The sequence below is a fragment of the Cannabis sativa genome, chromosome 1, assembly GCF_029168945.1.
Source record: "Cannabis sativa cultivar Pink pepper isolate KNU-18-1 chromosome 1, ASM2916894v1, whole genome shotgun sequence".
Lineage (NCBI taxonomy): Eukaryota > Viridiplantae > Streptophyta > Magnoliopsida > Rosales > Cannabaceae > Cannabis > Cannabis sativa.
In genome coordinates, this window is record NC_083601.1 from 31,939,430 (window position 1) to 31,994,180 (window position 54,751).

At 33.1% G+C, this 54,751-nt stretch overlaps 5 protein-coding genes and 1 long non-coding RNA gene across 6 annotated transcripts; 1 reads left to right on the plus strand and 5 right to left on the minus strand.

Moving 5' to 3' along the window:
- Positions 1–7,436: 7,436 nt before the first annotated feature.
- Positions 7,437–9,839, plus strand: LOC115725250 (uncharacterized). Its single transcript, XM_030654700.2, has one exon. The coding sequence runs from the start codon at positions 7,437–7,439 to the stop codon at positions 9,837–9,839; it is 2,403 nt and encodes an 800-aa protein (XP_030510560.2).
- A 4,326-nt stretch (positions 9,840–14,165) lies between these two features.
- On the minus strand, positions 14,166–16,470 carry LOC115704418 (protein NUCLEAR FUSION DEFECTIVE 4-like). The gene has a single exon (XM_061108197.1). It carries the CDS (start codon positions 15,832–15,834, stop codon positions 14,407–14,409), a length of 1,428 nt encoding a protein of 475 aa, XP_060964180.1. The 5' UTR covers positions 15,835–16,470; the 3' UTR covers positions 14,166–14,406.
- A 5,089-nt stretch (positions 16,471–21,559) lies between these two features.
- LOC133033465 (uncharacterized) lies at positions 21,560–22,083 on the minus strand. The gene is made up of 2 exons (XR_009685611.1): positions 21,848–22,083; positions 21,560–21,759 (listed from the first exon to the last, which is right to left on the minus strand). It is a non-coding gene; the product is annotated as an uncharacterized LOC133033465 (long non-coding RNA).
- Positions 22,084–31,907: 9,824 nt separating this feature from the next.
- LOC115707677 (protein NUCLEAR FUSION DEFECTIVE 4) lies at positions 31,908–34,187 on the minus strand. The gene has a single exon (XM_030635709.2). The coding sequence runs from the start codon at positions 33,950–33,952 to the stop codon at positions 32,162–32,164; it is 1,791 nt and encodes a 596-aa protein (XP_030491569.2). The 5' UTR covers positions 33,953–34,187; the 3' UTR covers positions 31,908–32,161.
- Positions 34,188–40,114: 5,927 nt separating this feature from the next.
- On the minus strand, positions 40,115–42,343 carry LOC115697139 (uncharacterized). Its single transcript, XM_030624052.2, has 2 exons — positions 40,611–42,343; positions 40,115–40,309 (listed from the first exon to the last, which is right to left on the minus strand). Exons 1-2 carry the CDS (start codon positions 42,061–42,063, stop codon positions 40,275–40,277), a joined length of 1,488 nt encoding a protein of 495 aa, XP_030479912.2. The 5' UTR covers positions 42,064–42,343; the 3' UTR covers positions 40,115–40,274.
- Positions 42,344–46,764: 4,421 nt separating this feature from the next.
- Positions 46,765–48,967, minus strand: LOC115704094 (protein NUCLEAR FUSION DEFECTIVE 4). Its single transcript, XM_030631314.2, has one exon. The coding sequence runs from the start codon at positions 48,750–48,752 to the stop codon at positions 46,947–46,949; it is 1,806 nt and encodes a 601-aa protein (XP_030487174.2). The 5' UTR covers positions 48,753–48,967; the 3' UTR covers positions 46,765–46,946.
- Positions 48,968–54,751: the final 5,784 nt, after the last annotated feature.

The following is a 54,751-nucleotide window of genomic DNA, read 5'->3' on the forward strand; positions in this document are numbered from 1 at the left end:
TTTATTAAGTTTTAGCAATATCATACATGCTCTTTTATAACTATAACCAAATAACTGTACATATGGAAACCTTTATCATACAAGTCTATACTATTTGTTCACACCGTACACATATACAGAGATCATAACTCCAATATCATACTCATAACATAATCATATCAATACTATAAATAATAATGTCATTATCACAACATTGGCATATCATAGCCATTACTTACATAACCCGGGCCTAGCCTGACCCTACAATATCCTGGGCCTAATCTGCCCATATAATAACATGGGCCTATGCAGCCCTACCATTGTTATAGGATAGGGTATCTCTATATTCAACAGTAACATCACTGTATCATACCCACCATAACAATCTCATACACGACTCAGTAAAATGTAGGGTAGGGTATCTCTACATTCAACGGCCTTATCCCGTATCATACCCCACCATGGTCCCTCACTTTACCTGAGACGTTAGCATACAACATATAACATACAACATAAACCATACACCATACAACATACAATACACAACATACAACATACAACATATACAAGTCATACAACCATAATCTATGTATCAATTCACAAACTCATATTGTGTCCATACCACACATTCTCAGTACCATATACATATTCATAAAAACAAATCATAAGTCATATTTCAATACATAAAGAATTTAAATTTATGTAGATAAACACATACAAAACTATCTAATTTCCTTACCTCAAATCCCGCTGCTTAAGAGTTGTTATCTCGTCACTACTACCTATAATAAGACATGGGTCAAGGCCCTAATATTAAAATTCGTACTCTTACAGTACAGCAGAAAGATTACTATTTTTGACCAATAACTACACTAATTCAGTAAAAGTTGTCTGCATAAAAATTATAGGAAATTCCATTATCTTTCCAACGATATAAAGATCATTAAAAATGGATTAAAACTGAGAGAGTTATGATTATTTTACTGAAACTATTTCTGAGAAGGAATATGGAGTAACGAATTATACGACTTAGCAAAAATACAAACTTTTCGCATTGAAAGGTTCAGAACTAGAAGATAACATCTTCATGAAAGTTTTAGGAAATTAAATTCCCTTTCCAATGATACCAAAATCTCTGAAATTGGAATTATATTCAAAGAGATATTACAATTTTACCAAAACAGTTTTGGAAGAACAAGATTCAAGAAACGAATTACATGATACAGAAGGAAACTAACTTTTCGACATAGTATAACTCCGAATTCACGAAATGTTTCTTCATGAAACTTATGGAAAATTGAATAAGCTTTGAAACCATATATAGATCATTAAAGATGGACAAGAATTGAGAGAGTTATGGTATTTTAAGTGAAAGTATTTTTTTCTGGGAATATGAAAAAAACGATTTACAACCACATCGGAAAGATGATAATTTTCGACATAGAATATCACCGAACTGGCGAATAGTTTCTTCATAAAAATTTTAGATCATCGAATAAGCTTTCTAACGATACAAAAATCGCTGGAAACGGATCAATATTGAGAGAGATATGACTATTTTACTAAGACAATAATTTTCAGAAAAAAAATAAAAACGAGATTTCATAGTTTAACCTAAAAGTTCACAACAATAAGTGGAAGAACTCTCTTACCTCTTGATGACTCTTCTTAATCAGTGCTAGATCTTGAAATCTCAAATTATTAGAATGGTGATGATGATCTCAATGTTATGTTGATGAAAATCATGAGTGTTGTTTGGCGAAGAGAATGAAACAAGAAGGAAAATTATAAATCTTTGATAGGTAGCGAGATGGATAACTTGTAGGATATAAGATTTTATGAGTGTCTTCTCTAAGAATTGTGTTCAGGCTGAAAGAAAGAGATTGAGATTGAGTTTTATTTTTCTTAGGGTTAGAGACTCTGCATAAGAATGTGATAGATTTAGGTTTTATAATCTAATTAAATCTATAAAAGAAAATAATAAAATAACCCCTATAATCTGATGCTAATTTAACTCTAAATAGAATAATTAAATAAAAATCTTATTGGTTAGATATAAGTTTTAAATTTAAATTTTAAAACTTAGGGTTTCTATACTAAACTTAACAGGTCGTCACTTTGTAACCTAATTTTGACCCCAATAAAGTTAAAATTACGATAAATCTATTTCTCCATAATTGATAGATCTTTGAATTATCTTTCCAACGCCACTGAAATCACCTCAATCCGAGCTCTAGAACTCCAGATATGATCGTTTTAGTAAAACAGTTTTTAATCTTGCGAATTTATCCAAACCTACGAATTTTTAACATTAATTCTATAATAATGTTATTTGATATCACTTATACCATTAATTAAAATCCACTAAATAATTTATAAAACCCTAATAAACTTTCATATTGGGCTTTAATTAAATGATTACCTACCTTGTAAAAATACCATAATATTTTACTTTCGTAGTTAATATAACTTTAACTCTCTCTAGAAAATTGGTACAATAATCTAAGCAACAATCTCAACTCACTAACAATACAAATATATAAGATAATTATCTTCACACAATTAATATCCCAAGGAGAGAAAAAAAAAAAAAATTAAATACTATTTTAATCTGGATATTACAGTAGTAGCTGAGGACATTTTTTAGAGTTTCTTTGTCTTTGTATGCCTGTCCTTTTTCCACTTCGGGGTGTTGCTTGTCTGTTATTAACTTTGCATTGTTGATGTCGATTTCTGGATCCAGTTTTAATAGTTGGAGTTCATAATTAAGCGGTGAATATGAAGACAATGGAAAATTGTACTGTGTAGTGTAACACAATTGCCCCACCCACACCATAACCCACTAATAAATATGATTTTTTTAGAAATTTCTTACCACTAAGGCAATAGGAACATGTTTCTTCCCCCCAAAAAATACAAAATTAGATAGAGTAATTTGCGGCATAAATACCTAAGTTTAACTTCCAGTTGCAAATAAATACCTAAGTTTAATTTTTGGCGGTAATAATACCTAAGTTATAATTCTGGAACTTTTGTAAGTACCTGACTGTTAATTGTTAAGTAAATTGCCACGTGACAATTCTTAGTTGGTCCAAGCCATTAAATTTTTATTTTTTTTAAAAAAAAATTAATTAAAATATACCAATAAGAAAATGACACGTGGATAATGACATAATATTTTAACGGTTAGGTACCTACAGAGTTCCAAAAATATAACTGAGGTATTATTACCGCCAAAAATTAAACTTAGGTATTTATTTACAATTGAGAGTTAAACTTAGGTATTTATGCCGCAAATTACTCAATTAGATATCATATAGTAATGTAGTGCTATAAAAAAAATAATAAAAAAATACTGATGGTCACATGTTGTACTATAAAAAAAGTATTGATCATATTATTATCGTACTATATTGTTAAAAAATATATAAATCATACCGTGTTGTACTATAAAGAAATACGGCCCATGTCTAAATTGCTATTGTGTTTTACTTCGGGATAAGAGCAATGGAGATTCGGGAAGTGGTGACTCGGGTAAGAGACATCGGATTGACATGGCAGGGTTAAGGTCTAAAGAAGGTTCTTTTAGTTTCTTGGAGCATCAGGCAGGTGGGGAGCGGTGTGATATTAGGCCGAGCGGGGAGGAGGGTGTAGTGGGGACTCAAGTGTTGGTTGTTGGGTTTTATGCCCTAAATAAAACTCATTTCATATAATCAGATTTACTTATTAATAAAGATCAGAAATAACATTTTATGTTGCATGGTTCACATGATTTATTTCATGATTATATGTGTATATAATGTATGAATTCTTTTTAAGTCCAGAACATATGGGTTGGTTTAAAGATTATAGTGTTGTCAGCACAGTGGAATATAATCTTTATTATATGTTCAAAAGTAGATTCCCTGATTTGTCAGAACACTGGATTTAGACTGACATGGTATAATCAGCGATAGGTATTCTTACACCTTGGAAAAGTGTTATGTCCTTTCCAGGACATTGGCAAAGTTTACCAGTATCGGATGTACGGAGTATACATTGGAATGGACCGATATTGAACTTTGAATTAGATTTTGAAACTTACCGTAAACATCTATTCAATTCAATATCATAAGTTGATCCTAGATCACATGATCGAAATCCTGATATGGTTAGGCTCAATTTCAAGAGTATTATTCGTGTTCTTTGATTTGTTAGTTAAGCCTAATCTTTAGTCTGGGCAATACGTACATTTTGGGAACACGGTAGTGCAATTGAGTGGGGGAGCGCTAACATAAATATGGAATCTATAGCTTCTATTTGGCAAATAGAAGTAAATGATGATTTCCTTCGAGCTTAACCAAACGAAGATAAATGGTGGAGATCTCATTTCACTTAGGTGAAATATCATTTATACAGGGTTAAGTGTTTTAAGGATAAAATACATTGTAGGGTGTTACGGTAATTTAATCCCTTTACAGTGTAAATCATCTATATAGAGGATCATTGATCACATTAGGGTTATAACAATGGATAACTAATGACGTGTCTATATCGTGGAACATATAGAGCGTTTCTATATGACTGAGAGTGCAATTCCAAGTTCTAAGTGTGGATTCAATGAGGAATTAATAAGTTAGGGAATTTACTTGGTAGATTCGGTTCGACTTATTGGAAGCTCGGTTATATAGACCCATGGTCCCCATACTAGTTGAGGCCATACTGCTTGTAAGACTCAGTTAATTGATTTTAATTAATCAATTATAATTCTAAAAGTTAGACTATGTCTACTTTATGAATTCTCACAGTTTAAGGATGAAATCGTAAAGAAAAGGGTTTCTAGGTTTAATTATTAATTAAGAGACTTTATATGTCTAATTAATAATTATTTTAAATGACAATATTATTTAATAATCTATTTTAGTTATTAAATAATTAGTTTTGGAATTTAAATGATTAGAATTGGAAAAATGGCATTTTTGAAGAAATTGAAATAAAATTGAGGAAACTGCAAAATCCAAGTGAGGCCCATTTCCCTCTATGGCCGAGCACTCCCTTTGTGTTTCCCAATTATTATTTTTATTTTTTAATTGTCATGTAATTGCTAATCAAAGCCTAGCTATAATAGGAAAGTGGTGAATCACACTAAATAAGGCAGTTAATCAATTACACAGTAAAAGAGGAAACTGTTTATTTGGAAAGTTGTGCTCTCCCTTTTCCCTACATAAAGCAACCTTGTTCTCTTCTCTTCTATGGATGAAAAGCCACGAAATTAAGAGAGAAAAATAGAGAGAAATTTCGAAATCCTTGTGAGATGAGTAGTGCCCACACACATCAAGTGGTATCTCAATCATAGTATGGAAGACTATGGAAATTCTACATCAAAGAAGGAGAAAAGAAGATCCAGGTTCAGATCTTGGTGATGCTCTGCTACAGAAAGGAATCAAGGGCTAGAGATCTGAACGGAAGGAGTCATATTATTCCGCTGCACCCACTGTAAGGTTTTCTAACTTTATATGTGTTTATTTTCATTGTTTTAGAATTGATATTAGGTTGTTAACCCAACATACTTGTTAGTAAATCTAGATCCTGGTAAAATAATTTCCAACATTGGTGCCCCCGGGTTTGGGTACGCTCTCAAACCCTTTGGTTTTGGCTCCCTCTGGTGGTGTTGCTCTTTCCAATATCTCAGATGCTAGAACCCCGAGAGCTCTTCAGGATTTTACTGTGGCCGAGGAGGCGGGCCTTATCATGCCCCCCAACGCCTCATGAAGCTCCTCTCGTGGAATTGCCGGGGACTTGGAAATCCCCGTGCAAAGAAGGCACTTCGGAGCCTTGTTCACTTGAATGATCCGGATGTGCTTTTCCTCATGGAGACTAAGTTGAGTAGTAGGCGTATGGCAAGTGTTTGGCGGCAGCTGGGTTTCGCGGGAGCCTCTGTGGTTAGTTCTATTGGTACAGCTGGTGGATTATGCCTCTGTTGGAAGGAGGGAGTTCATTTGGAAATCCTCTCTAACTCTCTGTCAATGATTGCAGTTCGTTTCAACGGGGTCCTCAACGACCCTTTTTGGACGGCTTATTGCGTGTATGCCCCCCCTGTTCGCGGTGATCGTGCAACTTTCTGGGACTCCCTTTCCCTGGAAGTGGCGACTGCTGATAATCCTTGGATAGTGTTGGGTGATTTAAATATGATGACAGATCAATCGGAGAAGTTTGGTGGAATTTCGCTCTCGTATACGGACTGTCAAGGCCTTCGGGACTTCCTTGAGATCACTGGGGGTGTGGATTTGGGGAGTGTGGGGGTCTTCTATACGTGGTCGAATGGTAGGGATTTTCATAACCTCATCCGCGAGCGGTTGGATAGAGTAATTGGCGATACTTCGTGGATCATGTCTTTCCCGAAGGCGGGGGTGAGAACCTTGCCTATTAAGGACTCGGACCATGCCCCAATTCTGTTAGACTTGTTGTTTGATAGAGAAAGGTTTTTCACCCCGTTCCGCTTTCTCGATGCTTGGACTCGGGATCCTGGATATCGTGAAGTGATACAAAAGGCTTGGGAGTTGGTTGTAACTGGTACTCGTAGTTTTCAGCTGATGTCGAGACTCAAGGAATCAAGGAAACTGCTATCTAAGTGGAACCGTGAGGTTTTTGGCTTCTGTAAGGCTAAACTGAGTATGTTAGAGAAACTCCTGGTGGAGGTGCAATCTCGGACCCCGACACAGGATAATTTGAAGCTTGAAGCGGATATTCTGTTGGAATTGGAGGAGGTTACCAAGAGAGAACAAGAGATTTGGAGGCAAAAGTCTCGTGAACTTTGGTTACAGAATGGGGATTGAAACACGAGATTCTTCCATGCCTCAACCATTATTCGGCGGAAGCGTAACTTTATTGGGGCTATCTCAGATGATGGGTTGGAATGGATTACGGAACGTCATGCGATTGGCCAATATTTTTGTCTTAGATTCATGAATGTGTACTCCTCCTCCCATTGCAGTCCGGACTTGATCAGTGAGATCTTTGAGGGGATCGCCCCGGCAGTGACAGATGCTGAGAATTTTGACCTTATGCGCACACCTAGCCGTAGTGAAATCAAGGATGTGGTGTGGTCATTGGGTCAGTTGAAGGCCCCGAGACCGGATGGGATGCCTGGGCGTTTCTATCGTGCCCACTGGGATATAGTGGGAGATGATGTGGTTGGTACTGTCATCCAATTCTTCCAATCGGGGGAATTTGTACAAAGTTTGAATCAGACTTTTATTGTCCTCATCCCGAAGAGAGGGAATGCTCAGGGTTTTGATGACTAAAGACCCATTAGCCTCTGCAATTTCGCCTACAAGGTAATTTCCAAGCTTCTTGCGAATAGAATTAAATACCTCTTGCCTCGCTTTATCTCTCCGTACCAATCGACCTTCGTCCCGGGGCGGTGGATTGCCGAGAATGGCATCATAGCGCATGAGGTAATGGATTCTTTTAAAACAATGAAGGGGAGAAAAGGCTATGTTGGGATAAAGCTTGATATGTCAAAAGCGTACGACCGTATTGAATGGAATTTCCTTGATCATACCATGGAGGCTTTCGGGTTTTGCCCACAATTTAGGCGATTAGTGGCTAAATGTGTGTCTTCGGTGTCCTTCTCGGTTCTTCTCAATGGGGGCCCTCTGAAGCAATTTCGGCCTGAGAGAGGGCTTAGACAAGGTGATCCCCTCTCGCCATATCTGTTCATTATGTGCAATGAGATCCTGTCTCGGATGCTGATTAAAGCTGAAAATGATGGATTGATGGGCGGTTTTAGGGTCTCCCGGCAGAGCCCTTCCATCTCTCATCTCATGTATGCGGACGACACCTTCATTTTTTGTGAAGCCTCCCTTGAGAAAGTCTTGGCGACTCAAGAGTGTTCAGATCGCTTCTGCTTGGCATCGGGACAGTGTATTAATGTTCACAAGTCGACTCTTACCTTTTCTGCTAATGTTGATCCTACCCTCAAGTCAGTGCTTAAGGAAGCCTTAGGTTTTCAGGACATGTGTGGAGATGACAGGTTCCTTGGCAACCCCATCCTTCTCTCGGGTAGCAGGGTAAAAGATTTTAACTTTCTAACTGAGAAACTGGCTAGGAGAATCGAAGGGTGGAAATCTAAGCTTCTTTCTCAGGCGGGTCGTTTGACTCTGTTGCAATCTGTGGCCTCAAGCACTCCGGTCTACACTATGTCCACCTTCTTAATCCCGAAGACCATTAGTCATACCCTGGATAAGATGTGTCAATCCTTTTGGTGGACGGGGGAGACAGATAAGTCTCATTTTCTTGCTCTAGCTAGCTGGGATTCTATATGCCTGCCAAAGGAGCGGGGAGGTTTAAATCTGAAGAAATTCGAAGATTTCAACTTGGCCTTAATTGCTAAACTCGGGTGGAGGCTTGCTTCGGGGTCTGAGTCGCCTTGGTGCTCCTTGTTTCGTGCCAAATACTTTAAGCACAATCAATCCTTCTGGTCTGCCCCTTCCCGAAGTACTATGTCCTTTGGTGCTAGAGGAATCATGGCCTCCAGGGACCTCATTCGTAATGAGGCTTATTTTCTTGTCGGTAGTGGTCGTAATGTGGATATTTGGCATTCCCCTTGGGTGCCGTGGCTCTCTTGGGAGGAGTATGTAGCTTCCTTCAATCCAAGGATCCAGGAACGTGGTGTTACGGTTAGCTCTCTTCTCTTATCGGATTCATCTTGGTCGATGGAGGTGATGGGTAGAATGTTTCGCCCGAGCCTGAGTACCATGATGGGGTCTATCCCCAACCTTTCTTCTAGCACTCCTGATGAATTGATTTGGAAAGCATCCAAGGATGGTTCCTTCTCGGTTAAAGTGGCCTACCAAGCTATCATTAGAGGGAGAAGTGGTTTGGAGGATGAGCTGTGGAAGCTTATTTGGAGGAGTAAAGTCTATGAAAGAGCCAAGTGTTTCTTGTGGAAAATTGCCCGTGACATCCTTCCCTTTGGGAGTAGACTGCACCAGATTTTTGGTAACATCTCCACCTCCATCCTTTGTCTTGCGGAGGAGGACTCTCCCATACACTTGTTCTTCAGATGTGATGTTGCTAAGCAAATTTGGCGTTCTGGCCCGTGGGGAATTTGCTCTGAGGCCTTGGTTTTTCAGGATAATAAGGCGATGGTGCGCTGGCTCTTAACTCCTTCAAATTTGCCTTTGGCTAATGCAGGAGAGAGGTCGAGGTTTACCCTGTATGCTATAATGGTGTGTTTTCATCTTTGGAAGTATAGAAATATGGTTTTCCATGATGGAATTAAGTGGCCAATCCCTAAGCTTCAGCAGGCCATCCTCGCGGATGCTAACTCCCTTGCGGATTTGGAGGATGTGGAGGAGTTGCAGCCACATACCCCTACTGTTGCGGACATGGCTTTGGGACTTGACACTAGGCAGTATCCGTGGAGCAACTTTAATATTTTTGTGGATGCTGCGGTTCGAGGCCGATCGGGGATTGTGGCTTTGATTGTGTTTGATTTGACGGGCCAGGTGGTGGAGGCTGCGACCTCGAGACATGAAGTCGGTTCGGCCTTGGAGGCTGAACTGGTAGCCATCCGTGAGGCGTGTGCTTTGAGTGCTCGACGCAACTGGGCGAATTCCTTGTTGCTCTCGGACTGTCAAGTTGCTGTTGCTGGTTTGAAGGCCAGGAGAAGCCCGGATTGGACAGTTAGGTGCTGCTTTGATCGGTCTTTGCAGGCCATGTCGACAGCCCCTAATTCTGGTCTGGTTTGGATCCCACGCAAGCTGAATGTTGCAGCTCATGACCTTGCGGCCTGGGCTGCCAATTTCAGTTGTTTTAGAGCTTTTTCGGATAGGGAAGTGGCACCCTTTGTTGCCACTATGAACTTTGTTTTTTGAGGGTTTTTCCTCTTCAATAAAAGTTTCCTTTATAAAAAAAAAAACTCGTTTTCTTATACCAACTTAAATTCGTACTTTACTTTTATACATTTTATTTTCACAATTAATGAGACAATTACGAACGTTATCTATCTTTTTAGAATTTCAATTATTTTTATATAAACTTTCAATAATTTTACACATCAAATTATATAAAAAAAAAATTCATTACAACTATCAAAATTTGATTACTTACTAATAAATATTTAAATTATTATTATTACTATTATCATATATAACATTTTTAATATGGTGTGCTTTTAAAATAAATTATTCGTATTTACGTATCATACCTTTCAATCTTATCATGTCGTGTCGTGTCGTTAAGGACAAAGTTAGGAAGGTTGAGATGGGGTACTTTTTAAACACTTACAAAATGTATATCCTATATAGAGTAAGTTTATAGTAAACCACTTAAATTGCGGTTTCGATAAATACGGATCTATTTCAGCATCTAAGAGAGCTTTTTTAGTCTATTTTTTTTTTCTTCATGAATGTGTATGTTGTAGTTATTTAAGATCACCTACAAATTTCGAATAGTTTTCAGTGCCGAATATAAAGTCCAAATATTTTGTTGCAGGTATAATTATTTTTTCTTATACGCGTAGTTAGCAAATATTTAAACTTTATTTTTTATATTGCAAACTATTTATTAATTTTATGAATATTTACAGGTAATTCTAAATAACTAAAATATACGCGAAAACATAGAATATAAAACTCTTTTAAATGCAAACAGATAGAGATCTATCGAAACACTCCTTAAGAGAGTATAGTTCATATATCTCCAAAGTAATATATACATGTATCCCACAAAAATTTATCATATTTCAATAGAACCATTTAAAAAAAATTAATACATTTAAATAATATTTTTTTTTTGTTAATTTAGGGTAAATATTAATCACCCTACCTAAAATAATGTTCTAACTTCATCACTGCATGTTGTGTTAAAGCTCATATTTTGCGTGTCGTGTCGTATCATGCTTAAATTAATATTATTTGTGTCGTGTCGTACTAATTTAAATCGTACTATGTTGTGTTCAAACTTATATTTTTCGTATAGTTTAAAATTGGACCATTTAAATAAAAACAAACCATATACATTAAGACCACAATTCCGTTACCAGTTTTTTTTCTTTTTTTAAAAAAAAAAAATCCTAAGCTTTTAGTTATAAATTTTTGAAAAATTTTACAATGTACCGATGCACTCTTATCTATTTCTTAGTATAAATTTTTTTATGATCGTATACGTTGTAGTTATTTAAGTCATCCTAACAAATTTTGAGAAATTTAAAAAAATTTAACAAACGAAAAATAGAATTCAAAGAGTCAGTTGCACGCGTGATTTTTTTATTTTATACGCGTGTGAAATAGACCGTTTGAACATTGAATTTTGTAAATTATTCTGAATTTCTCAAAATTTTGCAGAATGTCTTAAATAATTATAACGTATGTGACAATGAAAAAATTAAACTAAGAAATTCTTTTAGATGCCAAAATAGTTAGGGGTTGTACATTGTAGAAGCACTGTAATTTTTTTATTTATGTACGTATGATACGAAAATAAATAAATAAGCCTTTTCTTGAAAAGAATTAGACCTTAGAAAAATGGGGTTTGGTGCTCTGCCCAATGCTTGGACCAATACACTTTTACTTGTCTTGATATTTCTTTTTTTGAAAATAAATTGTGCATTAATAGAACAAGTTACAAAGGATTTGGATAATCAAGTCTCATGGCTTGATTAACACGTGAGGGTATAGCCCCAATCTAAATGATACTAACTTTAACTTTAGAAGACAAAGCATAATTATCTAAATGAGTCACAGTATTAGCCTCCCATTTGACTATATATAATGTAACAACCTTCCAATATGAAGTACCATTCCATCTTCCTCCATTTCCTTAATTAGATTAAGAGCTTGCTGGTAATCAGTTTCCATAGTGAACTTCGGAATTTCCTCTGAATTCCAATCTCTAATCCAGCTCGAATGGCACATAATTTAGCTCTAAGTGGTGTTGCAACTCCTCCTGTTTAATTGTAGCCGCTGCATACTTTAGATTTCCATGCTCATCCCGTACAACAACCCCTATACGAGATCTTCCCCTCCCCCTAATAACCCCAGCATATCTACATTGATTTTATATGCATGTTGACTCGGCAGTTGCCATTGTGCTGCACAACGTACGTGCCTCATGAAATTGATTCTGTCTTCCCTTCTCCTTTTGAAAATCTGCCAGAAACTTCCCACACCAATCAAGAATATCCTCAGTCCGTGGCCTTTTTCTTCCATGTTTTGTGACCATAATGCCATGTAATGATTAGAAACAACTCAAACTTCTCTTGCTTCCATCTTCGTGATATCTGTTGGACAAAAGATTGAATATCTGGTTGTTGATGAACCTGAATATCAACCCAAAGCCACATTTCTTCCAAACTTTTTTATGCTTTTGACAGTTCCAGAGAGCATGTTGGAAAAATATTTGTCTTGATATTTGGCAATAAGGATGGTAATTATTAGGGGTGTTCGCGGTGCGGGTGGTGCGGTTTTTCACTATTTTTTTAAACCAACCCGCACATGTGGTTTTTCAAATTTCTCAAACCGCACCCGCACCGCGAAATTAAAAACCCGCAAAAACCGCACCGCAAAAAATAGTGCGGTGCGGTTTTTGTGGTTTCTGCGGTTTTGACTATCTCTAAATAATTAAATTATCACAAATACAACAAACTTTGAGCTCAAAATACCATAAGGCTTGAAAATAAATATGAAAAAAGAAAAATTAAGTGTCAACAATACAATAATTAGCAGACTTTAACTCTTTTTTTTTTTTTGAAAGGATAGTAAATTTTAAGTTGAACATTCATATATTGGACCTAAATAAATATAAAAATTGGTATTTTTATAATATGCGGTGCGGTGCGGTTTGAACTGCATATTAACACTTAACAGGGCGAGTTGGGGAATAGATACCCAGCCTGAACCCGCGCGGTGCAGTGCGGTTTGCGGTTTTAAATTGTTAATATGCAGTTCAAACCGCACCGCACCGCATATTATAAAAATACTAATTTTTATATTTGCGGGTTCGGGTACCCGTAGGTTCCTGCTTTTAATGGGACGAGGGTAGGGGTCAATTTTCGGGGGCGGGTATGAGTTTAAATGTTCATATTCGAGTCAAAAACAGGACGAGTCGGGGAATAGATACCCAGCCTGAACTCACCCTAATATGATATATGTATATATTTAAGTTTTAAAATCATAACTAGTACAATTAAAATAATTTGATGCTTTAAGCTTTTTATTGATTATAGTAATGAGATATTTCAGTTTTCATGAAAGTATATGCGATGATGCATATTAAAAATCACACTGAACTATTTTAAAAAAAATGACACTTAACTATTTATTTTCGATTACCAATTTTGTATTTACTAACTCCATTTATTATACACACTATTCTACTCATGTTTATTGGTGTAATGAGTTTTTATGATTGTGTTTTTTTTTTTTTTTAAATTCTTTTTGAGACATCATTCTTTTTCAAAAATATATATGTAATGGGTACCTAATGAGAATTCTTTCCCTATAGAGCAATCACAGTCCTATCCCCGCATTAATTTAAACAAGTATTGAAGCGGGTATGGTGTGAATTTAGAAAGTGGGTATGGGAGTGGGGAGCAATCACCACACCTAGCCCGTCCCGCCTCGCCTTGTTTACATCCCTATTTGGAAAAATACTTTAGTTATTTTTTTTTTTCATTTATGTATTTTTATGAAATAATTGTTAATTGTAGTAGGACCAGAGTGAGACTATAATGCTTGAAATAATACATATTGTTAATTGTAGTATTTCAACTATTAACATTTACCAATACATGTCCTTTTCTTTTTGAATGAGCATTTTGTGGTTTGATGAGTGAAATATATACAATTAGTGATGAATAATATATAGAATTTCTTTTGAAAATTTACAAGTCAAGCCGATCATTTATGAGGTACGATAGGTAACCATCAAACATTGTGATGAATTGGTTAGTCACTCTTGAGTAATTTAACACATCGATAGCAGCAGCTATCTTGGCATAAATTTATCACCTTGTTGCATCTTGCTTACGTGATTGGATTTGGATGCATAAGATACAATGAAAATCATTACAATAAATGATGAGGATATGCCAAATTATTAACAAGTTCTACAACAACATATCGATTTATTATCAGTAATTAGTGGTAATTTTTTTTTAATTTTAATTTTTATACACTTAATTTTAATTTTTTTTGTGATAAAAAATTATTTTTCTTTATAAATTTGGAGTGATAAATAAATATCACAATTACATACCAACTTAATAATCATTCTATATACTTATTTATAAAGTAAAACCTCAAAATAATCTAGTTGATATATAACTAGTGAAAATAAATCTAAAGAGATTTTGACGCCTAAAAGAAATAAGGGGCTAAGTATTATTAATCATAAATATGCAAGCTTTGTGAACCATAACTCTAATATTTGAACATACGACACCTACATGTATGTCGTTTCATGTGATCTTACTTCTTTATTCTCCACCACTTCTGCTTTTGACGTATGATCAGTCCTACCAAGTTCAACTCCAACGCCGGCAACATATTCCAGGGACTTCTTATAATCTTCACTCATTGTCTCCACTCGGAACTTCTTATAGATATCACCCTGATAAAACTTCCTCGTTCTCGCCACTAAAATGAGCGAAACGACAGCACCAAAAACCGTAACGACAGTAATAATGATAAACGACAATTTAAAGCACTCTCCTCCTAAACAATTCAAGGCCTCCCCGGGCTTCCTCACAACTCCCGAAGCTGCCATTTGTTTCCTTGCTTCTTTATCGTAATAATAACCCGTGACCCTTACGTTCAACAAATAAAGCCCGATTGGGCTTGTCATACCACCAAAATTGTACAGAGTTGAGAAGTATTTTAATCCAAAAAGCTCCGATATGATGGTGAAAATCAATGGCCAAAAAGCTCCAAAGCAAAACCCAACAACAATGGAAGCCACGTAGAGACCATTCGGGACGTTGAAGGCGACTAAAAGATAACCAACAGAAGATAATAACAATAGCATAGTTAAGAACAGGGTACGAGGAAATTTGTACTTTGTGATCAAGAATTCGGAGAGAATCCCAACTGTTATTTGGCCAAGGTAGTTCCAAATGCTTGTGAGAGACACAAAGTTTGTGATTTTCTTCAAAGGGTATCCGAAAGAAGTACCAATTTGGCCCAAGTTGTCCATCATCGTCATTGATCCACCTAGACCACAAACAGTGGCCAATAATAGAGTGATCATTTCAATGCTGAAAAGTGCTTGTAGTATGGTGTAGTCCTCTCCAATTTCTGGTGGCTTGAAAGAGTCTTTCCACCAAGAAACGACTTCTTTTCGAGGAGTCAATCGTCGAGGGGGTGAAACGACAAATGTATCGTCGTGTTGGGAAACTAGCTTGCTCTTAAGGATCTTGTCTTCTTCTCTAAAAACGACAATAATTGGGAGAAAGAGGAGGAACAACACACCCGCGGCGCTTAAGCCGTACTCTGTCTTGTTGAAACTGAATGTTTTTTCTAAAATTATTATGATGAACAAGAACCCAGCTAGACACATCGATAGGTAAAGGAATTTATAGAAGACTTTGGCTTCGTTTCGTGGCCTATTCACTGTCTTGATGATTCGAATGGTTCGGATAAAAGCAAAGGACAGAGCAGTTGGAAGCCAAGCCACGAACAGAGTGAAAAACAACGTGTCATCACCGTACAAAGCACGGTACAATTGAGCGATCACCGCCGCACTTATCCCGGTATACCCATTCAACAGGCCCAAAACGACGCCGCGATTCTCCGGGAAATTCTTGACGCACGTGACAAGAGCTCCGTTGTTGGTGAAAGTGTGTGAATTGGCTCCTGTTGGATAAATTCCCATACTATTGTCCCATAAATAAAGTTACAAGGAAAATAATTTAGACCTCTTTATAAAGCCTCAACAGACCATTATAACTCATAGAGTTGTCGGTTCTGTTTTCCTAGGCTTAAGTCTTTTATTTCTTAACAATAAAAGGAAGCAAATAAATATCTCAAGACTCTAACAACTTTCAGCTATTCAAGGGAAAATATCTCAACAGATTACAACAAACTTTCTCAGATCAGAAACAAACACAACAACAACAACAACATTATAAATAAGTGGTTCAACCTTCCACTTTGAGCAAGAGACCATTTCGGCCAGCAGAGGAAAAATACAAGGCAGCCCTTGTTTGTTTTGTAATCAACCTCAGAAACAAGAGAGAAAAATATAGAGAGTTAGTGAGAGATATTGTAAGAAAAACCAAGAGAAATAAAGAGAAAGAATAGAGATTACCTACTGAACTTTGTGGCTAGGAATCTCTCATCCTTGTAATCGGTTTGGACTTTGATAGTGAAGAATCAAGCGTCTTTGAGGGAAGCTTGACGGAGATGTACTCTTGATTTCAAGGGGAACTCCGAAATCAAATTTTGTTGTGTTCTTCATTTATTTTTCTGTGGTGTTTCGGTTTATATCTCTTGTAACCAACAAAGATCATTTTTTATCTTTGTTGTTACTGTTTCGGGTTGTTTTTTTTTTGTATGTGTGTTGCAGGTTTTGAAAGGGAACAAGGGGCTGCCATGAAAGCTACAGCAGTAGCTTGAAGAAAGGAGAAAGGAAGAAGAAGAAAAATAACGCAAAGAACATTTTTCTTACCATTGTTGTGTTGCCGCGTTTTTCAAAGAAAGAGAGAAGGAAGGAAGAAGAAGAGCTTCTACTGGCCGTGTTGAGTTGCAGAAAGAAAAGCAAAGAAAGAGAAGAGGGTGGTTCGGCTGCCATGCTTTGAAGAGAGAAAATGTGTGCTAGGGTTTTCTAGGAAAAGAAAAGAAAGCATTTATATGAAAATAAATGCAATAGGTCTTTGAATTAAATCTGACCTTGAAAAGAGGAGGCATATTCGGATAACAAGAGAGAATATTCTCTTTGGATCCGCACAAAGAGAAAAAGACGAAATTGCCCTTGCTTTATGAACGTTGGGGTGTTGGTGTAGGGGTAGTTTAGGCATCTCGGGAATGACAGCTATTTCCTACAGTGGTATCAGAGCTCGGGGAAGCAAGAAGATTTAACAACACCTGGAAACAACATCAAGAAACAAGCAAGATCATCAAAACATTGAAGAAGCAAAATCTGAAATTATCAAGAAAAGGAAAACTCTAACCTAAACTTTGTCTTGTTACATTCTTACTTTTATTATCTTGTTATAACAATTAAACATGAGTAATATTAGAGTAGATGTTGACAAGTTTGATGGATCGGGGGACTATAGGATTTGGAGGAAGAAGATTAGAGCTCTTCTTGCTCATAACAAATTACTTAGGGTTCTTAGTGAACCTATAGAATGGCCAGAAAATACTTCTAAATCTACACAAGAAGAACTTCTTGAAACTGCTACTGGTTTAATCATTTTTAATTTGTCTGATGTTATTATCAGGTTAGTTGACAAAAAAGATACACCAGCAAAAATATGGAAAAAGCTTGAAGATCGATTTCAAAAGAAATCTTTAATAAACAAGATCTTTCTTAAAGAAATGATCTTTGGTTTCAAGATGAGCACTAGCAAGACTCTTGATGAAAACCTAGATGAATTTCTAAGGTTACATATTGAATTGGCTAATTCTGGTGAAAATGAGGCTTTAAGTGATGAGAACCAAGCCATCATCATCTTAAACTCATTACCCGAATCCTACAAAGAAGTGAAGAATGCCATTAAATATGGTAGGACAGAAATTACTTTAGAAGAAGTAATTTCAGCCTTGAAGTCAAAAGACTTGGAGATCAAGAATGAGAAGCATGGAGGTTCTAATGGAGAAGTAAACTTCAGTAGAGGGAGACCCAATCAAAGAAAACATGGACACTACAAAAGTAAAAGTCACAGCAGAGATCACCACAAAGGAAAGAGTCACAACAAGGGAAGATCAAACTCAAAAGAACCAAATGATCCTACGGGATGTTACAACTGTGGCAAGCCAGGGCATTTCAAGAGAGATTGTTATTTTCTAAACAAAGGCAAACCAAATAAATATAAAGGACAGGGAGAAAATTCTAACTCTAAACCTAATTTTCATAAAAATAACCAAGCTAATTATGGTGATGGTTATGAGAGTGTTGATAGTGGTGAAGTATACATTGTTGCATCATCTTTTAAAGATGAATGGATTTTAGATTCAGGTTGTACTTTTCATATGACTAATGACAAGAGTTATATGTTTGATTATAGGGAATCTAAAGGAGGAAAAGTAATCCTTGGAAACAATCAGACTTGTGAGATTAAAGGCTCGGGATCTATCAGATTTAAAATGTATGATGGGATAGTAAGAACCCTAACAGCAGTGAGGTATGTGCCTAATCTTTCTAGAAATTTAATTTCTATTAGTGTGCTTGATGATTTGGGTGTTGTGAGTAAGGTAGAGGCAGGTCATATGAAGCTTAGTAGAGGAGCATTAACAATCATGAAAGGAATCAAAAATGGTGGACTTTACTACCTACAAGGCTCTCCTATTTCAAGCTGTAACATTACAACTCACAACGACAAAGAAGAAGAGATAGCTACTCTATGGCACAGAAGATTAGGGCATATAAGTGAGCGAGGCTTGCAACTCATGAGTGAGCAACAACTGTTGGGTAAGGATAAAGTGAGTAAACTAGACTTTTGTGAACATTGCATACTTGGAAAGCATCACAGATTAAAGTTCACAGCAGGTACTCACAACTCTAAAAGAATACTTGAGTATGTACATTCTGATTTATGGGGTCCAGAAAAAATCAGCACTCATGGTGGTTGTTCTTATTTTTTATCTATAGTAGATGATTATTCTAGGAAAGTATGGATATATCTACTTAAGAATAAAAATGATGCTTTTACAAAATTCAAACATTGGAAATTATTGGTTGAGAACTTAACTAATGAAAAGCTGAAAACTTTAAGAACTGATAATGGTTTGGAATTTTGTAACAATGAATTTGACCTCTATTGTAAAGAAAATGGTTTGCAGCGACATAGAACAGTGAGGATTACACCTCAGCAAAACGGGGTGGCTGAAAGAATGAACCGCACCATACTAAACAAAGTAAGGTGTATGCTACTTCAGTCAGGATTATCTCAAGGGTTTTGGGGAGAAGCTGCCTTGACAGCAGTTCACCTAATAAATAGAAGCCCATTAAGAGCAATTGAAGGTAAAACTCCCGAGGAGAAATGGTCAGGTAAACCTCCAAACCTTTCTCATTTGAAAGTTTTTGGATGTGCAGCTTATGCACATCAAAGCATAGGAAAACTTGAACCTAGGGCTTTAAAGTGTGTTTTCTTAGGGTACCCCGAAGGGGTAAAAGGGTATAGACTTTGGGTAAAGGAAAAAGGGGGATTTAAAACTATGAATAGTAGAGATGTTATATTCCAAGAAAATATTTTTCCTTGTTTACCTAATGAAAAGTCTAGTGCAGGAATGGAAGATACTAACCCTGCAGGTACAAACCTAGAAGTTAAAACCGGTTCTAATCAGGTGGAACAAAATGAAGACACACCGGGAATGGTTCAGGTGGAACCTAACCAAATCCAGCAGCCCATTAACAATGGTCAAGGGGGAGGAACTGATGCTCAACAAGAGATCAGGGATGAAGACACCGAAGAAGACCTTACAAACTATCAGTTGACAAGGGACAGATCTAAGAGGACTCCGAAGCCTAATCAGAAATTCAGCTACAACATTTGGAGTGAAGAATTGGCTTATGCTCTTCTAACAGATTTGGAAATGGATGATATGGAACCCAAGACTTATAGTGAGGCAGTAAATGGAAAGAATTCTAAAGAGTGGAATAAGGCCATGGATGATGAGATGGGATCTCTCAAGAAGAATAAGACTTGGGTTGTGGTACCAAAACCCGAGGGTAAAAGCATTGTGTCTTGTAAGTGGTTGTTCAAGCACAAGGAAGGAAGATCTAAAGGTGAGCCTATAAGGTTCAAGGCTAGGCTAGTGGCTAAAGGTTTCACACAAAAGGAAGGTATTGACTTCAATGAGATTTTCTCTCCGGTGGTGAAGTATAAAACGATCAGAGTGGTCCTAAGCTTAGCTACTCAGTTTGACATGGAGATAGATCAGATGGATGTTACCACTGCCTTTCTCCATGGGGAATTGGAAGAAGAAATATACATGACCCAACCAGAAGGGTATGTAGAGAAGGGAAAACCTAACCATGTTTGTAAACTGGTTAAGTCCTTGTATGGACTCAAGCAATCCCCTAGGCAGTGGAATAAAAGGTTTGACACCTTTATGATGAAACAAGGTTTCTCAAGGAGTTACTATGATGCATGTTTCTATCATAAAGGAACTGACATCAACACAGTCATCTACTTGTTACTTTATGTAGATGACATGCTTATCATAAGCAAGGAAAGATCTCAAGTGGATGAGATGAAGAAGCAACTCAAGGCTGAGTTTGAGATGAAAGACTTGGGGATAGCATCTAAGATACTAGGTATCACTATAAAGAGGGACAGAAAGTTGGGCAAGTTATTCTTGACACAAGAGGACTACATTCAAAAGATTATAGAGAAGTTTTCAATGAAAGATTCAAAGAAAACTTCTCAGCCAATAACTAGCCAGTACACTTTGACAAAGGAACAATGTCCTAAGACTGAAGCAGAGAAGGAAGCAATGAGTAAAGTGCCTTACTCAAGTGCAGTTGGGACTATTATGTACTTAATGGTTTGTACAAGGCCAGATCTGGCCTTTGCCATAAGTACCTTGAGCAAATACATGGCAAACCCAGGAAAGATTCATTGGCTTGCAATGAAATGGGTTTTCGTGTACCTAGTAGGGACACCTAAGGTTGGACTCATCTACAAGCAACGAAGTTCGGCACCAACATAGAAGGATACGGCGATGCCGACTATGCGGGACAGAGACAGCAGAAAGTCTACTTCATCTTACATGTTCCTACTTGGAGGAAATCGTGTGAGTTGGAAAGCCCAACTCCAACCCGTGGTTGCACTTTCAACAACGGAATCGGAGTACATATCAACCACGAAGCTATTAAAGAAGCCATATGGATGAAAGGACTTTTGACAGAGATTAAGTTACTTAAAGAGGTTCTAGAGTGTACTCGCATACCAAAGCCGTGTACACTTATGTAGGAACCCCGTGTTCCATGACCGAACTAAACATATAGAGATTAAATACCACTTTATAAGGGACAAGGTGACTCAAGGTGAAATACAAGTGGAAAAAGTTCCTACCGAGGAGAACCCGGCAGATATGGGAACTAAGGTGGTCACTCTCAACAAGTTCAAACATTGTATGAACTGTTGGGAGTTGACACGAGATGGTAAATGGACACATATTCAAGCAATGACCCTCAAAGACAAGAACAAGTAAATAAAGCAAAGGCGAAACTGTTTGATCGCTAGTATGGAAATTTAGGTGGAATTTGTTGGATAAATTCCCATACTATTGTCACATAAATAAAGTTACAAGGAAAATAATTTAGACCTCTTTATAAAGCCTCGACGGACCATTATAACTCATAGAGTTGTCGGTTCTGTTTTCCTAGGCTTAAGTCTTTTATTTCTTAACAATAAAAGGAAGCAAATAAATATCTCAAGACTCTAACAACTTTCAGCTATTCAAGGGAAAATATCTCAACAGATTACAACAAACTTTCTCAGATCAGAAACAAACACAACAACAACAACAACATTATAAATAAGTGGTTCAACCTTCCACTTTGAGCAAGAGACCATTTCGGCCAGCAGAGGAAAAATACAAGGCAGCCCTTGTTTGTTTTGTAATCAACCTCAGAAACAAGAGAGAAAAATATAGAGAGTTAGTGAGAGATATTGTAAGAAAAACCAAGAGAAATAAAGAGAAAGAATAGAGATTACCTACTGAACTTTGTGGCTAGGAATCTCTCATCCTTGTAATCGGTTTGGACTTTGATAGTGAAGAATCAAGCGTCTTTGAGGGAAGCTTGACGGAGATGTACTCTTGATTTCAAGGGGAACTCCGAAATCAAATTTTGTTGTGTTCTTCATTTATTTTTCTGTGGTGTTTCGGTTTATATCTCTTGTAACCAACAAAGATCATTTTTTATCTTTGTTGTTACTGTTTCGGGTTGTTTTTTTTTTGTATGTGTGTTGCAGGTTTTGAAAGGGAACAAGGGGCTGCCATGAAAGCTACAGCAGTAGCTTGAAGAAAGGAGAAAGGAAGAAGAAGAAAAATAACGCAGCAACATTTTTCTTACCATTGTTGTGTTGCTGCGTTTTTCAGCAAAGAGAGAAGGAAGGAAGAAGAAGAGCTTCTACTGGCCGTGTTGAGTTGCAGAAAGAAAAGCAAAGAAAGAGAAGAGGGTGGTTCGGCTGCCATGCTTTGAAGAGAGAAAATGTGTGCTAGGGTTTTCTAGGAAAAGAAAAGAAAGCATTTATATGAAAATAAATGCAATAGGTCTTTGAATTAAATCTGACCTTGAAAAGAGGAGGCATATTCGGATAACAAGAGAGAATATTCTCTTTGGATCCGCACAAAGAGAAAAAGACGAAATTGCCCTTGCTTTATGAACGTTGGGGTGTTGGTGTAGGGGTAGTTTAGGCATCTCGGGAATGACAGCTATTTCCTACAGCTCCTATAGCGATGTAGAGGCACATGTGCCATACTTTGGGCTCTGGAATCTTTCGGGACAGGGCGAGCCATATCATGAAGTGTCCAAAGAAGTTAAGGACGGCGCCTATGGAGAGGACAACCCATGGAGGAGTGACTTCGTTGATTAAGCCGGAGAGGATTCCTATGTTGGCTCCAATGTCCTTGGAGAAGCTAACGAGGTTGAGTGTCGTTTGGTCGTAACCAAGGACGGTTTTGATGTCGTTTGAATAGAGGGCGAACATGTAGCTGGCCCCGGCGGTTGCCATTAAGAGGATGGAGGCAAACGCCATGAGCCATCGCCCGGTGATCACTTGGACCACCAAACTCTTCATGTTGAACTCAGAGTTCACACCAGTACTACTACTGCTACTCTGATCTGAAATATCAAGAAGAAAAAAGAATGATTTGATTAATATTTTTTGTTAGTTAAAATATATTTAATATCAGTCCACAATCCACAATACAACCAGAGTAAATTAGCCATTTCACTCTCATTTTTATCCTCAATTTTTTTGAAGTATTAATTATAGAGTGATTTGATTTTTTGTGGCAAAACACACCATGCATGTTTGCCCAATAATGCAAATGCAACACTTCCGTATAAGATTAGGATTTAGGTAGCTTGTTTCATGTGGTCATATATGATCGATCAATATAAATGCAGGGCTACATATATGTGTCATTTTCTTCTTTTAATGACCAGAGCAAGTGAATATCATCTCTAGCTACTAGCTAACTAAGCATTAGTTTTGAAAATTGTAGGGCGATCGATCATTTATGTCGTTAGGTGGGAATTGGATCCCCTGTCAAAATTTGCTGTCCAATTTTCTGTCAAACCAATGAAAAAAGGCCATGTCATTTAACTAATTAACCACAACAATTAATCACTTAACAGCTTACTTTCCCTCCGTTTTTCTATTAATTAATATTATATATATTCAAATGGTTGCTTACTAATAAATGCTGAGATTTATTAACATCCAGAGCTATTTCATAAGAAAAAGCTGAAATTTTTTTAAATATTTTCTCAAAAATAATTTATATATATAATTTGAAAAAGAATGAATTGTATTATACGTTTTATTAATAAAAAATCATATATTATATATACATATATTAAATACATATATAATAATAATAATAATACACTTGGATCTAAATTATAAACTTTACTCTAATTATTTTTTTTATGAATACAATGTTTAAGTTTACACATTGGGGCTCAATATTAATTTTTTAAAATAAAAAATAAAATATTATACTGAGACCAAAATATACATATTTCTCAATATTGATCTCTTAAATTTCACTAATAATAAAAAAGGAGTAAATAATGTGTTTTGCAAAAATTATCAATTGGACCATCTGTTTTATTAAATGGAAAAATAGACCCTGTATTTTTTAAAATTGTACAAATAGGACCTTGAATTGATTTTTGTCAAAATAAAATTTAATTATAATCCGATCTAAAAGTGTTATGACAAAATTGTTTACATTTTCTGTATCTGTTCGTATTAAGAATTGTTTTCAAGTTGATTATATTAAAAAAAAATTGTCAAAAATTAAGCTCAGGGTCTTATTTTTACTATTTTGGAAAATACATGGTCCATTTTATCATTTAACAAAATAGGGTCCAATCGGTAATTTTTGCAAAACACAGGGTCCAAATGGTATTATTTACCCATAAAAAAGTGCTAAGCTAATATTAAAGTTGTTGGCGATTTTTCGCCAACTGATTTAAGAAGATTGTAAATGTGTAAGATGAACACAAGTGAATGTCGATCAAAATAAACTAATTTACTTATTAATTTTCTTTTTTATGACGAACACAAATGAATGTCACTCAAGAGTATTCGTCATAATTAATTTTTTTTATATATAAATAGGTTTACTTTGATTGACATAATTAATTTTTTTTATATAAACCAGTTTACTTTGATCCACATTCACTTGTATTAATATCAAAAAATTTAAGAGATCAATATTGAGAAATGTATATTTTGGTTTCAGGATAATGTTTTATTTTCTATTTTTAAAACATTAATATTAAACCATAGTTTCCAATGTGTAAAATTAAACATTGTAATTCTTAAAAAATGGCTTTTTCACTTTTACACTTTAAAACAATTTTTTTTTTTTTTTTTTTTTGTATATTTATGGAATTTTACATGGAAATTCTTATTGCAACTAGCGCTGCAACTTAAATTGTAACAAAAAATCGTATAGAAATCTCTATTGCAACTAGCGCTGCAACCATTTTGGAAACTCAAACCGTAAATTAAAAAAAAAAAGTTAAAAAAACAGTATTTGAGGTAATTCCCCTAAAAAACAATAAGAGTAAAATTTATTTAGATTATTATTATTATATATGTATTTAATATATGTATATATAATATGTTGTTTTTATTAATAAAAAGTATAATTAATACAATTTTTTTTTTTTTTCAAATTAGATATACAAATTATTTTTGAGAAAATATTTGAAAAATTCTCAGCTTTTACTCATAGAACAGATCTATATGTTAATAAATTTCAGCATTTATTATAGTAAGTAACCATTAGAATATATAATATTAATTAATAAAAAACAGTAACGGAAGGAATAGAAGTTGTTAAATGATTAATTGTTGAGGTTAATTAATTAAATGACATGGCCTTTTTTAATTGGTTTGACAGAAAATTGGACAGCAAATTTTGACAGAGGATCCAAGTCCCGTTAGGTGACCATTAAACATTGACAAGTACTGATTGTGATTAGCGTGGTTAGAATCCAAAGAATAGCAAAATATAATAAAATAAACTTTTAACTAGTAAGTCTTTAGTTATTAATTTTAGTTCTATTTCTACAAAATTTTGGTAGTAAAGGTGTCTTGGTTGTAAAATCCAAACAAATAGAGGCTGGATCTCAGATTATAAATTTAAACTGTTATGTAATATGTATATTAGCTAATAGCTGCTTTTTTTGGTTTGGGAGCAAAATAATATTTTTTTTGGCTAGTCATTAACTTTTGTTTGCAATATACATAATATATTATTTATATATATATTTTACTTATTTGTGTTTAGGATATTGCGATATACATAATATTGTTAGAATGGATTCTGTCTAAATTTAGTTCACATCATTTAAATATTATATATTTAAATAATTTATTAATTAAAGTAACAAAAAATTATGAAAAAAGAAAAGAAAAATATAATAATATTTTTATTAGAGAGAAATAAATAAAATTGATTAATTTATTTTATAACACTTGTATATTCTTGAAATTTAGGATAAGGTGAATAAGATTATATCTCAAAACCAATCTCAAAACTAATTGGTAATGAGAGACGTTAGCAATGTAGACTAACTCTAATACATCCTCTTAACATTTGGGTCTGGATAATATGGGTATTGGCACACATTGACCGAAAGGTCCCAAATGAAGGTTAGAGGGGAGACAACAATTTTTTTTAAGTTTGGCTCGTTTTTTTGGATCTGCAACACTTTGGGTTCACAACGGGTTACAAACGACTCTTTTATGGCTCGTGTACTGACGATACTTTGGGCTCACAACAGATCACAAATGACTCTGAAACTGTGTTAAAATTTGGGATAAGGTGAATAAAGTTCCATCTCAAAACTAATTGGCAATGAAATGAGTAGCCTATTCATCTTATATATAGTATTTTATTTTCACACATGAATAGTGTAAGACTAACTCTAATATATATCATCTCTACATTTAGTTAATTTGGGCTATTTTTTTTAGAGATATTTTTACACCAAATACGAAATTTCTCCAAAATTTACTTTTACTGTTAGAGATTTTATTACAATAGAAGATAAACTAAGTAATATACAACTCAATTGTAAAAATAATACAAGGACAAGTAAATAGATTGATTAAATATATGTTACACAATACACATATATACACTATATATTGTATGTATATATATGAAAGGTAGAAGAATAAGATTACAACACATGTAATAATATATATAGCAAGAGAAGAATATATATATATACTCATTCACAACCTTGAGTGTAGATTAGTGGGGATCACCATGACTTGAACAAGGTATTACACCTTTGTCCAAAAACTTATTTCCCCTATCTCTAAGCACTAAGAGCCTGTTTGGCCAGTGGGATAGGGACTAGGATTAGGATAAATTATCTCAATCCTATGTTTGGTTGTGACAGTCAGTAGTCCCGTCATCCATAAGGGGAAATACCGGGTAAGCTGTGCAATCTCACATCGCCTGAGGAAGGTCATGTGTGATGATTCTGAGACTGTGTAGGTATGTGACTACACAGTTGAATAGAGCTTAAATGGATTGATTGATACTACCTATATCAACAAGGTGCATCTTATTTTTTGGTAGCCCATCACGAAAGAACTTCATAATTAAGCGTGCTTCACTTGGGGCAATTTTAGGATGGGTGACCTCCTGGGAATTTTTCCCATGAAGCGTGCGAGTGAGGACAAAGCACGCAGAAAACACTCGTGTTGGTCTGTAGAGTCAGTCGTCAGTCCATGAAGCAGCCAGAGTGACGTACTCGTATATAAGAGCCAATTATTCCGTGGGTGCAAGGGCCCAATGAAGAAGCTTGAAGCAGGGACGTTACATTGGTGGTGATAGTTGACTAGATAAATAATCTTTAGACTAAAAAATAATCCATCTTCTGTGGAATAAATAGTCCCAATAATATATATGGGATTAAGTGGGATAAACCTCACCGACCACTTTTCTCCCAAAACCCAACATCAACGTCATTATTTGGATAGGTTTATTCTTTTTGTACTTTTTTTCTTGTAAGGGATGAGTTCTTAAATATATATAATCTTATTAATATATACAAGTAAATTATGTAAATAAATTTATTAAATGATAATAATTATTTTTTTTCTGCATATAAAAAATATTTTAATATTTTTTTCATTTCAAAACAAATATTTTAACGTATAGATAATACAATAAAAATTAATAAAATAATAAATTTATTTTAAAAAATATATGTATATTTTATAATGTTAATTGTAAAATTTAATTAGTTAAAAAAATTATAATTCATATTTTTTAATTTTTTAATTTTGTTATTTTTTAAAAAATATATATTTTTACCAATAAAATATAAATTTCATTAAATTAAGTTTTTTAAAATTGTTTTTATAATAAAAAAATTCAATCCAACTCATAAACGAACACATTACTGGATTCAGCATAATCCTAACCAGTCAAATCCAATCTAATCCTTTCTAATCCAATTCAATGCAATCATGCGTAGCAAACGGACCCTAAGGAACTCTCATGGAAATAGCTTTAAGAATTATCAAGTCTTTTAGGGTTTTATAGCAAAGTGTTTTCTTAATAGAAAACTTGATCTCCCACTCTCAAATGAGCACCAAAAATCTCATTTTATAATGTATAGGTGATCACTTAGAATTCAAAATACACAACACTCATTTCTCTCATATAAATAAGTATTAATATAGTTTGTAACAACTACATTTCATAACATTTGAATTCCATCATCAATTGTGTAATATCTCTTTTATTACACAAAATATGATCAACCAAAAGAAGTTACAAAATAATTAATACTGTAACTCCTCTCCATATTACAAAGTGTAGATTACAACTTTATATTACATAATTTATTTACCAAACATTTAATATATTATTCACATAATAATATATATTACCACATTTTAATCTACTTTTATTATATTATAAAATAATATAATATTTACATTTATACTTTCCCTATCAATTTTTTTTTTGTTTATTAAAGTTTGTAGAAAGCCTTAATTTTTTATTTTCTTATATCTCTTTGTGTTTTTCAGTAACTTCTTTTTTTTTCTTCTTTTTCTTCCGTCACATTGGCACTTTTTTTTTTTCTTCTTTCTTTTTCTTAAGTTAGTGTTGGTTGACTTTTTTTTTCTTTCTCTTATCTCTCTATTTATCTTTTATAAAATTTTATTTTATTATTTTAATTAAAAAAAGCCTCTTATTATATTTCTTTTTTCTTTTTCTCTTTTTTCATTTTCTTACTATCAACACTCAAACTATTTCATACTATTTTATAAACTAATCATATTTAATAAAAAAATTTAATTAATTTCTTTTAATCTTTACTAAAATATGATTCTTTTACTTTCACACATTTTCTCATTTTTTTAACTTTTCTCTCTCTCTCTCTCTCTCTCTCTCTCTCTCTCTCTCTCTCTCTCTCTCTCTCTCTCTCTCTCTCTCTCTCTCTCTCTCTCTCTTAAAAAAAATGAAGGGCACTTCTATATTTTTTCTCTTTTACATGATTAATAAAAGTAGTATTTTTTTTTAGATATTTTGTAGTTTATTCAGAGTTGATTTATGAATGATTTGCATATTGTAACAAGGTTGATGTCTTGTTATTATTTTGTTGATTTATATAGTCTTCTTTTTGTTATTTTATAGTTGTTTTTATATTGTTGTTTAGGTGTTTTATAATTATTTTTTTGTTGTTGTTTTTATGTGTTTTTTTTTTTGGTACAATTATTGTTTAGTTTATGTGTATTTTTATCGTGTATATTTTTAGTTTATTCTAGACAATTTTTGTTGTTGTGTATAATTGTATATGTGTATTTGTTTTGTTATTTTTCGTTATTTTTTAGTTGTTTTTAAATGGTTATCAGATTTCTTTTGTTGAACATTTATTTTTTAGTTATTTTTTTATTCATGTGTATTTTTTATAGTGTATATTTTTAATTTATTCCTGATAATTTTTGTTGTTGTTGTATGTATGTTGCTTGTAGATGTAGATATATATATATTTAATTTATTTTTTTGACACATTTTTTTAAAATACGCTGATAATTTTTTTGTTTTTTTGATTGAAACAATGTGTAGTAGAATATATTGACATATTAATTATATATTACCCAGTATTTTATAAATCCCATTTTAAAATCATAAAATTTTATTAATTCAATTATTAATATAATTATTTATTTAACTTTTAAAAAATAAATTATCATTTTGACTATTACTAACTCAAAAAAAAAAAAAATAAGAGAGAAAAAAATGTTGAAAGTATAAATTTGTAATAACAAATTCTATAAAAAAAAATGTAATAGTACAAATAGATAAATCAAGTTGTCAAAACTAAGTAAAAAAGTATTTGGTAATACAAAAATACAAGGAGGAGTTGATATTTGTTTTGCATATTGCAAATAGGTCAATATTTTGTTATTTTTCGGTTGTTATTTAGTTGTCTTTGGGTTGTTTTCTAGTTATTGTTATTTTATTTGTTAGGTTATTCTAGAGTTACTTCAGTTGTTTTTTAGTTTATTGAAATACAATATTTTTATTAATTTTGAAACTTTAACATGGTATTTTTGAATGTTTGGTACAGTAAAAATGTAATATAAACAATAAAGATGGGTATTTTTGTAAGATTCCATTTTTTATTTTTGTTCTCTCAAGAAATTGAATTGTTGAAAAATTAGGTCGGCCCAATAAAAAAGGAAGGAGAGTAGCAGAAGTGGACTGGTCTAAGTAAACAAAAGTTGATAAGAATTATCATTTTTTTTTTCTTTTGTTTTTGTAAGTTTGTTTTAAACTATTTTACGATATTAATACTGTATGGTTACGTTTATATAGTAAATTAATAAATATAAGTGAAAATAAAACTAAAACAAAAAACATAAAAGAGTTTATTATACATCAAACTTTAAATTAGAAAATGAATACGATGGATGCAAAGTAGTAATTATAGTTTATATTGGGATTAGCTAAGATGAAAAAAATTCTATTGTTTTAATGGAATTATTTTATTCCAAATTAGGACACTTTTTTAGGTTGTGACTTTACTTCTTAGATTAATTTTTTAACATCATCTATAATTTAATAACAAAATTTCATCTATAATTTTTATACATTAATTAATGCATGAAAGCAATTATTATTTGATCATTATATATATTAAAATTATTTTTTAAAAATTTGTTTATATTAATAAATTTTCTTTTTCTTTTGTATTATATTAAAATATATATTTTTGAAATCAACAATTGAAAATCTAACGACTACTAACAACAAAACACTTGTATTGTATTAAGACCAAATTTTTAATACAATGGAAGCTGTATTATTTAATACATAACAAATTATTAATATTAACTTGTAATATAATATTTATGTGAAGAAATGTAAGGTTCCATCTCAAAACTAATTAGTTATGATTGGAGTAACTTATCTTTGTATATATAACTCTATATTTTTATATATAATCTATGTGGGACAATGTTCTCTAATGTACCACCTACCTACCTGCAAAGTAACATACCCTCCCAGCCAGAGCCCCACCAACACTCAAACGTGTAGCGTGTTGCCTCGTGGCACACTTACGTTATGGCTATTCTGTAATATGCATGCTTTGTTTGGTGTTCGATCATTAAGTCTTGCACTAAATATCTCATTAACATTAAGTAAGGGTTGTGCGAGCAAGTGTATATCTACTTGGAGTATCCAAATAGCTGGCCTTTGACAAGACACAAGGTGATCATGTAATAGCCTCTGGCCAAGAGGAGCAAAGGAGCGAGAATCATATATATTGATAGCTGGGAAGAGGGCGACAACTCCCTTTGACAGAAAACTTTAGTGAAAGAAAATTTAGAATAAATATAATTTTAGTTACAATTAAAAATTTATAGGAACAAAATATTAATATATATTTAATCATAGGTCATTAATTATTGTACTTTTAGTTATAATATTATAAAATTTCTTGTGACTACTAAAAATAAATATTTACTCAAAGTCACTACATTTTTAAGAGTAAGATTTTAATTTTTAATAATAAAATTAGAAAATTAGAAATCTATATACAAGTCCAAATTAAATTTAGTCATATAGTATGAAATTAATGATTTTGGTTGATTCCTATATTTGAAAGTATTTTCATAGATCCTAGGCCATGCTATAGATATATATGCAGACATATTTGACCATCTGTGGCCCTCTTAATAATTCTCAATTGTCAACAACAACAAGTGCTGTGTTTTCATACTCTAAGAAAAGAGAGTGTAGGATGGGAACCTCTAGTTAACTTATCCAAACGACTAGAGAGTAAAGACATACACAACCTTTTACATCCATACCATATTAAATTCTTAATAATGCAGTTGTGATCACTGGTTATCTGCCCTTGTAATTTGCCTACTTGACTTCAATTTCGTAAAAACAAAATAACATTTTAAATTAAATAATTATTTATATAAAAAATTCACTATATTCCATCTCTACCGTCACGTGGTTGACAAACTAGCACAGGTTCGGTGTCCCAAAGCTATAAATATATCCAACAATTTCATTGGATACAGATACAGTTGTATTATTATATACACATAACCATGAAAACAATAACATCATTTCAACGATCGCAAGAATATATATATGTAATCTAATCACTTTGAAAATTTCAGAACAAGTACATATTTGTCGTCTAATGATTTCCAAATCTCGTCACACATCATTAATTTACCCTTTTGGGTTATCCAAACGTTGAACTAACTAGAACCAAAATCATGATACTATATTTCACTATTTCTCTTCTCTTGCTTATTTTTACTATTGATTTCACCAATTGCAATACCATTTTCGGCCAAAGCCATTTCGGCTTCGTTGGCCTTGGCAACCTCTCTGAACTTCTTGTAAATATCACTTTTGTAAAACTTATACGTCCTAATCACCAAAATCATCGAGACAAAAGTCCCAAAGAGTGTGGCAGCCGCAATTATGATAAACGACAACTGAAAACACTTCATTCCATTGCAAACCAACTGTTGATGCTCTTGCCGTTCAACTCCCTTGGCTGCTAATTGCCTCAGCGCTTCCTTATCGTACAAATGACCAGTTACTCTGACATTTAAGATATACAACCCAATGGGGCTAGCCACAGCCCCAAAATTATGCAACGTGGCATAGTATTTGAGCCCAAAAAGCTCCGATATTATGGCATAGAGTAACGGCCATTTGGCTCCGAAACAGAACCCGATTATAACGGTAGCCAAGTAAAGACCGTTCTTGACATTGAAAGCTATCAAAAGATGACCAACGCAAGAGAGCAAGAGGATGGAAGTTAACATGATAGGACGAGGGAATTTGTAACGAGTCAACACGTATTCTGAGAAGAAACCCGCGAAGACTCTGCCTAGATAATTCCATATGCTTACGAGTGAGATGAATGTGCTTATGCTCTGTTTTGGGTACCCGAGCGAAGTCCCGATCTGACCGAGATTGTCTATAGCCGTCAATGTCCCACCCACTCCGCAGATGTAAGAGATGAACAGAATCAGCATGTCGATGCTGAAAACCGCTTGTAAGATTGTGAAGTCGTCTCCTCTCTCTGGCTTCTTGAATGCGGTTCTCCAGCACGATGGTTGGCTTTCGAATGGTTTAGCAGGTTCTGAAACAGAGTCGTTCTTTGTTGGGTTGTTAAGCTTGTTTTCGATCTTAGCAGCCTCGATATTATTCACGTCGATTACATTCTTGGATTTCCAGAGCTTAAATTCTTCTTGAATAACAAGAGCAAGTGGGAGAAAGAGTAAGAAAATGACCATTCCTGCACTAGCTCCAAACTCTGGTCTAGTAAACACAAGTTTCTTCTGTAAAATAATCATGACCATGAGAAACCCAGCTAGGCCAAGAGAAATATAGAGAAGATTATAGAACACCCTGAGCTGGTTTGGTTGAGGTATGATTTTCATGTACCGAATGGTTGGGAGAAAAATCAAAGAAATAGCTGTGGGAAGCCAGCCAATGAGGAGAATCAAAGCTTTTGTATCATCGAAATAAAAAGCGTGGAAGAGCTGAGTTATGATAGCTCCACTAAGACCCACGTAGCCCTTGAGGAGACCCAAAACGGCGCCGCGTGACTCGGGGAAGTTTTTGACGACCGTGACTAGTGAGCCGGTGTTGGCGAAGGACTGTGAGTTGGCTCCTATGCATATGTAGAGACACATCTGCCAGACTTTTGGGGTAGGAATTTTCTTGGCCACTGAGAGCCATATCATGACGTAGCCAAACAAGTTTAGGATGGCACCCACTAAGAGGACAACCCACGGAGGCGTTACTTCGTTGAGTAGACCTGAGAGGACACCAAAGTTGCCACCGAGGTCTTTGAAAAACGACAACAAAGTAATTGTCGTTTGGTCGTATCCCAGAACCTTTTTTATTTCACTTGAGTATAGGCCGAACATGTAGGTTGCTCCGGCTGCCGACATTATTAGAAGAGAAGCGAATACCATGAACCACCGCCCTGTTATGATTTGGAGGGCTAGGCTCTTGGCCCCACCATTGCCACCTGGCACCATTACCACCATTTTTTTTTTATTTCTCTCTTAAATGAAAGAGTGAATTATTATTAAGATGTTAGTGAAGAGTTTGAAGCATGAGAGGGAGAGTTAGAGCCTATTTATAGAGATGAATATTTAAAAATATATATATGATTTAATAATAATGTGTACATAATAATAATCCAGAAAGACTTTGGAGTAGTTGACTTGAGTGTTTTGGGGAAGGAATATGGGAGAGAAAAAAACATATCACATATTAATTTGAACAAATTATTAATATTTCCTTATATTATTATATATGAATATCTTAGAATCTTATCCACAGAAAATTATTAGATAAATCTTATATTATAAGTCGTGACGCAGAGACAGCAAATAATATTGAACTAATTAATCTTTTTTAGTCTTTGTTATTAATTAGAATTCACATGTTTGTATTCTAGGCTAAATTATTGTTAAGATAATTACAACTAAGGTTCTAACACAAAAGAATAATGGCTTGGGTCTTCCTTCTAAATATTGCATTAATTATAGAAATTATTAATTATAGAAATTAAATGTCATATTAATTATATATATTAGCAAACTATATATAGAGCACTTGTTTGTACAATATTTTAGTAGACGTGCTTAGACAAAGCTCCCATGCACTATTGTATTATGTTCATAATTTACACTATAAAATTTTTTATTTTTAGTCACAGCAAAACTTGTGACTAAAAGTAAAAATATTGTGACTAATTATAATCATCATTTCTATATTGTAACTAAAATATTCCTGACTAAAAGTATTACTCACAAAAATTACAATTTGTTGTGACTAAATGTAGTTTTAGTGAGAATACTTGTTGTGACTAAAACTAAATTAATGTTAATTAACTTATATTTAAATACTATACTTTAGTCACAAGTAACATTTTGTTGTGACTAAATGAAATCACATTTAGTCAAAAAAAAAAAAATTATGTTGTGACTAAATAGTTGTCACTAAAAATAACTTTTTTTTTTGTAGTGTTAGTTAATTAGTCAAATTAAAATATCAAAGCATATCTATTATGGCCTATCCCTTTCAAAAAAAAAAAAATAAGATAATAAATAAATCTCTAGATGGCCTAAAAATATATTAACAATTCCAAAACCCTAAAGTATAAATATGACATCATGATCACCTCTAAAGGAAACATACTTTGTGACATCATGAAATCTTCTAACATTAATGAAAGTTGTAAAATATAAAATAACAAAATATAGTGGCAAATTAACGAATGCATGGTTTCGTCAAACCTAGACGTCTAAATAATTATTCTATATGATGCAAATTATGATAGCTCAAGATATAATATATACATTTATAGATTAAAAATGTATGTATATCTTAATTTTAGGCATTCGATCGGTACATTTTTTGAGACAATAGTTGGTGCAACCGTGCAAGTTTGACTACTCTTTTGGAAAATTTGTCCCATGGCCATGGTATCATATGGCTTGATGACTACCTACAGTGCATATATTCCATAATTTTTTTCGATCATCAATTAAATAGCTAGTATTCCTTAATTTGAGTAAAAGTGCTTGATGAATGATGATTAGAAAAATAACTAGTGTCCAACCTACTCAAATTAATAGACAATACGTACGCACTCGTTATCATGTAATAGATCAACACTGATCAAGTGATGTAATATAATTAAAACAATTTCCACAGAAAATTAGAAAATAGACGATAGATCGAAACAGAGGCAGAGACACAGAGAGACAGCGCATGGGCTTTTGTCACGATCATAGCTAGAAATGGAGTCAAATAGTATTAGATATTTAGATGCCACTATGTATATATAATATATAATATTAGATTTAACACTATATAAACAAGTTGCTGCATTGGTCAAATGGCACCATTAATTAATTTCCACGAAACTCTATCGGTTGCATATATGTGTGTGTGGATTTCTACAAGTTGAGTATTATTATGGATTTTTGGTTTTGTTGGCGAGAGATGAGGGAGGGACCAGCAGCAGCATCCAACGCATATGACAACTGGGCCGTACGTTATGCGTATTCTATTTATATATATACTTTGTGTAATTAAAAGTTGACATATCATTATTTCAAAGATACATTGTAATTTTTTATGTTTAATTATAACATTTAAATCGTGATCGAAGCCTTTAGCACACAAAACTACTCTTTTAGTTTGAGATCAAATCAGTTCAAAGAAGACATTTTATTGGTGTCCAATGAGCTAAAACTCTCTCTCTCTCTCACTTTTTTTTTTCGGTTTTATAAGCGCTTTTGCATGTTTTCTTTCTTATCTTTTTTTTTTTTTTTGAGAAGTTTTTTCTTTCTTTTCAACTAGCTAAGAAAATATGATAAACATAATAAAATATTAATAAATATTTTCGGGTAAATACCATTTTGGACCCTGTGTTTGGCAAAAGTTACAGATTGGACCCTGTGTTTTGTTTAATGACAAAATGGACCCTGTATTTTCTAAAATAGTAAAAATAGGACCCTGAGCTTAATTTTTGACAACTGTTTTTTTTAATACAACCAACTTGAAGACAATGCTTAATACGAACAGATACAAAAAATGTAAACAGTTTTGTCATAGCACTTTTAGATCGGATTATAATTAAATTTTATTTTGACAAAAAATCAATTCAGGGTCCTGTTTGTACTATTTTATAAAATACAGGGTTCATTTTGTCATTTAACAAAATACAGGGTCCAATTGGTAACTTTTGTAAAACAGAGGGTCCAAAATAGTATTTACCCAATATTTTCTTTAAGGGATTTTATATATATAAGCAAGAATTGATATCTATTATACAACTCCAAAAGTGACTTTTAGTAGAAGAGATCTCTTGTCTAGCATTTTTACCAATAAGACATATAATATCATATTTCTTCCTTAACCATGACTGCTATTGTACTATATATAAATATTAAATGGTTCCACGCGAGGATCTTTAAATTTTTTTTTTTTTTTAACTTTTAGCAAAGATTGTCGCTTTTAAAAATAAATGATATTTTTTTTAGTACTTTATACGTTGAATATGAAAAAGCCGTGTGTAAAACTATATATACTGTGTTAGATGTTGATTTCAATTATCAGGCGGAGAAAGAAAAAAAAATCTCATAAGAATGGATTTGGATAAGTTAACAACCCACTCAACTAGATATCCCCAAGGCCCAACCCCACGGTCCCACCTCTTCGTAGCTTTTTGCATTCAGTCAAAATGAGAAGCCTCAAAAGTCTCTTCCCCACCAATACAAAATACACAAGAATAATAATAGCTATTAGAAAATGATTTTTATTATTATATGATTAAATAAAGTGTACAGAAATAGTTTATATAGGGGGAGAATATCCAACCCTAGAATACACCAAACCCAATTAGGAATGCCCTTATCACTATACCCAAACACCAAAAGTAAAATATACAATATTTAATATTTAATATGCCCCCTCAAGATGGAGTGTACAAGTTTGTAACATTCATCTTGGAAAATAACTCCTTGAAGTGAGATGGGAAGAGAGGCTTGGTGAGAAGGTCGGCAAGGTTGCGTTTGGTGTTGACATGAAGAAGCTTCAGCTGGCCACTTTGAACTCGCTCACGAACGATATGACAGTCGATGTCGACATGTTTGGTTCGTTCATGGAAGACCGGGTTCTCAGAAATATGAATAGCCGCTTTGTTGTCGCAATACATGAAATTTTGGATGTGGATGAGAGATCCCAAAGTCCTTCAATAAGGCGAGTAACCATAGTATCTCGCAAGTAGTATTGGCCATGGCACGGTATTCGGCCTCGGCAGATGAGCGGGAAACAGTGTTTTGTTTCTTGGATTTCCAAGAGATGAGAGAGTCTCCCAAAAAGATGCAATAACCTGTGACAGAACGTCTAGTATCGGGGCAAGCACCCCAGTCAGCATCAGAAAAAACTTTAAGTTGTACCTCATTAACAGACAAGTTACTCTCGGTATAAGCCTTGAGTTGTGTAGAAGGAGTAGAGTGGAAAAATAATCCTTGGCCCGGAGAACCCTTCAAATATTGAAGGATGCGTTGAGCGGCATGAAGATGGGGTTGCCGCGGGGCAGAAAGGAATTGGCTTAACCTGTTAACAGCAAAGGAAATATCAGGTCTAGTTATTGTTAAGTAAATGAGTTTTCCAATCAAACTTCTATAGGTGGTAGGTTCAGAAAGTAACTCCCTATGTCCTTGCGGTGAGTGTTTGGTTCCATCGGGGTGGAGACGGGCTTGGCGCCAATGTAACCTGTATCATTTAAAAGTTGTAAAATGAATGGTCTTTGGGAGACCGAAATACCATTGGTGGATCGCCCAACCTCTAGTCCAAGAAAGAACCGTAAAGGACCAAGATCTTTGAGTTTAAATTTGGAGTCAAGCTGTCTTTTAAATAATTCAGCATCGCTAGAATTATTGCTAGCAATTAAAATGTCATCAACATAAACTAAGACAGCAAGAAAAATGTTGTTAGAAGATCTAATAAAAAGGGAGTGATCGGAAGAGGATTGTTTGAATCCTTGACTTACCAAGGTAGAACTAAGTTTGGCATACCATTGTCGAGAGGCTTGTTTGAGGCCATAGATGCTTTTATGTAACTTGCATACGGCATTGGGAGGGAGGTCTCCTTGATGTTTGTAGGGCGGAAGTGCCATATAAACTTCCTCATTGAGATCACCATGAAGGAAGGCATTGTTAATGTCCATTTGGTATAGTTGCCAATTATTAATGGCAAGAAGAGCAAGGAGGACTTTGAGTGTATTAAACTTTGCTTTACGGGAGCAAAAGTTTCAAGGTAATCTATCCCAAATTGTTGGGAGTACCCTTTAGCTACTAAACGAGCTTTGAATCTTTCAATTTCACCTTGGGCATTATATTTGATTTTATATACCCATTTGCAGCCAATGAAATGATGGCCAGCAGGAAGAGAGACAACGGTCAAGTTTTGTTTGCAATAAGTGCAACAGTTTCTGTATCCATAGCTTTTACCCAAACGGGAAATTTAGAAGCTTGAGAATAAGAAGTTGGTTCGTAAAGCAAATAAGCACTTAAAATGGCAGCACGAAACTTAGGAGAAAATTTGTCATAAGAGATGAAATTTGAAATGGGATGTGAGGTAGAATACTCACAAATGTAGTCTTGGAGATGGGGTGGGCGAATGACCGTCCTACCAGATGTTGTGGTGATGTTGGGTTCACTTGTAGGAGCAGGAAGAACCGCTGGTGGTGGTGGTAATTCGGTAGGCATGGTGGCAGGAGTAGCCACATGTGCGGGCTGCGGTGGAGGGTTTATAGTGCCAGGGACGCGGCCTTTGAAGGAGCACAGGAAAGACCACTAGGTGAACCATTAGTGTGGGAAAAAAAAGCATCAATATTATCATTAGAGCATGTATTTTTAAGAGGAAAAATGTGTTCATAAAAAATAACATCTCTAGAATGAAAGATTTGATGTGTTTCAAGATCAAGTAGAGTATAAGCTTTCATACCAACCGGGTATCCAATGAATGCACAAGCCCGAGATCTTGGGGAAAATTTATGCCTTGAGCTGTCCAAAGTAGAAGCATATGCAAGACAACCAAAGGTGCGAAGATGATCATAAGAAGGCAACCTGTTATACAATAACTCAAAAGAAGACTTAAGGTTAAGTAAAACAGATGGTGTGCGATTTAGTAAGTAAACAGCGGTATTAATAAAATAACTCCAATATCCAAGAGATAGATGAGATTGAAATGCGAAGAGAACGAGCAACATTTAGTATATGTTGGTGCTTGCGTTCAACAACAGAATTTTGTTGTGGTCTTTCTACACAAGAATGATAAGGAACGATGCCTTTAGTTGTGAAAAAAGATGACAAGTTTAGTTCTTTTGCATTATCACATCGTATGCCTTTAATAGAAATGGAAAATTGGGTAAGAATATGAGCATAAAATTGAGGTATGATAATGTTGACATCAGATTTGTTTTTGAGCATATAAACCCAAGTGAATCTAGTGTGATCATCAACAATAGTAAGAAAATATCGATAACCTTCTATGCTGGTTTTGTGAAAAGGACCCCAAATATCCAAATGAATTAAGTCAAAAGCAGTAGGAGCCATGTTATTAAGTGAATTAAAAGGCAATCTTTTTTGCTTAGCTAAATGACATACATGACAAGGAGATAAAGATGAATCAGAATCATTAAAATGGAGAATTTTATTCAAGGATTTAGTAATCCGTAAAGAGGGATGTCCAAGGCGTAAATGCCATTTGTGTACATCATTACAAGAAACAGAATTACAAGTAGCGTTATTTTCTTGTTGAAGAAAGAAAAGTTGTCCAACGCGCTTAGCAATCCCAATCTGTAGATTCCGACTGGTGTCCTGAATGGAACAACTAGAATGTAAGAATAAAACAGAATATTTCGGATCTTGAACAATGGAATTAACCGATAAGAGGTTAAGTGAAAATCGAGTACAAAAAGCACATTATTTAAACGAAAATTAGCGTTAATGTGAACGGTACCGGTTTTAACAACGGGGATCTTTTTACCAGTAGGTAAAGTAATATGTGAAGCACTAGGAATAATATCAAAAGAAGTAAAACATGTTTTATCAAAACAAACATGATGAGTAGCTCCACTATCAACTATCCAAATATTATGAGAGAAAGATACAGATTTACCAGTAATGTTAGATGCCATAGGAGTGTTGACATCAACCATTGCTTGGCTTTGTTGAGCATGTTGAATCTGTTCAGTGTGTTGAGAAATCATTTCTTGCAGCGAGGCAAGTTTATCCGAGACAGAGGGTGAAGCAGAAGCTTGATGAGCAGCGGGTCCTTTGACTTGAGAACCCCGATCTGAAGTGGAGCGCTGAGTAGAATCAGATTTGCGCTTGTCAAAATAACCAGGAGGAAAACCATGGAGAACATAGCATTTCTCCTTTAAATGCCCTGGTTTCTGGCAGTGAGTGCAGAAAGGGCGCATCTTCTTGTTGCGAGAAGAATTTATGGGCTGAGAAGAAGTGGCAGCAATGATGTTCGGGAGGACACGGAGTTTCCGTTGACGCTCATGTTGAATGATAGTAGAGAACACCTTTGAAAGAGATGGAAATGGTTCGGTGATTAACACTTGATCCCGAACCGCTTGATATGATTCGTTGAGGCCAGTAAGAAACCGAAGGACCTTCTCTTGATTTTGAAGTTTTGTGTTATCAGCAGACGCTTGACAAGTGCATGGAAGACGAGGCCGAAGCTCATTGATCTCATCCCATATAGCCCGAAGCTTGGTGAAATATGCAGTGACAGATTCATCACCTTGACGTAAATCTGTAAGAGATTCTTGAAGCTCAAAAAGACGAGGTCCATTTCCTTGACTAAAACGGTTAGTAAGTTCATTCCACATCTCATGAGCAGTATCAAGAAACATTATACTGCTCTTAATATCCAAAGAAACACAATGAATAATCCAAGACATTACCATTTGGTTGCAGCGAGTCCAAGAATGGAAGAGATGACTAGTAGGATCGGGTTGAGAGAGTGTACCATCAATAAAACCGGTTTTGTTCTTAGCTCCGAGAGCTAAGTGAAAATCCCGACGCCATTGCTGGAAGTTATGGTCGGACAGAGGTGGTGTCACAAGAATCAACCCGGGATGATCACCGGAGCCAACGAAATACGGATTGTCTTCGTTGGCTGGACGATCGGGAGGATGCTGCATAGAACCGGGGTTAGTGTTTGGAATGACAGAGTGAGTGGAAGGAGCGTTACCATTAGTCATCGGAGGGATGAATCTTGAAGGGATGACCGGAGGTGGAATGGCAGAGGCGGCTCGGACATGCTGAGATGGAGACGAAACCGGAGCAGTGGGAGGAGGAGAAGCCGGTTCTTGAACGTGAGGAGACACCGCGGGAACAGTGGTGGAATCGTCGATGACGGTACTGCGTGGTCTAGAACCGGTTCTTGCGTGTTCCATTGGAGCTGCGGGAGGAGGATGCACCACGGGAGCAGTGGTGGAGTCGACGGTGACGTGGTCGACGACGGAGACGGGAGGGTCTGACGGAGGAGGCACCACGGGAACAGTGGAGTTGTCGACATCTGAAGGTGCAGCTATGGGAGGTCTTCGAGTTCTGGCCATTTGAACGTGATTGAAGAAGGAGATGAACGTTGTAGGCGCGGAAAACGATGATGGAGACACAGATCCGGAAAAAGTGGATCTTGATCCGGAAAAAGAGGATCTGGTCAAAGAAGAGAGAGAGAGAGAATATCTGATACCATATTAGAAAATGATTTTTATTATTATATGATTAAATAAAGTGTACAGAAATAGTTTATATAGGGGGAGAATATCCAACCCTAGAATACACCAAACCCAATTAGGAATGCCCTTATCACTATACCCAAACACCAAAAGTAAAATATACAATATTTAATATTTAATAATAGCTGATGCCTTAAAATGAAAGTTATCTCTCTCCTCTTCTAAGACTATATATACATATTATCAAAGTCTATATAGTATTTAATATTTATCTCATTAAGAAAAAAGTCTATAGTATTTATGGAGACTTGTAAGTGTAGAAAAATGGCCATATATATGTCTGGTAATTAAAATTAATCTAATTGAGCTGAAATTTATGTAATATGATTTCCAAGTCAAATTTTTATTGATAGAATTCCAAGTCAATTTGTGGATAAATTAACATCCCCACCTAAGATCTGATCAAAGATAAAGTTATTAATTTCCAAAATTTATATAGTTTTTGTATATATATATATATGGATCAAATATATATGGATCAAAATTTATTAATTTCCTCATAGTTTTTTAATTAAAGATTTATGCTGTTTTTTTATGTTTTTTTCAGGTGGAACTTCAGTATTTTATTAATTGTTTGAAGATGTTATAGCTTTATTGTCTAAATTTCCGGGGGCAGTTTTATCCCATAGGGCTTGCTCTAAGATTTTAGCAGCTCATGGTTGGCAAAACATGCTCTGCGGTTAGACGATGAGCTATCCTGGTTCGAAGAGGTTCCAGCGCCGGTGGCGGACGTGAGCGTCGTAAATTCATGAGTGATTTTAATCACTTTGTCAAAAAAAAAAATATATATATATATATGGATCAAATATAAAATGTTTACCTATATAGCTAAGCTAGTGAAAGTTCCATTTGCTAACTTTTGCAATTGACCAAGCTTGTAAATTAAATCTAATTAATAGAGAATTTACAAATATAGTTCTTGAGATGAGATTTCTCTTGATTAATTTATGTCCACGAGATCTTATTTAGGACTTAAAAACTTAAAATATACCAAAGCTATTTTTACAAAATTTTACGGAGTACTCTTTTGTTATTGATAATCCACCTAATAATATATGAGGAAAATACTGAAAACAATTTTATTGGTGGATAATAAATTTGGATTCTTAGAAATTAACTTGGCACCTACTTAATTAGGTTAAGTTAATTGGAGTATTAGTTGGAGACTAAATCTAAATCTGTCTTATTTGATCCACTATATATGGCATGATCAGGTTCAGGTGAACGATTTTGACAAAACTAATTATTAACTAATATAGTTTGAGAAATTCCACGGTAATTACATTATTATATTTATATAATATATATACCTTCACGTGTTAAATAAAAATTAATGTTAAATGTAATTTTTTTGATCAAAATGTTATTGTAATTTAGGATACACAACACCTTAGAACTTTTTATAGATTTAATTTTATGAAGGACAACACATTAGAACTTAAAATATATAACTAGAGTGATTTATTAGTAGTGAATAGACAAGATCGGCCGATAACTAATCTGAGCCACTCATAATTTTGTATTTTTATAGTATTGGCATACAAAATGATATTTTTCAAAATTTTGGGCTTGTTAATTAATGGAGGTTTAATTTGTCTATTAAGTTTCGATATAATATTTATACAAATGACATATATTGTTGGATAAGTAGCTGCTTATTCTCACGTTCTAGGTTGTCATATTTATTTTTTCCGTTTTTGTTTTTTGAATAGCTTATCATTTATTTGTTAAACCAATATATTACCGGAAAGCAATATGTATTTTTATTAGTTATCAAAAAAATGTATTTTTATTTGTAAGTAAAAAAAAAAAAAGAGAATCTGCACTGAAAAACCTCGGAATTACAGTCATCACTGATTTTGAGAGAATTTGAAATCAAACATTCTGGAACTTAGATTTGGAAACAGAATAAACGTAGTACGTAGAGCATGTAAATTAATTTTGTAGCAGGACAGTCCACACACCCTGATATGATAGTATTGTATTTTTTTTTTTTTAAAAAAAAAAAAAAATCATTCAATTTATACACCAAAATATTTATAATAATACACATTCCACAAAAAATAATAAAAATAAATATTCCACATATTTTTATTTCTCATTCTTAAAAGATCTAGTAATAAAAACTTGTCACAGAACCTATGATAACATTGATCGATCATCTAAAATTATCAAACGAGACGGTAGTTTTTTCGAGAGCTTTTGTATTTCAGTCATTATGAGTTTGTGTAATCAAGTGTAAGTTTCAAGAAAGAGAAAATTAGTTAAAAAAAGTCCTTGGTGCAAATTTCAATAGGCTAGATTAATATCTCAATCTCATATACACAATATTATTCATATCTTTGTCTTGGACTTTTCCATGCTTATTAAAATTAAACCAACAACTTTTGCATAGTATCATAATTATAATTAAGTATTGAATATTATATAACCTAAAATAATAAGTTTTAAAGAATATCACTAACTATAATTATAAGATAACACCTATATAGAAAATACATAGTATGAAAATTATTGATACTACATAAGAATAAAAAACAAATATGAAATAAATATATATTTAACACTTTTAAAAAATGTATATAAATGCATAAACTCCCTGTTTAAATAAATCTGCCCAAAATTAATTGAATATATATAATACTGACAAATTAAACTAAATAGTGCCTTTTCCTCAAAAAAAAAAAAAAAAAAAAAAAAAAAGTAAATAGTGCATATTTACTGGTAGCATTTTTAAATAATCCAACATATATCGAAATCATTTTATCCATTGATTGTTATTTTTTTTTAATTATTATTTGTCTGATTTTCTTAACCAGTTGTCGAATGAAATTTTATAAGAAAAAAAATCTATCATCGAACCAAGAACAAAATTTATAGGTCATTTTGCCAAGCAGCCTTATTTTATAATATGCATATTTGAGAGTTAATACATCATGATTCCGGCGTTACACATACTATATTAAAAAATATTATTTGAGCCAATTTAGACTATTATACATGCATATATTATAAAGAAGAAAAAGGGGTACCGTAACAATTTAATATATATAGGAAATATTACACATTTTTCAACAAAAATTAATTATATGATAATAATAATAAAGAATTCTTCTACAATATAACAATAAATTAATTATAGAAAAGAACGTGGGCAGTGTAGCTTTGACTAGAGAAAATGGGAAAAATTGTGTCCTTTTGTTGGGAGTCCACTCTACAAGTTGGCCAAGAGAAGAGATAAGTGTATTTAATTTTTGGGTATGAAAATGGAAATGAAAACTAAGGCTAGGTGTTGCTTTTGGTTTGATGATGACAAATAATTAATAATATGAATTAAGACTCCATACTATTATATATATAGGAGGACAACGACTACATTTATAACTTGCTATATAGGATAGTAATCAATCATCTTCTCCCATTCGACCGTCTTTTGTTTTGTAGTCCAAAAATAATACATGGTTGAGAGAGAAGAGGAGAGGGTCAAATGATACATACAATTTCCCTCAAAGCTCCCAAGCCAATCCAAAAGAATTGATAAGATAAGAACGCATGCATTCGGATCTTTTCTTATTAATTCTTTGAAAAAGAAGTTAGGAAGATTATTACTAATTTATTACTACTAATTGTGGTGAGTATTGCTAACATAATTAAGATGCCGCTAACATACTTATTGTGTAGTATATATCTTATAACTAGGATTTTTTTTTTTTTTTGATTATGAAATATACTAAGATAATATCATATCTTGTGATATTTTGTGAAATATACTAAAATACTCTTATCATTTTTCTTACCATTATTGTTATAATTATATATTTTTATGTTTTTTTGACATCTAAACTTGAATCCATCTCTATGGTTACGACAAAAAAATGCAATACTAACATTTTATGATTGATTAACGATATTTTTGTTATACCAATAAAAATATGACATCAGAAGTAGTAGGCGTCAATAATATTTTTTTTAATAATTCTAAAGTCTGTAATATTATTTTGACAATTTTCTTTAGGGACAAGATATTATTATTAAAGCCGGTAAGGTCAAATCCAACACTAGCTACCTTCTAATAGACTCTATTTTTATTTTTTAATTATAATACTCTTAAACTAACCCATCAGAAAAAAAAAAAAAAAAAAAAAAAAGAGTAGCAATATAGCATCGCTACTACTGTCCACCAACCCCAAATATTTATATTTGAAAAGTCGAGTTTTTTTTGATAATGAATCTCATTTTTTGACAGTCACATTCACTAGCAATTTCATTGGAGTTGCGTACTAATGAAATAATTAAAAACGGCGGGTCGATCTGATCTTAACAAAACAACTTTTTTGAAATTAATTTATGCTACCTAATTTTGATTATATTTTAAATTAAATTACCTCAAATTTAATATTAAAATTAATCTATGATAAATCACAACATTTATAGTATTAGCTGTGAGCCTGTGAAATAGTGAATATAAAATAATTGTATTCGAAATAACAAAAACTAAACAATACATTTTCTTGATGTGAGATGAACAAATAATTCTTTAATTTTACACATATATCTAAACTTTTTTTCATCATCAAATCTATTTGAACTTTCCAAACCACTCACATAAAAATAAAATCATGTATATAATAAAAGCATATATACACCACAAATTAGCGTGACTATATATATAGTATAGAATATTATATAATTTAATTAGCTTACTTTCCATTAATTACCGTTGCAGTACCATTAGTACCATTAGTAGATGATGGTTTAATACCATACTCAGCCAAAGCCATTTCAGTCTCATTAGCCTTGGCAGCATCTCTAAACTTCTTGTAAATGTCACTCTTGTAAAACTGTCTAGTTCTAATAACCAAAACCAGCGAAACTAACGATCCTAAAAACGTGGCAGCTGTGATAATAAGAAATGATAACTGAAAACACTTAACGCCGTTACAATTCAAGGCTTCCCCAACTTTCCGTGTAATTCCCGAAGCCACCATTTGCTTCCTCGCTTCTTTATCGTATAAATGCCCAGTCAACCTCACGTTAAGGGCGTAGAGCCCGATCGGGCTGGCTACGGATCCGAAATTGTAGAGAGTGGAATAATACTTGAGTCCGAAAAGCTCCGAAATTATGGCGAACAGCAAAGGCCATTGGGCCCCGAAGCAGAACCCGATGATTATCGAAGCGAAGTAAAGACCGTTAGGCACGTCGAAGGCGATTAGGAGATGACCCACGCAAGAGATCAATATGATTAGAGTCAACAGAAGAGGTCTGGGAAATTTGTACCGGGTCAAAAAGAACTCCGAGGCAAAACCCGCTACGACCCGACCCAGATAGTTCCATATGCTGACTAAGGAAACGAACGTGCTTATGCTCCGTTTCGGGTACCCGAGTGATGATCCGATTTGTCCGAGATTGTCTATGGCCGTTAGAGTACCCCCGACGCCACTGATGCAAGCCACGAAGAGAATGAGCATGTCGACACTGAAAAGGGCTTGAAGTATTGTGTAATCTTCTCCCCTGTTTGGGGGTTGAAATGCAGTTTTCCAGCACGAGACTTCTGTTGGTTCGGGTTTGGTTTCGGGTTCGGGTTCGGATACTGGAACCGGATCAAGAGTAACGCTACTATGATTCTCCTCAATCCTTGTGAACTCGAGTTTATTGGACTTAAAGAGCTTATATTCTTCGAGAAGGACTATAGCAACAGGAAGAATCAGCAAAAAGATTACCATTCCGGCGCTAGCGCCAAACTCCGGCCGATTAAAGGTAACTTTGTTCTGTATTATGATCATGACCATGAGAAAACCAGCGAGCCCAAGCGAAATGTAGAGAAAGTTGTAGAAGACTTTGAGCTCATTGGGTTGTTTGATGACTTTCATGTACCGAATGGTTCTGAGAAAAGCGAAGGAAATAGCTGCAGGCAACCAACCGATGAGGAGAATCAAAGCTTTTGTATCATCGAAATAAAAAGCGTGAAAGAGCTGAGTTATGATAGCTCCACTAAGACCCACGTAGCCCTTGAGGAGACCCAAAACGGCGCCGCGTGACTCAGGGAAGTTTTTGACAACCGTGACTAGTGAGCCGGTATTGGCGAAGGACTGTGAATTGGCCCCAATGCAGATGTAGGCACACATGTGCCAGACCTTGGGAGTTGGGATCCTTTTTGTGACAGCCATCCACACCATGAAATAGCCGAAAAAATTAAGGACACCGCCCACGGCGAGGACCACCCAGGGCGGTGTGACCTCGTTGATTAGACCAGCAAGAATACCGACGTTAGAGCCTACGTCTTTGAAAAACGACAATAAGTTGAGTGTCGTTTGGTCGTAGCCGAGAACGTCCTTTATGTCGGTTGAGTAGAGGCCAAACATGTAGGTGGCCCCCGCTGCGGACATGATTAGAAGTGATGCGAAAACCATGAACCATCGACCGTTTAGGACTTGTAAGGTTAGGCCTTTGGTGGTGGCCCAACCCCCTCCTCCTCCTCCGCCGTTGCCAGATCTGGCAACGTCCATTTTTGTTTTTATTGGTGAACTAGTATAAAAGAATAATTAAGGTAATTGGTTTGAGTTATTGGGGGAGATATATTAGGGTATAAATAATCAAATATAACAGAACGACGGGAGAAAGTGTGACACACTACTTTAGAGTTGACCGTTTGTTACGTTGGAATATTAGGATTTGATTGCATATATATACTGATTCGATACTGTATATATTTTAGAAAAAAAAAAACTCTATACTGTATATTTGGAATAGGATTAGATTAAATTGAGGTTTAGCGAAAAAAAATATATATATTTTTTAAAAAATTATACCCTAATAAAACTATATATTAAGAAAAGATTAAATTGAGTATCCTAATATAGTTTTAAAAAGGATTAAATTGATTTTCCTAAAAAATATATATTTTTGAAAAATAAAAAATTATAATTTTTTAAGATTTTAATTGATTAAAAGTAATGTTTAATATTATTCAAAAAAATAATGTTTAATTAAACAAAAATTTAAATTAAAATAATTGTTCTATAAGTGAAATAATATCTTTTTTTCTGAAAAAGTCATGATATAAATAATTCATTTTTTTTTTTTTTGAATAGAATAATTCATTATTTTTAAAATTTAAGAACTCGTTACTTTTAATTAAAATACATATTAAAAAATAAAAAGTTTCCTTTGGAAGTATTTTAAGAGGAGAAATAAAAAAATTGATTTAGAGTTTGGGATAATTTTTGTTCAATCACTCCAAGTCCAAATCCAATATAATATACAATAATTAAATTGTCCAATAATATCCCACCAATATTTATGTCATGCACCAAACATGATCACAGATTTAGCTAAATAATTGGATAACTAATATAGTATTTATATGAAGGATGAAAGGAACGTTAAGCATGATCATTTAATTTTCTTATATAGCAAGCAGTGAATATGTCAGGATAACTTATAAGTATTCGTAAAAAATATTAATTATAAAAGCCATTTAATTAAGGGGACATCGTGAGTCAAAGACTCAAAGTGGAGAAATTAATTAATTAATTAAACAATTTCAATTATTATGGAAACTAATCCAACTATTAAATTCTCATTATATTTTAAATTATGCATGTGCAGTATTTTATTTTTCACCTCGATCCAACTAGTACTAAAATTATTAAAATATGTATGCTTAGGTGATATCGTGATTAATTAAGACCATCATCGTCTTATCAGGTGTGTATTTTAGTTTAGTTAGTATAATTGGAGTACTGTGTAGCATTGCTATTATATAGGTGTGTCCAATACTATATAATATATAACATCATCTACGAATTATATATATAACAATATAAATTGATCGAAGATGACGACCCCTATTAATTAATTATATATATAAATTGCAAAAAAGTCATTTTCTGTCTTCTTCACCCTGCAAGTTGGCAAAGAGATATATAGCATGTAGCATGTCCATGATTTCATTCATATATAGACAAACTTATGACAGGTGAGTCCACAATTATACCATATATATTAAGTAAAAAAAAAAAGGAAAATTTATGGCCTCATGAGTCATGACATATAACTATAGTTAATTAATTTTAAAAAATTAATACGACGGATATGCATATGTGGTCAAAATATATATAAACTCACCAAGTCTTAATTTATGTTTTTTTTTTTTTCCACCATAATATCAATATTATATATATTATGAAGAAAAAAATAATAATTAATTTTAAAAAAAAGCATGGTTTTTTGTAATCATTTGGCCTAGCTAACGTACTATATCAATAGTGTGTAAAGTATGTATACTAATAGCTTATATATATAATATATATTCGGCGATCGATGCATATATCAGGTAGCTAACATGTATAAGAGATTATTAATTAGTTAAGAACTGAGCTAGGTGAACCCTTTTCAAACCGATGACCGACCATAACTTTGTTTATATATATATAATCACAACAAGTTTATTAATAATTAATGTGATCACATCTCCTAAAGATATGAAGATAATTTACACGTATTTATTATATTTATGAATTAATACACTAATTAAAATTAATAAATATAAATAGAAATATATAGATATTAGAAAGGTCATATATTATAAGGTCAAAACTCAAAATTAACATAAGTATTCAGTACTGCTAATATGAACATATTATTGTCTATTTCAAATCGTTTACTTTTTGAATCAAAATTAGCCTGATAACGACAATCAATAAGTGAAGTTCGCAAATAGTTATTTAAATAATTTTTTTTAGGAAGGAAAGAAATTGTAAATTGTAATTAATATATCACTACTAAAAATCTTGTTGTGACTAAAAATGAAAAAGTTGTGATTAATTATAAATTATTATTTATGTTGTTGGCAAAAAATATTAGTTACAAAAATTACAATTTATGGTGACTAAATGTATTTTTAGTCACAATCTAAATTAGTGATGACTTGTATGTTTTAGTCACAAGTAATATTTTATTGTGACTAAAAGTCACATTTAGTCACAAAAAATTATGTTGTGACTAAAAAATTATCACTAAAGTAGCAATTTTTTTTAGTGTATATCTATAACCTCCATAAAAATGAGAATCTTTTAGGCTTTCACTAAGTAAACTATACAATTAACCTTCATTTAATATTAAATTACAAAAAATAATAATTTTTTTATAATCAAAAAATATATATCTAAGGGTGTGTTTGGAAAGCCACGATGTAATTAAATTTGTGTGTAATTGGAGATAATTACACAATTTGGCATGTTTGTCTGACCATGTAATTACACTGTAACTGTGTAATTAGAAGTAATTGAGGGGTTCCAATTACACTCTCTAATTCTCATAGCCCCCCATGAGAATTGGATGTAATTACACTGTGTAATTACTAAAAACTTTCCATATTAAATATTAGCTACTAAACAATATTATTTTTCCATGTAATTACTAACTATTTTGCCAAACAAGATATAAGGAATTCACATGTAATTACCACCTTATATCTAAACACACCTTGCATTTTAAAATATAGTGTAATTACTAAACTGTGTAATTACCACCCTAGTAATTACTATACCTAATAATTACACAGTTACTTCCAAATACACCCTAAGTGAAACAACAACATATTGTAATCCTTTTAAAAATAAAAAAAAAAAATATTTTTGTAATATTTTATATCTCACATTTAATTAATAAATAATAATTTATCTTTCTACAAAATTACTTAAAATTATATTATTTATAAAAAAAATTATTTCAGTTGGTGAAAATAATTTGCTTATTATATGTTATTAAATAAAAAATAATAATAAAAAACACAATCTTACTTCAATAAGTATATATATATAATAATTACCTTTCTCTTTATCGCCTTAGATTATTAAAACAATATATTTGTAAATTTTTAAAAATGTTGAAATTTTTATACATTCACTTATATTTTTAACATTAATTTGATATATGAGAGGTATAGCCTTTACTAAAAAAATATCACACTTAAAAAATATATATTTTTTTTCTAATTTCATAATTGTAAAGTAAAATAGTAAAAAAAAAACACTCTACAAAATTAGTTTAGTATAAGTGATTATAATTTTTTTTAATGTGGGAAGTAGGCACAAATATTTTTAGGAGAGTTTTATTTGCACCCCAAAAATTTATAAATGTACTTTATTTTAATAATTTTTATTTTAAATAAAATTTACATGTGTAATAATATATTTTTTTTTAATCAAAATTCCCTCCAATTCATATTCTTAAAAAAATAAATCTATCAAAAAAAATTAATTTAAATATTATAACAAAATAACATTATATAAAATTCTATTAAAAAAAGAAAAAAATGTATAAAAATTTGAAGAAAAAAAATTATGAAACTAAAATTAATACAGAATAAGAAAAATAATTCAAAAAAAAATATTGAGAATACTTTTTAAAAATTATTTTAAATTTATATTTTAAAAATATTGAAATGTAAATGTACTTACGACTTTGTAATATTTTTCTCGTTACTTCTCTCTTTTTGTTCTCTTTTTTCTTAAAAGTTCTTAAAAATTGCTCCTCAAATGATCTAAAATTGTAACCAAAATGGAAGATTTTGATATTTTTTTTTAAAAGAAAATTAGAGATTGAGACTCAGAAGTTCTCTAATAGCAAAATCAAAGAACAATATGTAATTTTTTTTTTCTTTTGAGAAAGAGATGTACAAAAGCTTTTTGTGTGCTGTTTTTTGACTCTAAAGCTTAACTTTTATTTTTCTTTTAAGAGAAAATATAAATCAAAACCCTTACTTTTGGATACAATTGGGTCCTTCGAGGAGCAAGTTTAAGAAATTTTAAAGAGGGAAGGAGAAGAAAAAGAGAAAAGTAGCCAAAAGAATAATAGTATTTTTGACAAATAATTATTAAAAAAATAAAAATAATATTAACTATGAATATATAAAGAAACAATAACATATATTAAAAAAATAATTCAACCTAAAAAGATTCATATCATATTTGATAATAATTATAGCATGCAAATGCAATTAGTCAACAAGCGTTATTTTCTGAGGCATGATATTTAATTTCCCAAATCCTAATCATCGTATTATAATTAATGATATGTATAATTGTACATATTCAAATAATAGAGCTTAAAAGGTAGCTAGTCATATAATATATATATATATATGATATTAATGTTGAATAACTCAAGTTTGAAATATTGATTAAATCGTTACCTAATTATGAAAAATATATCTATATTTTATTGTATTTGGTGAAGAATACATGAACATAGATAACCTTATATAGACAAAAAAAAAAAAAAAATGATAAAATGATCCGTGTTGAATATCATCACCAACAAGAAATTTTTATAATAGTACTTAAAATACTGATGTAACGCCCCAATATTTTGCTTTATTTTACAAAGTGCTAATTTTGATGCATTAACTAAAAAGATTTAAAGTTGTTTGAAAATACACAGTGAGTTTTACAATAAATATACAAAAAGGTGAATGATCATTCATATTAAAACAAAATAAGTAGTTGAGTGTATTTTTCTTACAAAAAATAAATTTGTAACATCCCACTGAGCTCAGATTACTTTATTATAAAAACAACAAAACCAAGGCTCCACCGGCGTTCTAGACCGTTTGCTCGTCCATAGCCCCTCGCAGTATACATACCAGAACTGACCCAGCTCATCAAACTTACATTCAATGTTCCCTCTCTATTAAGGGGGTGAGCTAAAAGCCCAGTAAGGAAATGTTTAACATACAATAGCATTCAATACACTGAACATACCTTAAAATTTACAATAATACGATTCTTTATAACATTAACGTATCAAGTCTCAACAAAATTATATGCCTTAGCTCATAATTGTAATTTAAATAACTCCGGATATGGAAAGCTATATCATATACCATATATTTGTACTAAACGAAACCATTACATATATGTAGGGATCACAACCCTGACATCATACTCCTAGCACAATCATAGCAATAACATATAAAAATTATTTCAATCATATCATGTCTTTACCATAACATTGGCATATCATAGCCATTACTTACATAATCTGGGCCTAGCCTGGCCCTACAATATCCTGGGCCTAATTGTTGGGTTTTATGCCCTAAATAAAACTCATTTCATATAATCAGATTTACTTATTAATAAAGATCAGAAATAACATTTTATGTTACATGGTTCACATGATTTATTTCATGATTATATGTGTATATAATGTATGAATTCTTTTTAAGTCCAGAACATATGAGTTGGTTAAAGATTATAGTGTTGTCAGCACAGTGGAATATAATCTTTATTGTATGTTCAAAAGTAGATTCCCTGATTTGTCAGAACACTGGATTTAGACTGACATGGTATAATCAGCGATAGGTATTCTTACACTTTGGAAAAGTGTTATGTCCTTTCCAGGACATTGGCAAAGTTTACCAGTATCGGATGCATGGAGTATGCATTGGAATGGACCGATATTGAACTTTGAATTAGATTTTGAAACTTACCGTAATATCTAT

Excerpts from the sequence above, each read along its gene's own strand:
- LOC115704418 (XM_061108197.1), bottom strand. The coding sequence starts at position 15,834 with ATGGGAATTTATCCAACAGGAGCCAATTCACACACTTTCACCAACAAC.
- LOC115697139 (XM_030624052.2), bottom strand. The coding sequence starts at position 42,063 with ATGGCCAGAACTCGAAGACCTCCCATAGCTGCACCTTCAGATGTCGAC. Across the intron at positions 40,310-40,610 it reads TATGGCATCTAACATTACTG|GACACCAGTCGGAATCTACA; the intron begins GTAAATCTGTAT and ends TGTTCCATTCAG.
- LOC115704094 (XM_030631314.2), bottom strand. The coding sequence starts at position 48,752 with ATGGACGTTGCCAGATCTGGCAACGGCGGAGGAGGAGGAGGGGGTTGG.
- LOC115725250 (XM_030654700.2), top strand. The coding sequence starts at position 7,437 with ATGAAGGGGAGAAAAGGCTATGTTGGGATAAAGCTTGATATGTCAAAA.
- LOC115707677 (XM_030635709.2), bottom strand. The coding sequence starts at position 33,952 with ATGGTGGTAATGGTGCCAGGTGGCAATGGTGGGGCCAAGAGCCTAGCC.